The 55762-nt window shown below is 46.7% G+C and overlaps 1 protein-coding gene across 1 annotated transcript; it reads right to left on the bottom strand.

The window, feature by feature from the left end:
• Positions 1 to 246: 246 nt before the first annotated feature.
• On the bottom strand, positions 247 to 55558 carry LOC144139717 (cytochrome P450 3A43-like). Its single transcript, XM_077672000.1, has 12 exons — positions 55479 to 55558; positions 42249 to 42348; positions 41426 to 41478; positions 38335 to 38431; positions 36278 to 36403; positions 32988 to 33225; positions 20415 to 20478; positions 13738 to 13846; positions 12710 to 12801; positions 7352 to 7492; positions 3874 to 4036; positions 247 to 336 (listed from the first exon to the last, which is right to left on the bottom strand). Exons 1-12 carry the CDS (start codon positions 55556 to 55558, stop codon positions 247 to 249), a joined length of 1353 nt encoding a protein of 450 aa, XP_077528126.1.
• Between the last annotated feature and the right edge of the window lie 204 nt (positions 55559 to 55762).

The raw sequence follows: 55762 nt of genomic DNA, 5'->3' as shown, positions 1-55762 counted from the left end.
TTTCACCCAAAAAATAAAAATAAATGTTTATTGTGTAAGACAAGAGAATAAAGGAGCAGCGGATAATCTTCAGGGCTCTAGCCTCGACCATCCAAAGTGCGTGGCGTCCCTAGTTGGTGATGCCAAAGTATCAGCTGCTTGTCTGGCTTGCAACACAAGGTCACGTTGATTCTCCAGGACCCCGCTGCACAGGAGGACCTCCGATAACTCAGTTGACTTCTTTTTGCACCCCCCCCCAAAATAAAATTATTTTTCTTCGATGAGAGGGCAAATTTTGATCCAAACTTTGTCTTTTGGCATCGTCAGCAGGGCGTACGTTTGAAGCTCCAAGTCAGGCTGTAAGGAAACAATGTGGAAGATACCATCTGTTGACTGGACTTGTTGTATACGGAAAATTATTCACAGTTGAAATATCAGTTACTTCACAGCAACAATGGGAGAACCACAGTTTCGTCCGAAGACTCGTTTCCATGGGAAGGGGAAAACTGTTGTGAACTGTAAATAACAGCCGGTTATTGTGATCACGCCGTCTTGTTTATAAGCGTGCTAGCTTCATAATAACCAATACAAGCAATGAAATTTGTGAACGTGCTGAATGAAAAAAAGGAACGTTATGTTCCTTCTGTTGTTACCTCCTGAGGACAACAATACAGGTGCCCCAAAATGTAAACGGATCACGGGTAGGATAGTTTGAGGGGATTTCTTCGTCACCTCACTAACAAGCAACTTCTAAATGACTCTTCAAGGAAGTAATTCTATTGTAAAATCGAGCCGCACAGATTATATTTATGCTGGCAGCCTCATAGTATAGAAATTATTTTAATTTCACGAAGTCGGGCTCCGTTTACTTTTTGGGGCACCTGTACGAAGCAGAGTGCACTGACAACCCAACCTCTTATCATTTCACGTAAGAGTATCCACAAGCACACTAGAAATTTTATTTATTTTCCTTACAAGAGGGCGCCTTCGGGGTAAACAGGGGAGGCTAACTTGTATTTGCATGTTATATTTCGTCAAGTGTACCAGTAAAATAAATGTTCACGAAAATAGACCGTGAATCTGCTTTCCTCGCTCCAAATGTCGTCCAAAGACGATGGTCTCCTGCCGCTGCTGCCTCGTAACAGCCTCCCGTCTTTTGTCATCTCGCCCCTCACCTTCTCTCCCTCCTTTCTTTTCGGTCCAACAATTCTGGAGATTTCCTCAGATTTATTTTTGCTGCGTGCGCACTATGCTTGGCTCAGGTTTATTTTGAGTCGCCTTGTTTAAACCCCTTATTTCTGAGTCCCACCTCCACTCGAGCCTCCGCTCGAGGAAGCGGAGGCTCGAAACCGAAAGCGAGTTTCGGTTTCATCAACTAACCTCCACGCGAGTGTCTACTCCAACGGAGTAGCCGCTCGGCGATTTGGAGGAGCCACTCCAAGGTGTCGTCTGTGCTACCTTGAAAAAGCCCTCCGGTACTATTTTCAAGATGGCCGCCAGCGCTCCTCTCGGAGTGAGCCGGCTCTGCTCGCTCGCCTCTTTAGCAGAGTTCGCGGAGCATGTATTCCGCATTGATGAGGCATTTAATGAAGGTTTAGGGGATTTCTGCGCCATGAATTTGCCATGTCAGCGCATAAGGTACCGGCTGAATACACTCGAGTATTATAGCGAGGGCGACTTCGCGTCGTGGTGCCGCTTTACCCAATCGATCAGTGCTGGAGCTGCCGAGGTGACTACCCTTCAAGCCAAACGCCAGCAACCACGGCCACCCACTGCTCCCTGCGTTACTCCTGCTGGTTATGTTGCGATGTTTTGGCGCCGGGACATTTCAGGTTGTGATGGGTGCCTTCGTCAACGTGTCGCCGCCGACAAGGCGTGTCGTCAGGCGTTGGTTGGAGGTCGTAAATCGAAGCGTCTTGATGTTTTCTGCGACGGCGTATGAGCTCGGAGATATCTGTGCGGGATTGCCTTTATCCTCGTAATAACAAGGTTGTTGCTTTCATGTACCACCAGTCATCACCTTGTAATGAAGCTGTCCCACTAACCTATGACACGGCTTCCGTAATCTGCTTACTGGGCGTATGAAGCAGGCGATCGCCGTAGCAAAGCGAGCGAGCGTCTCGTCTGCTCCAAAGCGCAGTTTTCTTTTTTCTTTTTTCTTCGCGTCGCCCGCGCTGCGAGGCTCCGCCCCCTCCAAGTGCCCGTCGCTTCGTGCTCGTCTGCTACGGCGACTTTCGTGCAACAAACATTTCTAGCGGGTTTACCATGGTGCCATCCAAATTACTAAGCAATCCTTTGTAATCTGAACATTATGTGGGCTTTTAGCTGATGATAGTGGCGTGAACAGCAATAAACTAATAATTAAGCGCTCACTGTGTCGGCAATTCAGGTCAAAAATATAGGCTCGTCACGCATGAAAACAAAACCGCCGCAACCAGCCCTTCCGCTGACATCGTTATCTTGGCTGTCATCTGGAGTGGGCGCGCTGAAACTAACAGTGATCGATAAGATCAGAAATAACGGGAAACACGACAAGATACGGGGAGCAGCGTACACAAAAATAAAACAGATTCATCGTCTGCTACCGAAGTATGTGGCAGTGTGACCCGACAAAAAACAGCTATCTCTTGTTGTGTCCACCTGGCTCATGTAATTTTTGTGCCGCGCTCCATCACAGAAAGTAATATTTCTTAAAATACCGATATAGTTATTTAACAGAAAATAAAAACGTTATTGTTGTTTTGTGGCGTACTTTCGTGTTTTGAACAGAAATTTGCAATAGCCTCGCGTCCAGATGCCTTTCGCCCCCCCTCCGAAACTGCGATCTCGAGGGTCGCTCGAAAATGAGGATTTCCTCCGACGATCGGCCTCACCACGTTTATGAAATACGTTGAGACCTCGAGTGGAGTTATTGCCGTATCCTCCACTCGACCGAGTGGAGGAAACACATGCAGTGGAGGATGGATTCAGAATACGGGGGTTAGTGTTTGAGGTTATCTAGCCTGTCTGGGGCACCATTTTGAATACGTCATTTCTTTTTAGTGAAAGCGAAACCTTCCGTGGTGGGACCAATGGTCACCTGTAAAAAGTAATGCATTTCCCCATAGACCAGTTGGTAGACCAAGAAGCTCTGATAAGATCTCTGGACAGACGGCGCGTGCGTAAAACCAGGCTTAGACCTTCTCTAGACGTTGGACCTTCCCTTGCTATTGACAAATTCTTAATTCGGTAAAATGTAACTGAATATTGTATATGCATGTATATACAGGTTTTTTTGTTCATTTATGTACCCGTTTTTGGCTTCGTAGTTAAGCAATGCTATGTTGTTTCGTTTTAGCGTAGGATGAGGTAATAATGGGTGGCTGAGAGTTTTTTTATTTTTTCATATGATGATGTATTGTGTGCTGCTGCTCCCAGAGGTGCAAATCACTTTGGTAGGAAGGCCATCGTCAGGCTCTTGCCTTTCGCCGTCCAGCTTAGGTTTGAATGTATATCACCCCTCGGAGAAAGAAATACAAAATACTAAAACTCTGTCCCTGAAGGACGCACAGTGTAGACAAGCGACATTAAAAGGAAAGGAATTCTTAAACAATTCTCTCAGTTTCTGCACATTTTTTCAGGCACAATTATTCTGTGGAAAAATTGCTGCCTGAAGTTGCTGAAACGTTTGGTATTTCCATGGAGTCACGTTAATCGCGGACTTTAAAGATTCTAAGCACAACTTTAGGGATATTAAAAAGGCCGAGACAGTCTACAGTATTAAGAATAATAGATGTAAAATTATCGCGTTCGAAAATCGCAAGAAATAAATTGTAAAAAATATGAAGGCAACTAGTCACTGCCACTCTACTTTTAACCGTTTTTATGCATATTTAGTGCAAAAAAAAGTGGTACCTTTTGGCTGGGACCCAACGTGATGCGGAAGTGCCGTAGCACTTGCGTCGTGACTGAGGCCAACTCCAAAAGGGCCAATCGGTAGCCGATGCACATACGAGGACCGAGGCCGAAAGGCTGGTAGGCGATCGGATTGATGAGATGCTTGTTCTCGGGGCTGAACCTGCAGTTTCCAGTAAAATTTCGGGTGATTGTTCTTTTAACGTGCCGCAAAATTGTGGTTAATAAATGTCAATATATTTTAGAGCAACGGGCTATTGGTCACCGCAGATTCAGTGTTTGTTTGAAGTACAATCGCCAGTGTTCTCATTTTGTGGGGAAGGGATATGATAAGATCGATACTATTTCTAATGAATTGTTTAAACTGTCTACCCTCTGTGGTCGGCGGTGCTTTACTGTGGAAGAACCTCACAACATACCGGAAGCGTCAGTCAGGTAATGTACACAAAGAATGTAATTACTACTGATTTTCGCCTTTAGGTTTGACGACATCGTCTGGAAAACACACCTACATTAACGCATAGTTCTAGTGAACCTGCCACATCCTGCCCACACTGTGCAATGGAAAGCGTAAATTCACATAGCATATCATTGCGCCAAAGAAGGAGCCTAATGAAATCCTTGCCGCATCGTTTAAAGGCAATTTCATAGGATAGCAGCTTTTTACATAAACTGTATTTCCGCTACCGTACTTCCGCGTTGTGTGAACCGCCCTTGCGTCTCCTGGTTTCGAGTGCCATACGGGGTGCATTATTCCTTGCACCATATCAATTTTGTAACAACAGAGTACCATGCAATGACCCTACGTAATCCAAGCGTACAATGAGCAATAAATTAGAAATATTGGCATGCAGCTCCGTGCGCCGAATAATTTCCAGTCAATTATGCCGATATTTTTGTGACGAAGTTTACTCCATTGGGGTGCTCCACTTCCACCGTCCACGATATGTTTCTCAGCTGCGCGTCCTATTAAGGCTTAATCTCCTACAGATGACTTTTAAATGCAGAGCATTTCAGTAACTCACGATGTCACCCGCGTTGACGTCCGTAGTCCGCATCGCTCCCCCTACACTATATAAAAAAATAATACTTACCGGCGCCAGGTTTCGATCCCCCGACTCTGCGGGCGGAACGCAAGGTACATGGTGCTCTACCCACTGCGCCACAACGCCGACACAGAATGGAAGGTTACGGACGCGCCTGATATCCTTGACTCATTCAACCGTCGGCCACAGGTGCGCCCTCTCCCCCGCGTCCTCCTCCCCTTCTCTCCGCTCGCAACACCCTCTCTCGCCGCGTTCGGTTCGGGCGCACAACAGGTGGGGACGTGCGCAACACCCTCTCTCGCCGCGTTGGGTTCGCGCTGAGCAACAGTCGGTTCGCGCGCAAGAACAGGTGGGTGCGCTCGCATCGCGCTCTCTCACCGCGGTCGGTTCGTGCTTAAACCACATATGTCGTTCGCGCGCGCTCCGGTCGCTAACATCTGTGCCGTGATCGTGACGTCAACATCACGCGTTCGTGTGGTTGCGCGATTTCTCTCGCGAGGGGCATTGGATTGGATTCGATTAGATTGGCTTGGATTGGCTTGGCTTGGCTTGGATTGGTTTGGATTTGGATTGGATTGGATTAAAGTGGATTGTGTTGGATTGTGTTGCGTCATAGCCGCGCCACGTTGCGTCATAGCCGCTCCACGTTGCGTCATAGCCGCTCCACGTTGCGTCATAGCCGCGGCAGGGGGTTCACGGCACGTTTCACCACCGACTTCATCGACAATGTCTACGCTGGAAGACAACAATTACAACAACAACAACCAATACGTAATCCATACGACTTGCAGGCGCGCCCCCCGCGGAAATGCTCTGCATTTGATCGTGCCCCTCGCGAGGGGGATGTTTACTTTTTTCTAGCCGTAGTTCCGAAGCCTCATTCCTTTGATCCTACGTGGCCAAGTTTGTTCCTCGGTAATTTAAGCTTACCACATTCTTTTGCATGTTATCCAGAAGGGGAGAGAAAGAATTTCTCATTGCCCATGATAGCGCTCACTCACACCCGTGACCTTCAAATCGACACATGCGCATTTGTTATGCAGGTGAATGACACCCTCCCACTGCTTAAATGGGGGGCGCGTGGGAGCCCCGCGCAGAGGTTACCTGTTCTTTATGCCTGCCTCTATCGCCTCGAGTGTTTGAAGCCTAAACGTTGCGGGGCTCAGAGAGGGCAACTGAAGGAAAACATTCATGAGAGTCAGTACATGGTCCCTTCAGGGACTCACAAAACTCTGAATGGTATGTAAAACACGCACAATGAATATTCAACTTGTATCAAGAGGAACGCATTGTATTACTTGCGTCCTTTATGGTAACAATATTCGTGAAAAAATTCTAACACGTAGAAAAGGCAATGAGCAAACCAGAGTGCATATCGCAGATTCTCCGAAGGGAGGGTCTGTAAAAATACCCGAATTTATTAATTTTTTTCTAATTCCTAATCACCACTTGAAACTATAAAAAATGCAAGTCTCTGGCTGGAACATTAGGGTGACTGAAACGAGAAAATGTATATTCATTTATTGGTGATAACTGGAAGGATTCATTACGCGCCCCCTCTACAGAGGCCACGCGTTACCAATGGGGGATATAGTTATGGCAGATTACCGCAGGAACAAGAAAATAGGGAGAAAGTAACATGGAGCAATTGAAACTTCTTTTTTATCATTCTCTGCTAGAAAACATCTATATAAAACAAAGATAATTAGTGTGGTTCACGTTAAATTTGTGCAGAACTTTGTCCTGCGCCACACGTCAGGTCAGAGGGAGATATTTTATTTTAAGGGCACTGAAAAAGCCAAATCTAGTTAAAACTTGACCAGGAGGAGGAATAGAGAATGGTCGCGGGAGCACCAAATAAAATTATATTTGGAAGGTTTTCTTTCCTATCCTTGAATCTTCATCTCTATCTTCTTCATGAGGGATATGCCTTTGCTATCATAGAAGTTCCGTCTATCTCTTTTCTCCCCAACGGCGCTTGTCTGCAATTTTAGTTTCATAGCAATACCTGTTACTCGGTTCTTTTTTAGCAACATATCAGCAGCACGACACCGGCTTCTAGAAAGTATCGATTAAGTCTGTTCCCAACGAAGCAGCGGGTTAAAGCATAGAAGGCTCACACCATGTTTATTAAAGCTTAAATTAGGGCTTTACGCGCAGGCGTTATGGCAAGCCTACGATGGAAAGAACTCACCTGAGGTAGAGGATAAACCTAATCTCTGGTCTTGTTTAAAGCCTTTTGAATCTCCGACACATCGCCTTCATCTCTTAATCTCAACAAGAAAAGCTCTTGAAGTGACCCACAAGCGAGTAAAACCTGTTGCCCACCAGCACGATTTACTCACCCCTGAGCCATCGTCCCGCGAGAAACGATAAGCTAACGTGTGCTCAGTCTATCGATAAAATCAAAACAAAGCACCTGGAGAACTTGCCTGTCAGGGTCGAACTTTTCTGGATCCACCCACAAAAGCGGATCGTGATGCAGCTGATACACGGGGATCATTACCGAGATACCTTTCTTAATGATGTAGCGACCACAAATGTAGTCCTTTTCAGCACACCGCGTCGTAAATCTGACGGGAGGAAAAAACAGTTAAGGAGTTATGCCCAGAAAAGGAAGCTCAGCACTTAGCTTAATAAATTTTGTAACAGCTAGAACCCCCCATTTTTCATGCGGGAAATTCCTCAGACGAGGTAAATTAAGACACTTCACGCTTCGTACAACCTTGAGGTATTATTTCGAACATTTTGAACAACCGCACCCACCCGTGTAAGCTCCACTCCTAAATCCCCTGCAAATATCAAATTTCTGCGCCTTTCCGGGAAAGCGCTTTCCTCCTCTTCCTCTTCATTCCGCGACCCGAGATCAACCGCACCTAGGCAACGCTGGCGTGCCATGGCCAGTCTATAATCCTATCCAATCCAATCCTGGTTAGCAGCCCTATAGCCCGCGAAACATTGTGAGGAAGGGCGAACACTAAAAGAAAACTTGCGGCATGTGCCCGATTTTGTTTCCAAGGGGTGGGGCACTGTACCCAAGAATACTGGGGCACGGTACTTCAGGGACTTCGGCACAAGCATCACACTGGATGGCTCGGAGGAAGGCTACCTACACGGTGCGCTGAAGATGTTGGATCTGTGGTGCCAGTAGACAGGGGAGCACTTCTAGCGGAATACTGGGAATTTTTTTTTTCTCTTGGGGGGGGGGGGGGGACTGATTTGGCGGAGCCTATTTATTTGATTTGAAAGCGATGGCTAACATTCTTTGACAAAATTTTAAGTCTATATGTATTCCGTTTTTTTTTCGGTTGAAAGATTCTTGTCCCCGCCATCTTGAATTTTGGTGCCGTTCCCGGATAGCGCCCCTCCCCACTTTGCAGATGATCTCGACTTGCCTACAGAGGGGCGCTTCGTCGGAATTTTACGGTAGTTTCGGATGAGTGACGGAAATATTATTACTGTTACTTGGCGTGGTTATGTTGTTGGAGAAATTGACATTTGGTATGAGGTGGACAATCTACGCGGCTCATTGCGATCATCATCTTCCCCGGTCATTACCATCACCGCTCTCCCTCACGCACTCAGCCTTGTTCGTATTGCCCGGTGCCTGTATCCCGCTGTACGAAACTTGCAAATCTGTTATCTTCCCCGCAACATTTTTGTTGATATTCGGAGTACACCCCCGTCCTGCCCACAGCTTCGCGCCTTATCTGTATAGGTGGAACCATCGTAGGGTGTGAACCATGTCGGGCAGCCCCAGCCCCACCGCTACCTAGGCTCGACAACGCCCCCACCACGTATCCCCAGCCCGTGACGAGATCAACAGCCGCCAAGACCTCACGACATGTCACCAGCAAATGACGCCGTGTTGCCAGTCCTGTGGTCCGACCTGGTTACAAGCCCTCACCAGTTCGTCGTTGCTTTGCGGACGTCGCTACTGCGGGCCAGTGTTCACCCAACCGGTCACTTACATCCATGGTTACAAGAGCTTCTTTACTGTATATTCTAATCACATCGTTCGTCTTTACCGAGCTCATCAAGCTACCGCGGCCTTGACCGGAACGGTCACCTTCGAGGAGGTCTTACGTTACGTCATCAACGACGAGCAGGACGGCAGCGGCGTGTAGTCGCTGATGACGAGCATCCGCGAGGACGGCGAAGCGGGGTTGGGCGCCTTGCCTGGCTTTGTGTCACCCATGGCCATTTTGTACATAAATAGTGTATAAATAGTTCGGTCATCATTATTAACCAAGGCTCGCCTTATCACTTCTGCAACCACATAACAATATCAAAGAACTTCAATTTTTAGATGTTTTAAAGGGACTCTGCAGCACCTTCGATAAACGCTTTCACTCTTTTCTTTGCGTATGGAAGCATGCTCAAAGCTATGGGTATCACGAGCAAAGAGCGGCACCTTTTCATTTGCTCGTCGCAGCAGAGCTATTGGCCTTTCGTGTATGCGTTGCTTTGTGGCTTTTTTTTCTAAACGGGCCATCGAACGCGTGCATTTATGCAACAGAAAGGAAGCAGCTAATAGCAGCTACGTTGCTGTAATAACAAAAGTGTAGCGTTTGGCATAAATAAGTAAATGTTTGAGTTATAAAACAGCGCTGGAAACAGGAGTACAGAAAGGGCACACAGACAGGGTGCTAACGACTGAGTTTATTGTCACTGAACGGGCAATAAATACGAAATAAGAAAGACACATGAAGAAATAAATAACAACTAAAGCATACAAAAAACAATCACTTTAAAAAAGTACAGTAATCTTCATTTCTAACACAATCGCAGAAACTAGCACGCCATGTACCAAAGCCCTACTTATCTACAGTAACACCAAGAAAGTGAATTTCTTTCCCCGTGAGAGCAACAGAAAGAGCACTGACGCAGTCATGTTTCCGGGTGTGCATTTGCCAGGCTTCTCTAATGTATCGTCGCATCCGGTCCCGGTATCGCGCCGGCACATCGCTTTTCTCAAACAGAGGCGAACAGCCGGGGCAATTGGCAACGTGTACAGCGAGTGTACTACCTGTGGCGTTTCTTACGTGGTACGCGTACTCACGAAGACAATCGTTGAGGCATCGCCCCGTTTGTCCCACGTATATGACCGCTTACAAGACAGTGGTATCTCGAAGATAACCTCCCCGTGGCATTGGACGTAGGGCTTCGCATGTTTCTTCGCGCATTTTTTCGTCGCTGGTCTCTCACTGTTTACTTTGCGGCAAAGTCTACTTAATTTGTCAGGAGCGACCTACTGAGTGACCTTGTGCTCGCCCGCCATAGCAGGGTTTTTGATGCGGCTATGAAGGACAGCGCGGTGCTAAAAGTGTTTTGCTTCGTCGACGACTTCCTCGTCCTGTACAAGGTGTCTGCGAAAGAACAGGCGAGCGATGTTGATGGCATTATGAGATTGTTTTCCCAGAACTTTAGCCACTTCGAGCTAACACAGGAGGTACCCATTGAAAACGAACTATAGTTTTTAGATACGAGGTTGCTCCTGAATGCCAAGCACCTGTGTTCGAGCTATGCACAACGAGGTCACAAGGGTTTGATGCCATTCACGTCTGCGCACTCGAAGCTTGTAAAGCGAGGCGTTGCTACTTCAGCATTACACAACTGGTTGTAAAGATCCTGTCATTATCGAATCCAGAGCAGCCTGGACGGCTAAACAAGCCGTCTGCGGAGGGGTGGCGTTCCTCATTCGCTGCTTTGCGGCATGGGCTACAAAATCTTGAAAGGACTCAGAAATCCATCCAAGGAACAGGAGCCTACATCCAGATAGAGAAAGAAGATAGCCGTGATCCGTTACATCCACGGGGTGAGCCACAGGCTTAAGAAAATAGTAGGGCGGTCGGGTGTTGACCTCGTGTTTTTTACTCCGGACAGATTAAGTAGCCTTTGCCGCAAAGTAAACAGTGAGAGACCAGCGACGAAAAAATGCGCGAAGAAACATGCGAAGCCCTACGTCCAATGCCAGGGGGAGGTTATCTACGAGATACCATTGTCTTGTGAGCGGTCATACGTGGGACAAACGGGGCGATGTCTCAACGATCGTCTTCGGGAGTACGCGTGCTACGTAAGAAACGCCACAGGTAGCACACTCGCTGTACACGTTGCCAATAGCCCAGGCTGTTTGCCTCTGTTTGAGAAAAGCCACGTGCCTGCGCGATACCGGGACCGCATGCGATGAGAGATTAGAGAAGCCTGGGAAATGCATACCCGGAAACATGATTGCGTCAGCGCTCCTTCTGTTGCTCTCACGGGGAAGGAAGTTCACTTTCATAGTGATACTGTAGATAAGTAGGGCTTTGGTACAAGGCGTGCTAGTTTCTGCGATTGCGTTAGTAATGAAGATTACTGTACTTTTTGGAACTGATTGTTTTTTTCTATTCTTTAGTTGTTATTTCTTTCTTCAAGTGTCCCTTTCTTTTCGTATTTATTGCCCCTTCAGTGACAATCCATTCAGTTGTTAGGCAGCGCCCTGCCTGTGTGCCCTTTCTGTAGTCCTGTTTCCAGCGCTGTTTTATAACTCAGTTATGTACCAACTGGCCCGCCTTCAATCTGTGTTGAAGTAAATGTTGGCTGAGGCACTTTGCGGTCACCCGCTTTAAGTACTGGATGTGTCTGTTGACTACGTTCTCAAAGCATTTAAGATTTTAAAAAGTTGAAAAAAGTGTTGCAGGGTCCAATTAATCTCCAAGTCCTCATCGACGACTGTAACACAACTTCTACAGATGACGCTGTGCTAAGGACGAGACGCTGCACCTAGCAGTTGAATAGAAGTCATCGCTGTTCTATTAGTCGTGGCCGTTGATGTTTCTACCCTGCTCATACTAGAACGAAATGTATTTAAAGCGATGCCTTAGTATTCTGACTGGAGCATCTGGCTCGCGAATCCGCCTGGCGGGAAAGACAACTTTGTATAACAACGGTGATGATCGGATTGGAAGTGTTGCAAAATCAAAACACTTCCCTACAAGCTTGACGTCAGCTGCGTTGCAGTCCTTCCGCTAAAGGCTGATTTGCAGCACAGGGAGGAGGTCACGCAGGAGTGCGACAGCGCGACGTAAATACTCCCAACGTCATGCCGTGAAGTGAACCTCGACAGCCGTTACCCACAGGCCGACATAGGATGTGAATGGCATTGCCCTGCGTTAAGCCCAAAGGTAAACCTAACGTAACATCTTGGGGTGGAACCCGCCGCGGTGGCTCAGTGTCTAAGGCGTTGCGCTGCTGAGCACGAGGTCGCGGGCTCGATTCCCGGCCGTGGCGGCCGCTTTTCTGATGGAGGCGAAAATCAAAAACGCCCGTGTGTACGAGATTTCGGCGCACGTTAAAGATCCCCAGGTGGTCAAAATTAATCCGTAGCCCTCCACTACGGCGCGCCTCATCGCCTGCGCTGCGTCGGCGCGTTAAACCCTACAATCAATCAATCAATCTTGGGGTGGAACACCTCACAACCAGCACCCACTCCAAAAAGTGCTCGGTGAATGTCAAGTAGCTGGTGTAGATTCGCGCCGTGCACCCCAAACCCAAACGTTAGTCCTAAGGAGTGCACACCCGACAGGAGTGGTGGCTTTTCTAGAAAACTATAGTGCGTACCTCCTAAGTAGCACATACTCGCAGTGTGGGATTGGCCTACCAAAGAATCCCTCGCGAGAAAGCTTCGCGTTCAACAATGGTCGTCGCTAGATGGGGTGGGGCATGATATTTAAAATAAATATATTTCTTGGGTACTTCCTAAACAGCATGTAGTGGGCGAAGGCTAGATATTGGCACTGAATACTTGCGTTATTGTAGGCGGATACAATCTTAGTGTTTCCGAAATAACTTGGTTTGTGTACGAAAGTTTTGTAAGCCCATCCACAGATACATGGTCTCCCTGGAACATAAGCAAATTTTTATAGAAACCCTACCGTTTTGTAAAAAAAGGAGGCGACAAAACTGCGTTCCAACCAAGCCTAAAGTCGTTTAGATGAGACTAACCATCGCAAAATCTTTATGTCGTGAACGTGTAGTAATGCCAACCGAACGATTGCAAGTGGCAAACTGATTGAAAGGTGTACTGGTGGACATTTCCTTCAGTCTTTCGTATCTCGCAGTAGAACCTAAATCAAGATAGCATACCAACTAGAGATTTGCTGCGGTATATCTAGGTACAGCCATTGAATAGAAAAGTAAGAGAAAATTGGGTGAACAACCTGTACCTTCAAACGAGACCTTTCCATTGAACTGGGAAATATTGCGTCCAAGAGATATCAGTATTGCCCTAGTGTTAGGAGTTGTACTGCTAATGACCGGATTTTTTGGCACGAAAGTTGCAGTACACTACATTTTAACAGTCCTTAATCGCATCACATGACCGTCATCCACCGCCGCGCAAAATATGCCTTTCTTATCGCTGCGCTTGCTCTGAGTTTGGCCCCTGCGGTACCACGTGACTAGGAAAACGGGAAAATCTACTCCGGCTGTGTCTTATCGCCCAGTGGCGGCTGGGCCATCTCTGTGTGTCATTTACTGCAACCGAATCAAGTGGGAAGGCGTGAGTTCACGGACTGCTATATCAAAACAGTGCGCTGAGGGACTTCGCACGAATGAATACTAGAGAAACAAACGCTCCACTTACACGAAAGCACCGCCTTGTGAGTTTGAAGGAAGGAATACTAGAGAAAAAAGCACTCCACTCACACGAAAGCACTGCTTTCGCGGCGTTTTTGTTATACTTAATTGTCGCCAAATGAATAGTATAAACGGTTATGTTCTCCACGTAAATTTTGTTTTCTATCTTGTGTATGTTAAGTATTATCTTGTGTCTCACCTCTAACTTATAAGCATCCAATGCCTCCTTTCTCATTTTTTCTTGAATAGAGGGGTGTTTGCCCATCAGGTAGAACCAGTACGTCAGGGCTAACCTCGTGGTGTCGTACCTGCATTGTTGAAAGGAAGGGGGGAGGAAAGAGGCCAGGCGTTGCAGTAATACTCTTTATCATACATAAGGTAAACAAATGTGTTTCCGCACTTTTATGATTTCGGGTTTCTATTTTTCTCTTCCTACCGCGATGGCGGTTCAATGGCAACACATTTGGTATTTTCTTTGTTCGTTTGTGAGTTTTTGTTTATTCGGCAACTAAGTATTACCAGAGTCCTTCAATGCTTTTCTGGTCACGAACTCGGGCCGAAGTTTCATTCAGGGACAAAAGCTGCCGCTAGGATCGCCCCTGTTAACGTGGAGGCTTCGCCGGCTGGCGACGACGCTTGCGGGCCGGCTGTTTCTCCGTCGGCACGCGCCTACTTTCATCTGCTCTTCATTTCCACCAGTAAAAATGCTAGCGAAGTTTTTGAGTCACTTTTTGAGTCAGTCAGTTGTTGTTTTTGAGTCATTTGTTGTCCCGTAGCTCAGCTGTGAAACTGAGGAAAGACCACGGGTGTTACTGAGGCGCATATGTTGCAGTGTTCGTTCATTCCGGCAAGCACCGCTACGTTCTCGCTGCGAAAAGGCGGACATATGGCGTTTTCAATTTTTGACTAGCCTTTGCAGCCGCCTGCATGATTTGAGTGAACTAGCGCCAGAATTAAATCTGTATTCAGCCCTGGGCGCAACATGCTGCGCTGAACAAATAGGTGTGCAAACTTACAGCACGTTTGGTTAGCGCTGTGTTTGCGCTATTTTATAGCGCGCTAATAATGTAAAACTATAATCGAGATTCGGAAAGTTAGCGTGGACAGCAGGGAAAAAAACGCTCACAAAATGGAAGCAGAATAATGGGCGCGCGGAGGGGCCAGGGTAGGAGTAAATGCTACAGTTTTGAGCTACTTTCTCGGCTGTTCTCATAGGCATAGGGTATCAACAGATAAAAACTCGCCCGCTCAGTGCCTGTCACACCCCTCCCACCCAAACGGCAAGTTAAAAAACATTGATTGATTGATTATGATGTTTAACGTGCCGACGCTACACAGGCAATGGGGCGCGAGCCGTAGTGTAGCGCTCCGGATTAATTTTGACCACTCAGGTATCTTTAACTTGCGCCGAAATCTCGAACACACAAGCGTTTTCTCTTTTCGCCTCCATTAGAAAAACGGCTGGGAACCCGCGTCCTTGGGCTTATGCACAACGCCTTAGCCCCTGGGTAAGCGCGGCGGGCAAGTAAAAAAAAATATACGCAGGCAAAGATAGCCATGCTCCGCTTTCCAAATTCAAAATATCTGGTTGAATAACCCAAATCACAGTAGCTGCAGTCCGATCTTTGTGCCGCGACGAAACGCGGCGATGAAACGCGACGACGTTTAGCAGACGGATTTTCTCGTTGTGAGCGCGATCGTGGCTTGGGCTTCGTAAGATACGCCGGCAGGTTTTCAAATATCCGGGGCAACGCGGAGCTTGAGCTTCTCGCTGCAGAAGCACAGGTTGTCCACTTATTTTGAACTCATCGGCTCGAATAATGTCCGTGGGGTCGAAATATTTCCCGAACACACGAACGGCCTTCCACTCGAAGCTGAAAGCGTCCGTCTCCTGTCGTGGAAACGCGCGCTTCCACCTGTCGGGTTGTTCGCGGTCGCTTGGGAGGCAGAACAACGAAGCCTTTTCCGTCGTATTCCGATAGCCAGAGCGGCAACCAGGTACACAGCACGTCAGAGGCATGGTAGTTCACATAGTTTGCCCATCGTGATGAGTTTAGAAAGCTATATCACACAACAAACACCTGCAAGCTCGCGCTCCAACGCACGGCAAATACGGCCGCCGCCGTCCAAGCCGCCTTCACCAGACTCGTAGCGCCACCGCGCGGGAGCGTTGGTCCCCATATGAAGCTCTCCCATAGCGTTACGGAGAAGTTTCGTGACCAGAAAAGCATTGAAGGACTCTGGTATTACTGTACAGGTTCTAAGCATTATAATAAACTACAGCTTGAAAAGAGGGAGACAAAATGAAGACAAGTAAACGGGATGGACGCTCACAACAAGCTTATTTATGTCTTAAACATCATGATATATAAATGCCAGCCCAACACAGTATCCCCTGCGATACCCCATCCTGGCGAAACATCAAGCACAAGCTCTGTTTCGGATTTTTTTCCTTGATGGTGCTCGCGCAGATGCCCCTGTGGTTGTGGTGTTTATATACAATGATTTTATCTAGCAATATACTAGAATGTAATGAGCTGTCGTCGCCTTTACATATCTTTTTTGTCCCTGTTCTTCAACGCTCTTTTTCCTTTTATGCCACAAAATATACCTCCCTGCAAATGATTCTGCAATGCCTTACACGACCGGTGCTCCATCGTACGTGGCGAAGAATGTGACAATAAGGAGCCCACTAGGCATGGGGAACATCGTCGCCGGTAGGAAGACGTCTGGCAAGGACAGGCACATAAACTACTGTGATCGATGGCAACATTAGCAGCACTGAGGTGATTTTGAGGATCTGAAAACTCTAAAGTTCTTTTTGCAGTCTCTTAGCGAAGAACCCCTATATTTATGGGTATGGTGCAAAAGTTTATGAACCGCAGAGGGATGGCGGAAGGGAACGCGGGTATGTTAAGGCCCCATTTTAGGCTTCACGTCAGGGTTTCAGTTCGTCGTTAATCGGTACCCGTAGATCGCCGTACAATCAGTGAGATGCTTGGAATCTTGTTAAGCCATCGTTAAGGCTTACTCAACTTTCAGCCTCAACAGAGGAAGTTGCGGTAACGTCTCGTTTTGAAATCTCACGACATCAACCGGTACCCGAGGAATAATACACGTCATGCACGTTTCTCGTCATGCGATGAATACCGCTCGACGCCGTAAGACATAAAAGCGTGATATCGGGCCTTCGCTCTGAAGCACATCCCAATGGTGCAAGCTGATTGTCTAGCAAAGCGTTTCATACCCACATGTAGCCGATACCCGAAGCGGTGTATTTCAAACGTTTAATGGCTCTATATGTGCCATATTTTGCACGGTATTTTTGCGCGACCGGCTGCTTTATTACTGGAGATTTTTGGTCTTCGTATTGTTAATACATGGTTCTTTCTGTCGTGCAATTGGAATCAGTGCGTACGCTTGTCACACAGTTTTAATTCAATTAGTATTACGTTGCCGATTGATTGTGGGATTCAGCGCGCCCGAAGCTGCACCAAGGCTATGAACTAACCCGCGTAGGGGTAAGCTCCGAAATAATTTTGACCGCCTGGAGACCCCTACCTGCACCGAAATCACAAAAGATGGGAGTTCTCGCTTTCCGCCTTCATCTAAAAATGCCAGCACCACGTTTAGGGTCAAACCCACGTTCTTGGGATAAACAACACAACACCTTAACCACTAAGACAGCACGGCGGATAACGTGGTATGAGACTGTATGTATCCGATTTTGTACAATATTCTCTGGTTCGCGGAGGCCACTTTTTCAAATGATGCGAAATGGCAGGCAAAGATAGAATCACCTTTAATTGGCCGGCGAGGTCAGCCAAGCCAAGCGCCCGACGTGCTACACCATATGGGTGTGCTACACCATATGACGTGCTACACCATATGAAGGCTATCGCAGCACACTTCTCAGCCGATATTTCACGGTCACGTGCTGTCAGAAAGGATGGCATTGAGTTAATGGCCCTTTGAAGCCTTGCGAGCAGAATCTGCCGGTTGCTTACTGAGCACTAAATACATATGTGTAAATAACAAAGTGACATGCAAGCTGATGGCGGCATACACTGCTTGATTCCAATTGGGCAAACACTGAAGAAAGTCTGGCTTAAAATTCCTCCTAGGGGAATTTTAGGCTTCACGCACAGTGTGAAGTGCAGTGTCACCATCTTTAGTGGGCATGTACAATGACCTGCCGGATAGATAATTGTAGAGCCATACATACATTCGGCCTCGAACTCCGATGGACTTCAAGGCTATCTAAATGACTTCATGCGACACAGATTCAAACGTTGCTTTACATCGACAAACGTCGCCATGGTGATGCGACACAAGGCTATGACTCACTTGACATGACTCACAAGGGCCAGGACATTATCAATGCTGCTCCTGTCTTTTCGGAAACCAGATATCTCCAGAGGATTTAGGTGTCTGTTCGTCAAGCCGCAATTTAAGCGTAGGTGCACCATTTTCTTCATGAGCTTACCTACACAACTCAGTAGAGTGATGTGTCGGTAAGTGTTTATGTGCTTGTGTACCTTTCCGGGTTTCAGAAGAGGTACTGCGATACCCAATTTCTCACTGGCCTCTAAACAACCGTATTCCAGAAACGATTTAAAATGGGAAAATAGAAATGTTTTCGACTTGTTGCCAAGCTGAGATAAGGCTGCGTATATAATGCCGTCAGGGCCAGGAGCCGAAGTTCGGTTAACCGACGTAAGTGGAGCTAACAATTGGGTCGTTGTGTTCGGAACGTCTGTGGTAGCAGCCTTACATTCTGAAGTGTGAATGCAATGTGGATCAAGTGTTGAAGCGGTTGTCGGTTCCAAAGTGATTTTGGCGCAAAATTATTCTTTTATTCACAGAAGTAACACGCCCATTGAGGGCTACAGACTCAAAGGGACGCCGCTGTGTCAGCTGTATGCGAATGGTTGGTATCATGCACCATAATCGAGAATTACCCTTTCAACTGTTCAGTTTGGAATACAATTTCAGCCATTGCCGTCTAGTCAATATTTGTACGTGTCTTTCAATCTGCTCCTTCGCGCGCCTGAAAGCCGGTATATCTTCTGATGACATCATTTTTCGGGCCCGTCGTTCTCCGGACGTGCGTAGGTTCTCGTATTCAGTTGCAGCCAAAAAGCGCGGTCCTGGAATGTGTAGAACTCTGGTGGGGGAACTTCGGAGACGCTTCATCTCGTTTATAAGATTTTCGTACGACGTGAGAGATGATTCCGGTTCATGAATGGCAGCAGCATACATCCCCCAGCTAATGCAGCTGTCTGTCCGCCTTCGATAGCTACCAGAGACACCGTCGAGACAAAGATATGTTGTTACATGATAGCTCCCTTGTGCCTCCACGTCTACGTGCCGATGCGCCGCGGGCAGCAACTAGAGGGAAACAAAGGCAACATCAAGAGCACGCGATATCTTGCCGCGATAGAAGGTATGGTCACCTGTGTTAGTTGGCGTCATTTTGTTTTGATTACGAGGATTACGAGGAATTTGTGACCCCAGATCCCAACCATGAGGCAGAGATAATTAGAAGGATAAGAATGGGGTGGGGTGCATAGGGCAGACATTCTCAGATAATGAATAGCAGCCTACCATTGTTGCTGAAGAAGAAAGTGTATGACAGCTGCATCTTACCAGTACTCACCTACGGGGCAGAAACCTGGAGGCTCACTAAGCGGGTTCAAGTTAAATTGAGACCGACTCAGCGTGCAATGGAGCGGAAAATGATAGGTGTAACATTAAGGGACAAGAAGAGAGCGGAGTGGGTTAGGGAACAAACGCGTGTTAACGACATATTAGTGGAAATTAAGAAAAATAAATCGACGTGGGCAGGGCATGTAATGCGAATGCAAGATAACCGCTGGTCATTAAGGGTAACAGAGTGGATCCCTAGAGAAGGCAGGCGCTGCAGGGGGCAGCCGAAAGTTAGATGGGCAGATGAGATGAAGAAGTTTGCGCGGATAAATTGGTCACAGTTGGCACAGGACCGAGGTAATTGGAGAATAATGGGAGAGGCCTTTGCCCTGCAGTGGGTGTAGATAGGCTGCTGCTGCTGCTGATGATGATGACGACCAGGATAAAAGAGGCGCCTTCGTTTCACTGACAATTTGAGGCTTCCCAAGATTGTTGGTACCTGATGAAATAACCAGTCAGGATATGTCGTGGAGGCGTTAAATGGCCAGGCCTACTCGAGGAGGAACGTGTGCAGTGATGACGGTAATTGAAGGGCAAGTGGTAAGAAGATCAGATCGTTTCTGATTTCTGACTGTAAACTCGAGAAATGAGGAATTGGAAAATACATTTTCACCGTAACAAAAAGACGCCCCTTTGAATTTTGACACGCAAGATGGGTGTCTAAGGACAAGAACACATATGAGCAGATACTCGTCTTAGGGCGAGAGACTGCACCTTGGGGCCAAGGCCGCGATGGAAAAAAGCGTACCGTATTAAAATGACAAGGTACCCTGGTAACGTGACATTTCGTGCAAGTAGAAGTTTTCAAAGAATAGAGGTTAACACGTAGTGGAAGCATTGCTGACGATCACTGAAAATATAAAAAAACAAGCGATTGCAGTCAAGAGGCAATGACTAGACCGTCATTTACAAAGTTTGTCGATGAATGTACGGGGCCTTAAAATGTGACCTTTCGTTAGCTACACCTCAAAGCGTTATACAGCTTATAGTGCTTTCCCCTCCACCATGATTTAAAGGTGAAGCTGTAAAGTGTCAACGCGACCATCATATGCATATATGCCATTCCAGAAATTCTGCTGGAACTCCAAATATCGAAACATATTTATATTATCCACCTCAACATTTTTTGTCATTTGCATTGTGTGTTAAAAGTAAAGACCAACTTACCCTCCCACAAAAACAGACATACTGTGCGCGGCCAGGACTTCCATTTCTGCTGGAGATAGAGGCGCTAAGATAGAAAACATAAAACATGAGCCATTCACATTCCGTGGATAGGCACCTACCAACGAAGCAAAAGAACCTTTCAGGACGACAGTAATATATAAACAAACACTTTGCGGTCACCATAGATCATTGGGTTGTGAGTATTGATGGCTGTAATAATGTTGGAAAGAAATGTGCTTGCTGGAAAGAAATAAAACTTGCTGTTTTATTTTTTTTCAGATTTCTTTCAATCACTAGAGGAATTGTTAGCTTGAAATCACTGCATATGTTGTCAGTATCTTTATCTACGCAATTCATTTCTTTTGTAAATAGTTGGGAACGCATTTCTAGTCGCCGGGTATATGATGCCTCGTTTAAAGAGTGCTGCAGGCATCAACATCAACACAACGAGGCAATCAACACAAAGTAGCGAACCGCTGCGTAAGACGAATTCGATGGGGGTCGCTGTGGAGCTGCTGCTGCCTACTGCAACACAAGCGCCCGTTGCATCTGGGCGTTTAAACCGAAGATGAATAGTACCATAAACATAAGGTGATAAATCTCCCTATACTTCGGGAAGCCGGAGTGGACACAGTTTTGAACATATGATTGAGGGCTATGGATGGTCATTGTAAAGTCGGTTGAGGAGTAATTGGTGGTATCTAATACCTTGGTATGGGGTATCACAACGCAGAATGTTTTCTATTAAGAAAGGTGCGCGGCCATGGATGGTACCGTGCATACCGGACTCAAACAACGGGGGCAAGAACGGTACTAGCTCCTACGCGGTTTGGTTTAACCCCCCCTTGCTGAAATCGGGCGCTCTCGCAACCCAGAGCAATAAAGAAGCATTATGGCATGTGCAGCATCGGTAGCTGATAGTCGGCCGGTTTTATGATTGATTTAAGGCCGAACGTGGGTGTCAAATTAATCATGGTATTGAGCCTTCTGGCACTGTGTCGCAAAACTAGTGAGAGAATTGCGGGCAACAGCTATGACAGGTGATTCCTGAAGAACTCATATGGCAATTGTTATCAAGGGCCATGTGCCTCAAAAGCTTCAGAAGATTTACGCGATGCCGAATACCACCGAAGCCTAACCCAGATGACAGAAATGCAGGAAAGGGGGGGTGGGGCAGGCCAAGAACACTATTTACTTCAATTGTGTTTATAGAACCCGCCATGTTGAATTATAGAAACATTTGTTCACGTACCTCGGTTTTCAGTTTTCGAACGAATAACCTTTCTGGAGGCATCTCTTTTGCTCAGCGCATCATCTATGAGAATTTGCGCCAAATCTGGCAGATTCACCTGAAAAGAAAAAAAAGTACGGTTAGTTTTCCATTGCGCCACAACGTTTCGGGTGCTAGCAAGAGCATTCAGCACGTAAAAGATTTCCCTCAGTGTGCCCACATCTGAACATAGCCGCAAACGCAGCTCTTCCTTTTCATGTCGTATCTGAAATAAATTTGTGACGATGCCAACCCCATGCGAGGAATACTTGTTAATGAAAAGCACACAAGCACCTCAAGCTGTGCTGCCGATATTTAATCTTTGAGCGAATGTACATATATTTCCCTAGAGGATTTCCAGTCATACAGCAGAGGCTAAAAATTTACCTAATTAGATCAAAATCGATAATGATCCCATTCAGTCAAAGAGGCTGCGCTAACTTGCAAAACTGGTCAACAAGCTTTATGAACCTTTACGATTGGTTTGTTGCCGCTCAATCAGCAATAAATCTAAATGAGGCACTCGTAGCAATGCGCAGGAATAACTTCGATATAACGACAGATAACAAGCCTAATTCTTTTATTGAAGTAGGGTTTAATTATTAACGCCTTATTTCTTGCTATAAACATTGAGGCATTCCAAAAATATTTAAAACTAAGGTGGAACAAATGCGTCCACTGCCACCCTTCGTTATGAGTGCTACTTCGTGTGCCAAAGCAAAGGGGTTGTAAGCTTTGTGAGCAGGACGGAAGATGCGAAACCGCATAGATGCGAGCTACAGAGTCAATAGTATGGTTGCAGGAAGATGACCGAAGAAGTGAAAGGGTGAAAACATGAATGGAGATGTCATGCAGAGAAACGATTAATAAAGGATGGATTGTTCACCCACAGGATAGGAAGGGGTGCGAGGTATTCGAAAAGGTGTCGGCCCTGTAGTTTGCATAACCATACGGCGATTGCGAACGTCGATTCCACTCGGAAGGGGCGAATACTAGCTAGCGCTTATGACCTCAAGATTGAATACATCTGAACTACTTCTCTGAATACAACTGCAGATTCCATTCCCCCCTGCCCAAGTGGAAAAGCCTCACTTCACCGCCATCCCCAAATAAGGAAAACCACCCAAACCACCCGCCATCCTCTGCCCTTTCTGTACGGCAGCCTGGGTTGACAAAGTGATAGAGCAGATGTCGTATGGAGGAACTTAACCTGGAAGACAACGGCCACCGGTGGGCCCAAGTGATGGAGTTATGAACGCATGTGAGCACACAAGACGTTCCCAAACGCATCCATGAAGATATATCCCGACAGCCGTGTGCAGCTGAGTTACCCCCATTGTAGGTGTAGACACATTAACAAGCCTCCGACAATGTTCTGCGTGACGGTGTCACTATCCAGGCTAACATGTGAAACGATCAATCAGTATCCAAGCTCACCGCAATATTTACCCCAATCACTCACATGTTCACCACCTCTCCAAGCGATATCACGGCATGAAGGAGGAAGACCTTTTCCGTGCCTTCAGCATATCACGGTTCATCTACATCGCTGCCTACCTTACTCTCACCAAAAGTGACACTGAAGCCATCGATCGCCTCATCCGAAAAGCTATAAAGTGCACTCATTCTCCCTATGTCCACCACAACAACTAAACTGCTCCAATTAAGCATTTACAACACGGTCTCCGAACTCGCCCAATGACATCTCTTCAGCAACATAGTCCGCCTCACTCAGACACCAGCAGCGCTGGCACTTTGACAGGACCTCAACATGTAGACCCCTGTGACCATGTACAAAAAAACCTTTTCGCCATACGTTTCGCCAATCCACTCGTATTCGCCTTCTGCCCAAACTTATGCATCCAACTTTGCACAACTATCGTCGCTCCGTTCCTAGGCATGCCCTAAAATACTTTTACTGAAACAATCTGAATGGTTCATACGGAAATGCCAGCCCTTACTCCAATCCGTGCCATCACTTAGCCACAGTAACCACCAAAGACTAGATCGTCACCTGCGCCTCAATCAAGACTACATCTAGCTGGACCGTGGAAGAATTGGCCGTTGCCCTCGCCATCACTCCAACTACCACAACCGTTAAAATTACAGATTGTCACGAAGTCTGTCGTAGCTTTGTAGTGGGTAACCTAGCCTCCATTACGTGGAAGCTCCTGACTCAACACGCCCCCTACTGCAAAATCAAAATAGAGAGGACACTCCTCGCTAACAGGCAATAACTTTGCCCATACACAATCCTACGAACTTTCTTCTCAGGCCGCTGACAAAACACCGAGTCTCTTTCCCTGCTCACAATTCAAGATATCACCCTGCATTGTCGCACTTCAAGGCAACATTTCCCACCTGCTCACCGGTAGCTTACGAAAAGGGAAGAGCTACTCTGGAGACTCCGAACAAACACCTTTCCCTACTCAACTTGGCTACACCAGATGTACCCCGTTTAAGTTCCCACCGCATTCAGCCACATTAAAATGTTCATGGGAGGCGCATATCGGCCCGCCCGATATCTTTATCAGCCCGCCCGATATCAGCCCGATATCTTTATCAACTACCCTTCCCCTCCCTGAGCTACGGGAGAACCTAATGACCGGGGCCGCCTTGGATTCCAAGTGACTCCTGGTGTGCAGGGCTGATGAAGCGCCGTCTTCCCATGGCCTCCTAGAATAAGGGATCACCCCCCCTCCACTACCACCAAGCTAAAAATACAGAGTTTGAACAACAACTACTCCTCAGCACAAAGGACACTGCTTGGGGCATCTGAATTTCGATTATATTACAATTTTTAACTGACCGCACCATCTGCGCTTTGATACCTGATAGGAATCATCTCGACGGTACCCAGTTACTAAAGGCACAACACAAATCTGCATATTGCTGTGATCTATAGCTTCTGTTTTGTTTGCCTACATGCTTACTTCCAAGCGCCTGGAAGCGCCCAGCTGTCTTCCATAAACTAGAAGACAAGCGCGCGTTTCCATTCTACATTTTTTTATTCCACGTACGCTCTCTTATTTGATAGAAAGAGTGGTTCCCCTGTCTTCAGTCGCTTTGATCGCAAATGTTGTAGCCGGATGGGGGGGGGGGGGGGGGGGAGGGTTCTCGGTGGGCAAACGGCGAAAAATAAATGCTCTCCAAGCAAAACTGCGACATTCGATTCGCCAACACTGGTCTGTGCATGCGTGTTGTTGACTTCTTCATCGCCGCTGGCTTTCTTTTTGCTTGTTGCTTTTCAGTGTCTATGAAGTCACTGTATAGAAATATTTCGATTTTTACGACTGTTGTTTCTGCTCCTGTGTTACTGCAATTACTATGCTTCATGGTTCATGTGCGCATGCCGTTCTATATGGTTCCTCGCCTACTATTGAAGTCAAACAACTCCGTATAATGGAGAAAAAAAGCGAAACAGAACACTGTACTGTCTACATTGCGAGTGCGGGCCCTCAGGCACCTTTCAAGTGGTCTTTACGGTCACTTCTCGGCTGGGGGACCCACAACTTCTTGTTGCAAATAATGGTTGAATTGAATTGAATTTAATTTAAAAATACTTTCCTTTAGCAGACATGTGCTCCCCTAAGAACTCTTCACGGAGCACAAGTTTGCTCAAGTAAAGTTTTGTTCCCAGAAGAAACGAGGGTCCTCCTGGGCTACGTGACAATATTATCGCCTACCCTCTTAAACCTGGTAATGAAGAACCTTCGCTCGATTCTGAACGCACTTCGAAAGATTGAACACGCAATGCTGGCCTACGACGTCACACGCCGGTGTAGAAGGGGTAGCCATGGCGACCTAAAATACACATGTTAACAAGGTCGCGACATTGTCAGCGGCCACATGCACGACGTCAAGCTCACCTACCCCAACGAGAACTCGGACAACGAGGTATTGGACAACAGCGCAAAAAAGCCAATTAGTGCAGGCAACGCTGTTGGCCCAGCAGTAAATATTTTGCCCATCTCTCGCCATAGCACATCTAAGTCCTGCATTTCATCCTCCAAATAGACGCTAAAAGCCCAGAGTCAGTCAAATCTATGGATTCACAAATAACCAAATTCATAAAATGCTACTCCGCATAACGAGTCACCCCGTAAGGTCGAGGAATATGAATAGGGTAACGTAGTCTAAACGTTGGTGTACTTGAGATTCATGCACGCTTACCCCTTCCAGCGCCTTACAAATACACATGCGAAAAATAGCAAGGGCCATCAAAAAGCGTACTCTGAGACACGTAGTTCCCCTCCCCCGTGCCCCCCCCCCCCCCCCCGACATATAATCAATGACGCTGCCCTCCACAAGGCAGTTGAAGAAAAAGCTTCAGTTCACCATAAAGCTCAGAACTCCGTCTGACTACTTTAGATAATTTATCGTAGCCTCGGGCACCCCGCCAACCTCTTCCCACCCCTTACTCCCCTTTCCGCGCCACCCTGGAAATGCATACCAAGAATGAAAGTGCTACCTATAACAAAACACATAAGACCAGCCACCGATAAAGAACGAAGAGCACACGGTACTCAACACCTACCGGAACCTACTCATGACACTTACTATACGGACTCCTGTAGCGTGGAACATGGTAACAGAAAATGGTTGTAACCTAACTTTTGTTTTGCCGGAACAAACCGGAAACAAATTATTCCCCAATTAGCCGCTACGACCACTCTGATATCGTGCACTACAGCTTCGGGGTCATCCATCTTCACGGTGTCAGGACACTGAAATTTTTCCTCATGGCTTCTGCCGGAGCTCTTCTTTTGTGTGTAGACCCTACTAAAGCACACGTATGATATTTCATTTTTACATTTCTGCGAAATGTTATCTTCAAAATTTCAGATTTGCTTACGAATTACCATAAAAAGTTGCTCGACCTTTGCTTAGTATTATTATTAAAAGTCAAAATCGGTGTGCCCATACAAGTGCAGAATATATATGGGGTGAAGTTGGGCCCGGTCTGAGTATACAGAATCCTCTAGCATAGAAACCTTACTGTGAGAAGTTCACAGTGTTGCATCGGCGAAGTAAACATTGAAGATGTGGGCATGAGCCGTGTAAGCACACACGTTGCCAGTGGTGTTCAGGAACAAATGGCGTACGTGCACGACAGAGACGCAGTGTAAACTACTTTATAAAACCGACATTTTTTATCATAGCATTAATTTCGTTGCCAGCTATGAGACTGTCCGTTCTGGATAGTGTCCGAACATAAAAGCAGAATTTTATGTCTGCTGGGAACCCCTGCTGTCTGTGTGCAATGGTGCCGAAGCTAGCTTCTGTTTTGTACAGGCTGCACATTTTCAGAACATAAGTGAGCTTCATAGGCGACATAAAATGATTAAAACTTAACTCCATTTTTATATCATCTAGGTCGTCTCTGCTCTCTCGGGCACTTCTTGTAACTTCCATGATATGAAGCAACAACGAGTAATAAATGCACGAAAAAAAAAGAGCAGCAAAATTTCCGCCGGGCTGGTGGCAATTAATTTAAACTTTTGGGGACGTAGCCTTTCCCGCCACACAATAGCAGCCCCTCTCCAAATCATGGCTCAAAGTTACACTTGCAAACATATTATGATGAGCGAAATTAGAAGATCACGCACAGGGGCACAGCTGGTGAGGCATCTGGGGTAACACTGAGCGAGCAAGCGCCATCTATGAGGCCATTACAGCCTTTCGTGAAGTCACACCTAAGACACTTGCGCTTCCGCGGCTCGAAGCCGCTGCGACCTTGCCATACATGGCGTACTTCGGTTTGCGCTCCAAAATTGCAACTATATCTCAGCATGAGATGAGATCACATGATCTAGACTACAGCGCAAGAAATATGTGCACAACCTCAAAGGGGGGACCGCAGCCCTGTAGCCAAGATCATGCTGAATCAGCTATCGCGAACGTCAACCTTACTATAGAGTCCCATGCAATGATCTGGTGTTCGTTTTAGCTGTCTGCCGCGCTGCTTTCCGTCCAATTGGTGATGGTTCTGACCTGTGGATTTTGTCGCCGGAACTCGATGACCGCTTTTGCTTTGTTCCTCATTTCAGTGACAGGATCCCAGAGGAGCCTGGTGAGAACCTTCACAAGCAATCGAACCAACCACGGCCAGCTGTACAAGTTCTCTGAAATGGGGGGGGGGGGGGAGGGGGGGAATAGTGTTTAGTTCTAGATTACGCTATGCTGAAATTGTTGCATGGGTTTCTTGCACAGGAAGTACAGCCCCCCTTCCCCCCCCAGGTCATTCATACGGCTATAACGAAAACCCAGCGTCACCACTTCCAACGAAAATTTTGAGCGCAGTTTTAATATATGATTCAGCCTTTGACCAGATTTTTCATCAACCTGTAAACATCCTGCTGAGATGGAGAGATGGATGCACGAAATGATTTAACACCACCAAACCGTTAATATCTTTTGTGCATTGCGGCGTAAGTGCGCATGTTCGGTACAGACAGTATATTAAATATTCTGATGTAGGCGAAAGCAAAAACACCCATGTGTACGAGATTTCGACTGACGTTAAAATCCCCAGGTGGTAAAAATTAATCCGGAGTCCTCCACTACGGCTCCCCTCATCGCCTGCGTTGCGTCGGCGGGCTAAACCCTACAATCAATCAATCAACTATAACAAATAACCTTCTGGTGCAAGTAGGCAAGTTCTGAGAAACATTTTTCAACCGCTTGAAATGCAGCCTTCTGCCCTAATGGAAAGCTATAGAACTTTCTCGAAAACTTCGAATTGAAGAAAAAGTCCTTCTGGCCTATGATTCGAACCCGACACCACCACCTATTTTTCCTCATCGAAGCTCACTCCACCTTGGGGATTTTACCTAAATCTGATGAATTAACACCTTCCACTTACTTTGAGTTGTTGATAAATTCATATTCGCGCTACAAACGGCTAGCCTCCTGGTTAGCTCAGCTTTTGTTTCGAGAGCACTGGACTCGATAGGCGGTTGTCTCGGGTTCAAAACCTGGACCACGACAGATTTTTTCTCTACTGGGAGCTTTCCGAGAACATGTATAACTTTCCTTTGCACTCATGTGGCTGCATTTTGGGTGGACGCTAAGTTTTTTTTTTTTCAGAAACTAACTCCACATTGAGGTTTTCCCGTACATCTAGTTGATTAAGTTCACGAAACTTGATGCAGGTCCTGTCCCTCATGAGCGGGCATAACAACTCACCCCCACTATTTATTTTAAGGACGACAGTCATGCTGGGCTATTTAGAACTGAAAATTTTGCTAGGTCTGTCGGTCTTTTTTCCAGCCAAATGTTAAAGTAGAACTTACCGACAGGTATACATAGCAAAACTTTTCCAAACCACTAAAACTGAAACACACTGCATACTTGTCAACGTTGTTCAGGAAAGAGAAAGAATTAGGCATATTTTATGCAAAACATCAGTACACAAGTGGTATGCAGTGCTATTTTATAAAATATAGATCGCCGCTAATTTTTGCAGGGAAAAATAAACAACGCGTTCAAAAAAATTCTTTGAGCCGAAACTACAAAAGGCGGTAACGCGGGCCTCTACACCACGGCAGTGTTCCTAGTTAAACAGTAACAAAACGTTCCAGTAGGTAGTGCGAACTGTGCAACGCGATGAAAATTGAGTTGACAAGCCAGCTATGTGTTTATTGTGAGAGGGCTTAAAGAGAGGGAGAAGAGATGAGAAGGAGGACAGAAGAAAGGCATTTACGTGGCAGGGGCACAGAAGACTATCGTTCTTCGGAATCGCTTACAGCAAAATGACCACTTACCCAGCCACGTTTCTTGTATTCAGTAACGAAGCAAAATGCCCCTGCAACATAGCCTCACAGGGTGAACCCTTAACCAGGCACCGGAAATTAATTTCTCAATATGAGTTGTCTCTGTTGACCACAGGACCAAGAGGAGCAAACCATGAAGGTTTGCAGCCTAACTGCGGATTGGCGTAGGGAGCTGACAGACCTTCATCCCGTGAATAATGCCTGACCTGGCACTCTCGGCAGCGCGCACTGCCTTGGTAAGTGGCATGCCACATAAACACACCAATGTGTTTATGTAGGACAAACAATATTGTAGCATTCAAACGCATGGGAATTGGCCAATGATCCCAGCTGCCATCCGAAGCTCCATGGGGAGTTTTTTATTTTCTTTCGGCTGTGAAGACAGTATAGCAACCGGCATTAGTCAAATACCTCGTCAGGGGGATTGGCAAGCGCTCATACCAGATTGACATCCGATCAACAAGGTGCCATTGCCTGGCCGTTTAAGTACATCCATTCGCACATATACGTTCGCCAATATTACATGCAAGGAGCCCGATGTGTCTCCAAATTTTATTTTAATTGGTTTTTGAACAATGTTCGGTTTCACATAATACGCTAGAATGACTTGATACAATGGGAATACTCTTAGTTTAAAAGCAAGTCCCCTAGCCACAAAAAGAGAACGTGGCTACCTGCGTCAAATCATCTTAGCGTTTTTGTTTGTTTATTTGCAGGAGAAAACATTTTCAAGGCGACTTTCCGCGAGCCTTTTAAAGACGGTGCTATAAAGTTTGGGTAGGATTCAGAATATTTTTTGAACGTCGCACGGAATGGCACATGTATCGCCAGGCCTCTAAAACTTGACGCAATGGAGCAAATTGTGCTGGCGTGGAAACACGAAATTATGTTTTCTCACGTTTCAGGGGCCAGCAAAAAAAAGGTTGAAAGCGTCAACCAGATAAACGCAAGCCAAGTTACTCGTGTCCTTTGTGTGTCGGGTTAGGGGCACTACAACCATAACAGTCTGCTACTAAACGAATATTCACGAAACTGTTCAGTTTCTTTTTCTTCAAAATATTGTTGTAGGAGCAATAACTATGCGTTCAAAGTCTACTTAGCGACGCACCGCTTTTGCTCTGCGGATAAAGCATTGCTTTACGAAGTACAAAGTTGTGATTTTATTCATCTGCCCCGGCCGGTGCTGTTGCATAAAGTGCTGTTGCAAAGTGCTGTTGCATAAAGTGCTGTTGCAAAACAAAATGCATAAAGGCACCCGTGTGGGATATTTAGGAGCCTGGCGAACTGGGCAAGTTGGTAAATGTTCATGGTGAAAACAGCGCATAAAAGACGAAGAGATAGAAGGGAAAACACAAAAACGGCGCTTACTCGCAAATGAATATTTTAATGAATAAAAGACAGCCACATATATAGTGTACATTACTGAAAACACAAACAAGAAAGAAAAGAGATATAACTAGTTAGATGATAGAAAATACCCAGAGCAAGACGAGGACGACGAAGGTAACAGGCACAGCGCGGCACTCATAACTGAATTTTTATTAAACCAGTTAGAACTGATTACTACGCTAAGAGATAGAGACAGCGGTCATGCTTGATCCAGATATGAAAGCTCTCTTTTGGAGAGGGTGAGAGATGGGCAAATGATGCATTTTTCTTGTTGCTTGGCCATTGCATGCGCCTCAATTATCTTTCGCATGAGTCTATCTCGGTGCTTTTGTAGAATTGTTGTGCCACCAAAACACGGGACACAACGACACGTGCGGGTATGCGAGGCTAAGTGCGCCGAGGTGTCGTTTCCTATGGACCGTTCATGCTCTTTTAATTGAACATCGATAACGTTTGTTACCCGTGATAACGTTTGTTGGGTGTATAAACCACGAACTTTGAAGCCTCTGTTAAATTACGAGTCAGGCCACTCCAAAATTATTAAGTATCGTATAGCGGTGTCATGAATTAAGGCCGCTGTAACAAAATCTTCCCACCAGACCATGTCCTCCAGTCTATGGGAGCAGGTAACATATAAATATCGGGTATCTGGAGCACGTGCTATCACGAGGCTGCGAAAAGGTGATGTGGTGTATCGAAGAAAGTAATCATCGCGGCAATCGTGAAGCCTCAAAACTGAGACCGGCGGGTGGTTGAGCCCTATATACACAAACGGTCGCACGGGACACGAAAAGTAGCATCAAGGTATGGTGTCAGGGTTGTTTAGAGTGCTCCTGCACGGCTAAGGAGCATTTGCCTTGCAGTACCGAAGGCACCTGAGACATCTACAAACAAGAGACCGCAAAACGGCTGCGGGGTCAAGCATGGATCGAAGTTTGTACCGTGCGGCAAAAATGTGGTGTGTAATTTGCCTTTGCCCGGTGACAAGACGTACTTTGGGCAAACAGGGAGGTGTGTGAATGTCCGATTAAAAGAGAATGAACGGTCCATAGGAAACGACATCTCAGCACACTTGGCCGCGCATACCCGCACGGGTCGTTGTGTCCCGTGTTTTTATGGCACAACAATTCTAGCCGAGCACCCAGACTCACGCGGGAGATAAGTGAGGCGCATGCAGTGGCCAAGCCACTCGAAAAATGTATCAGCTGTCCAACTCTCGCCCTTTCTAAAGGAGGGCTTGCATATCAGGATCGAGCATGACCGCTGGGTATATCGCTTAGCGGAGTAGTCAGTTCTTACTTATTGTATCTCTTTTCTTTCGTGTTTGTGTTTCCAGTAATGTACATTATATATATACAAGGTTAGCGTCTTGGGCACGTTGGTACCCCATTGCTAAATAAATTAATTGGGCTAAAAAGGGGGGCACGGACGAAGTGAGGACAGACACACACCGCGGCCTTTTTTAGCGCAATTAATTTATTTAACTATATATATGTCTGTTCTTTCTTCATTAAGATCTTCAATTGTGATTGAGCGCCGTGTTTGTGTTTTCCCTTCTCCGTCTTCATCTTTTATGCGCTGTTTTCACCATGAAAGTGTGGGATAGGTTTCCGCTCAACCTAATGAACACCATCAAAATCCACAGACAATCACCAGAGTATCGACGCCTAGAGTCAGAGCCAAATTAACTTCACCAATCAACGTTTTACTTTCCCGTTATCTATTGGCAGTAACATAGTAACGTTCAGCTGCTGTCGAACAAACAACGCTCAGAGCCACGATTGGCGCTTATAGTCGACGCGATTTTCGTCTAACAAATGTTGTCTCACAGAAACGAATCATAATAACCGCCTTTCTCGGCTGAACGCCCTACCCGATGAAGAAACCTTCCAGTTCTTAATCATTTTTGAAGTCTAAAATCACAGTCACTGACCAATCAACAATGATATATTTGACGTTTCGAATCCGTGATGACACGCATATTCTTAGAAGACTTGACTAGTTCGTAATCCTGCCGCCTGGTCTGTGCGTTTTAGTAGTAGTCTCCTGCAATGAGCAGCAACCCTAACCTCTGAAACTGCAACTGAGTTACAAGTCAAAGCTCTCTATACTGGCAGGGTCGACGGAGTAGCGACTTACGACAAGTGTGGTAGGCGAACTCTTCCAAGATGTTGGGCAGTACAGTTATGGCCGTCTGGAAGAGTTGGTGGTCAGGGTTTTTCTGCACTCCCGTGTCGATGCCGAACGCAGTCTTCGAAATGACGTCAAATGTCAACCGCTCGCACAGCATAGAGATGTTTACTTCTGCACCATTGTCGGCATATGTGGCTAGGGCATCTATGAACTCTTTCTCACAGTGGCATAGGGATGGCATGACCTGCGGCAAACATTGGTTTGACAATGCATCGCACGCCAGGATTCTTAGAACTAAAAATAAAACGGAAGATTAAACTTATATGCTGTACCATGCCGTATGGACTACCTGGCCAATCGCGGCCATACAGTAAAATAATCCACAGCCAACCCATCCTGCAAAATTGGATAACAAGCGGAACTGTCAGGTCATTGTCACGTCATCGTAATAATCGTCGTAATCGTCGTCTCACGTAGTCACGGTACTAAAACACCGGGACACTCGTTCACGCCTTGCGCTAGAACGTAACGCGTACTAAAAAATACTGGGGCCCTAGTTTACGCCTCGCGCCGGAACACTTCGTGACGCGTACTGAAAAAAAAACAACGGGACACTCGTTTACACCCCGCGCTACAACTTTTCGTAATTCGCGTACTAAAAAAATACCGGGACACTCGTTTACGCCTCGCGCTACAACGCTTCGTAATGCGTACTAAAAAAACACCAAGACACTCGTCTATGCCTCGCGCTAAAACTTTTCGTGCTTCAAAGGCACGACAGTAAATCTGTATAGTAAATCTGTGCAGTAAATCTGTATAGGTCCCGTAACAGTTTCATCTTCGTTCACAAAAACACCAAGGCGCCAAGAATACACATACACTGCATGCTTCGCCCCTTCCCAGGTTTGACATTAGTGGAGATGGCACGGGATTTTTTATGCTAATAAAAATTTTATTCTCTTTCTCTTATCACTCTCTCTCTCTCCCCCTCTCTCTGCAGGCACTAAAAAACGCTAACCTCACCTCTATCACCCACAAGAGCAGCGCCATAAAATGCATCACGCTCGCAGAACTTACTTGCAAGATGACAGAAATTAAACAACCAACCTCCCTCCCCCCTATGAAGTTCTATCGTCCTTAAGGGGTCCTCATTGCGGGAGTACAAATCGGCAAACTACCAATACAAAACATTCTTCACTGTGTTGACAGGCCTCTAGTAATTTTAACATACTCATACAGCGGCCTATCATAAACAATAAACACGCTCTCTAGAAACGCCCAGATGTAAAAGCCAACTTCAGACTTTCCACTCAAACTACTCCTGCACAAAAAGTCCTTCTAGGCGGGAGGCATAAGCCACACCCACGAAGAACATTGAACACTATTGGATCACATTACTAACCAACATCAGAAACACACCGTGACTATAAATAAGTACGCGTAACACTGCCTTGCCCAAACCCCAGTAGTCCCTTGGTGCTGTCGTCCACAGACTTAGCGGGAAGATCATATTTGACTTCAGCGTTTAATATGTGAAACAGCTTTACGAATAACTGTTTAAACGAATGTGGAATACCTAAGTTGCACATTAAATGGGAAATAAATGTAGTTGTGACTTTATTACATTACACCAAACCAGCAGCAGGCGATAAGTGGGTAGAGAGAGAGAGAGAGAGAGAGAGAGAGAGAGAGAGAGAGAGAGAGAGAGAGAGAGAGAGATAACTTTAATGAAAACCAGCAATGTTAGCCGAGCCGTCGGGCTGGCTTGCTACGCTAGATGAGAGAAGAAAAACAAAAAGAAAAAAAAAGAAAAAAATGTGAAACCGAAAAGATGTCATTTGATGCGGCCAAAATTTTCAATCACAAAACTCTGTCCAGTTATGTGCTCCGAAGAAACTCCAAAAGAGCTTTGATTGCACGCGCAGCCTGACTTGGAAGTGGGTAAAGCGTTGCTCTACCTAATACTGTGGACGGCTGTAGCTAGTATGGGCTCCAAAATAATTTTCTTTGTCTCCGTGGCACTCGCGACTCTGTCTTTATACTTACGAGAAAAGGATAACACTCTCCTGGCTACGACTACTAGCAAGCGGTGGCACAGCACAAACTTAGCAGCGGCGGAAAACTATGTAGTTGCGGGAACACAAATGAGCTCTTAAGACAAGAGTTTGAGAATTGGCAGCGGACGAAAAACCATCGATGATTATCTCTGATACAAAATTCGCCACCTTTATAACGAGCAAATAAAAGAAAACATTTTGGTTAGTATGAGGACTTGCAGCGGGTCTGCGCTGTATGAGCTGGTGAAGTTATCGCAGCACTGCAGTTTTTAGTAACTGCATTTAAGAACACGCACGACCATAGTGACAGCAGCAAAACATATTAACATGGTCAAACAGAGAAAGCAATTCTTCAAAAAGGGTCAGATACTAAATATTAAAAACTCCAGGAATCGCACAGGCGTTCCAATTAGGGAATTAGTCAGCGGTTGATGTAAATAAAACTTGCTTACATCAACCACTTGAGAGATTTTTGAGATTTTTGAAATCATTATTTCTTGAGCGGCATCACGCTGGACCAATATGGACCAATTGCGAGGTAGCGTTTTCGGCTGACACTTAGGTTCACTTACCAACGTTGGATAATACCTTTATATATACTACAATGCACTGCGTGTTTCTCTCCAAAGTGTCGAATTTCCGTCACATTCTTGTAGGCCAAGCGCGAGGCAAACAGGGGATGAGACAAGAGAAGGGACGAGGAGGTGCGCTAACTTCCAACAAAGTTTATTTCGAGATGCCCCGCCCCAAAACAGCGAAAAAATACACGCAATCATCTAGAGCTAACACACCATCGCGGACATTTTATAGTCTCAGGAACTTCAACTCTTTATCACAAAGCGCGACGGAGGGGGTGCTGACACATTCCGGCCCCAATCTGCAAATCTTTTCCGCTTCTATGATTTCGCGCGTGAGCCTGCTTTTGCTTTCACCTATCACAAAACTTTTTAGCAAATCCTGCTTACAAGCTTTTAGAAGACACGTGCTCTAGTCCCATCTGCTTAGGTGTCTGCCTCGCGCTTAGCCTACAGGAATTCATCTCTAACAAGCCCAAGTTTACACTTCCGTCGCACTTGAGCGTCGCTCGTATGTGACGCTCTGAAGCGACTACAGGAATTTGATTTCGCTGTTCAAGCACAACATCTGCTATTTGTCAGATTTTCATACTGCCCCTTTACAACAGCCTCTCCATCCGGGCACACGCGTTACATTACGACGGCAAAGCGCTGCATCGCATACCGCTTTCAGTTTCGATAGGCTGAAGAACTGTTGCATGCACGCCCTGGCCTCTTTCCATGGACGTCCACTGGCCACGGCGATGCTGTCGCACACGAGAGGTTGTAACTCGTACAGGTGTAGCATGTGCTGGCGAAACCATTGACAAAGAAAGAAGAGTAAATCATTAATCGCCGTTGCTAATCCAAATAAGTGATACAATAACCACAAGCTTTGATTAAACAACTTCAAATGGGCATCGGGCCCCATGCTTCTGTGCAAGACGTTCATTTCGCGAACGGTCGATAGATCGCCAGGCAGTGCCTAGTGCCTGGTCGTGCACCTAGTCGTCCGGTTTCTTAGAAAACAAACCTATGCGAATCGTGGTGATTTGACGCATGCAGTTTTGTGCTACTAAGGTGGCGCCATTGCCTGCACACCATGCAGGGAGTGCCGGCAATTGCTCCGCTGGCATTTGTTTACTAAAAACGTTTCGCTCCCTCTTAGAAAATTGCCAGCAGACGCATTCCTGAACATGCGTTATTTCCGGTCGTAATATTTTTCTCGGGTGCCTGTACGCTGGATGGTTGACAAGCAGATATTGGTTCAATTGCGTGAATGATACCCGCAATGACGGATCTTCTATTTCGTTTAACAAAATTCTCAAAGCTCCCGAGAGGGGGATTTCCGGATAAATGCCCAAGCCGCTGTTAAATGCACCGATCAGCTTAAAGTCGGCTTTTCCAATATAGACGTATGTATTACTTGGAAGATATTTTTTAGTGTGTATAAAAGCAGTTTGCTAAACCTCGAAGACTTTTGGGCTTTAATTTCGGTTACACCACATGTGCGTGCGGCTAAAGCACCATACACCAATATCCTTTAAAAGCAACTTTTCTACTGCACACTATTGCATTGGTGTTCGGACATTTCGTTGGAGCAATATAAAGAGTCTAATATCAAATAATAATGCCGAAGGACTTTTTATGTACGGTTTCAGAAGATTAAGTGTACCGCTTATAGAGCATATGAACCATGATTCCTTAAAGTCGGCTTTAATAATTTAGTTAGTTGCCTTGTTCGAAAAAGTTATTTTAATAACAATATACGCGCTCTTGTATTTAAAAAATTAGCGCAGCTTAGTGTAATGGTGCAAGGCTGGAGAAACAACCGAACTGGCGGCCCTAACTAGGATGAAGTTCTTCGAGCTTTTTGTTGTTCTTGCGGACTGGCACTCGATTCTCGGAGAAGAGCGTGGGAATATTAGACTACCCGACTCTTCTGGGGCATGTCCTGACGAAGGAGAGACCAGGCGGTTTCCTGGCCCGAAATCTCGACCACATTTATCATGTTAAAAGCGAGTGCTTTGAGCCCTTCGGGTAACCCATATCCCCGCGTTCTTCCAACATCTCGGCCACGTCCATATGCAGATCAGACATTCTGTGGTCGGCCTTGTTCACGTAGTCGACGACCTACGTGGCACACCTACGAACAGAACAGCTAAGAACGTAAGAACAGCTCCAGATGATCATGAAACCAACGTTTACTGTGCCTTTGTTTTGCGGAAGTCTTCCTAACATGGTGTGGTATCTTGGTTGGCTGGAAAATTATGACGTGTACCCTTGAACTCTGCATACTGAGGAGGGTATTTGTAAAAATGACAATCTCTTGTGTTTTGAGAGGGCCGACGCAAAATAGAACTTTCACCGTCGGCAGATATGTAGGATTCTTCTCTCCTGTTATTCTTATCTTTATACGTCTGCCTAGTGCATCGCCTTCTAAAACCGGCCAATAAGCAGGTGTGTTGTCCGTGAAAAATCGACAATGAAAATATGATCTGTGCGCACCTTGAGCTATTCTTTATGCGGTAACATCATCGACCATACAACCGTTTGCTTCGGCATTTCGATTGATATTTTAGCGCATCTGGCTGTCTTGGCCTTTGTGGAGCCACTCTCAGAAAAGTCTATTGAATGCGTCACTAACACGTCATCTTCGAACTTTAATTGAACAAATCATGTGAGGAAATAAAGGGGGGGGGGGAATGATCAAGGGGTTCAGGAATTAGAAAGACCACTCACCCCTCGTGCACTGAAGTTGCTGAAGTCCTTGTTAAAAATTTGCTTTATCATGTCCACGTCCTTGATGACAGCAACAGGGACGGTACCTAGGAAAAATCTGCGGGAGAAATAAAGACAAATGGTACGTAACATGCAAGCTTCGTTTTCCTTCTGTATGGAGTAGCGAAGGGTTTGATGTAAAAAATTGCCTACCAAATCCGCTGAGTGTAATGTTCTAGCGTATGGTCTCCGTAGACCAGGCGGTTTATTGCAGTAAACAAAAATACGTGTGATTGCGCATGGCAATCGGACTCATTCCGAGAGGTACCATAATGAAAGCGAACACCTGCGTCTTCGCTTAGACCTGTCGGACGGGCGCCCACTAAGACTCATTAAATTCATCGACCTTATTGAGGCTCCTTTAAGCAAAATCCTGCCCTTTAAATACTTGGGTTTCTTTTACCAGGTTCTATGTTGCTAAAACTGTTCTAGCTTGCATTCGAATATAAAAATGTAATGACGTATTTTCACATTTATTGCAACATTTCTGTGTAAATTGCTCTGAACATTATTAGATGCGGCGCATCTCTTGCTCTGAGGCATGTCCCTCCTGCGTCGTCGGCGTCCGTCCGCACGCCACGTGCGCATGCGCGACTCTCCTCCGTTCGTCTCTCCCACAGCTGTGCGCAACACTCTCACTCCGGCGCATTAGCATAACGACAGCTGGCGCGCTTAGTTGGCGCGCGCTTCGCTTCGTTAACGCTGCGTTAACAGCTGCTCCGGTGCGCATGCGCGCGCATGTGCGCGCATGCGCGACTTTCTCCCGCGGTCTCCTCGCCTTCAAGCTCTGTGAATATAAAGCGGGTATCGCTCCGCGGCGGTTCAGTCAGCGCTCGCTCTCGTTCTTCTCGAACATCGACGATGAAACCAAGATTCGACCACTGCTGCGGCAACCGCTCACTGTGTAATTTACTGACCATAAAGTCATCATTCTTAAATGTAATAAAGAGCTGGGTGGTGGTCACTAAAACACGTGTACTCTCTCATTTCGCGTATGCATGTGCCGCATCACACCAGGGTTCCCTTTCGGGGAGATGGGGGAAATTTTTTATTCTCTCAAATGAGGAGTTATTTAAACACTCGTTAAGCTTATTTTGCTAATCCTTGAGAGTATCTGATTACCTTTTATTGCTTCTCTTTATATCATCTTTGATAGTCATTTGTAAATGCCATATCACTTTCTATTCGTTACCTGAAGCTTTTTCTCTTGGGGTACATTGTTTGTGCACATGTGTGCAGCTTGGGCTTGATACGGCGCAATAGAAGCGATGGAACAGCGGTGTAAAAAAGGACGCGCAATGTAAAAACGCGCACCGCTGAATACTGAGCAATGCAACGGACGTTTGGCGCTTTCGTCGCTGAGCGGATCTTTGTGTGTATTTGCAGGTTATCTGCAATTAGCAACGCCGCTTTGACGAAGCTAATGGCGCAGGCGGCAGCATGCGGGCCTTTCCTGCTTGTTGCCCGTGAGGAGTTTTGAGCGTTATCTTTGGTTTCTCAATATACACGTTTGAGGCCACCTCGCGGTAGCAGGGGCCTGGACCCGGGCAGAAAACAACGCATATGGCTCATTTTACATGGATCATTTTAGGCGCGACTTACCTTACGGGGCTTGGGCTGTCGACGTCTCATATCACCGTAGCATAATGTAGTCACGGTACTAAAACACCGAGACACTCGTTTTCCAGCGCCTCATGCTAGAACGTAACGCATGCTAAAAAAACATGCGGAGAAACGCGCTTTTCAACGCCAAGCGCAAGAACGATTCGGACTTAAATGACACTAAACTTACAGCACAGCTGTTCACCTCAAACCCCAACAGTTCCACCTGAGTGGGCGAAAACGCCAAGGAGCCAAGATGACATTTATACACTGCGTGCTTCGCTCCTCTTCACGTTTCACGTTGGGAAAGATGACCCGGGATTTATTTAACCTTAAGGTGCCTTCTGAGCGACAGAAGCATGAGCCCCACCTGTCCCCTTCGCTCCTAGCTAGAACCCGTGTCTCCGAGAATTTAAACTCTTTATTTAGTTTTGACCGAGAGTTTAAAGAATTTACGGCACCTTCCGAAAGAAGGTTGATAGAAGCGGGAAAGCTAAAAGTGCGTTCATACGTCGCTTAGAGTGCGTCCAATCGGTCGTCAAACCCTGAAAGAACCATCGCCTTTGAAGGACGAACCCATTCGACAATTTTTCTCGCACTAAGTAAACGCATCTACGATCAATCCAAATGTATACCGACGAGTGGGTCGTTAGATACAGATATAAATTTGCACTCCTTTTTTATTATCAATGCCTGGAGTGCCTTCTCTGGAACTTTTTTCCCCAGATTTTCGAGTAACCGTTTTGACCCAGTCGAAGCGCGGTTTCACAGACGTGCTCTGTGTCCTGAGATCTTTTTAGAGCTTTTCAGTCGACCAACCGGTCTATGGGTAAATGCATCTGTTTTAAAGCTCTCGTTTTAAAGGCAACCTTATTCTCACACAAATGTAAAGCAACTGTGGTCAAGCAAAAACCAGGTACTAACATTGGTTCATAGCGCCATTATCGGTTCTGATCGTCAAAAACAGTCCCCAGAGGTCGGATACGGCACGAGAACGTGAAGAAGAAACACTGCGCGTCCATTTGTTGCCTTCGTTCTTTAGTTCAACGGACCACACCACATCTTTCCTGCACCACCCCATTTTTCACCTACCCGCCGCGGTGGCTCAGTGGCTAAGGCGTTGCGCTGCTGAGCCCGAGGTCGCGGGATCGATTCCCGGCCGCGGCGGCCGCTTCTCTGATGGAGACGAAAAGCAAAAACGCCCGTGTGTACGAGATTTCGGCGCACGTTAAAGATCCCCAGGTGGTCAAAATTAATCCGGAGCCCTCCACTACGGCGCGCCTCATCGCCTGCGTTGCGTCGGCGCGTTAAAACCCTCCAATCAATCAATCAATCATTTTTCACCTGATTCGCCATCCCTTCTGTCATCTCAAACAGCATCCACCGCAAGGCGGGCGCCGGGAACTACAAGGTAATAAACGTTTTATGCAAACAAATCACTAGAACTCACCCGAAAACATCTCCATACTGTTCGAGCCATCGCCGTAAGCTTTCAATCTGATTCTGAAATGCGAGGTAATTGCAATTACTCAGGGCAGCTGCCGGCTAACAAAATGTTAATGCGGCTCACGCAAGGGCTTAGAAGAGAAGGAGTTATGACAAACAGTCGCTACTTTTTGAACTTGTGTATCCGTAGTCTGCCGCAAATATTTCACAGCGGGGCTTTCAATGTCTTCTTCATGGTGTATGTCGCCTCGAAAGCGCATTGCAGAAAAGCCAACTTTTTCTGACAATGAGTGTGATCATCAGTGAAGTAAAAGCAACACAACGCTTCTAGTAATCTGAGTCAAGTTCGGGTGCCGCGCTTTATGAACCAGACGTCTATCCGATTGTGCCAGCCCGACATGGTCAGAACAGTATTTATTTGGGTGGGGTTGCATGTGCGTGGAAGAGTAGGCAGAAGAATCATGCACCCTTCCGTATAACGACGACGCTATATGAAGTCGAAGTTTTGTGCGAAACCAAATGGTGAAGGGTCAGAGTCAGAGCCGTTTCAATGAAAAGTCCAATCTGCGTGTGAGATAAACTCGACGCTCAAGGAGTCTAAGTTTAAAACGCCTGCGAGTCAAAGTTTAAACCCAAACGAGAACCTAGGAATCCCCCAGGGAAAAGCTTCGCGTTCAGCCATCGTCGTCTTTAGACAGAGGGGTGCTTGGTTTTTGTGTTGCATTTTTCAAGTATGACACAAGGCACGCGTATAATTTCTGAAGAAATTGGCCAGAACCCTAAACAAGGAAGCGGTCAAGAAAGGAGAGGATCCTTAGTAAACGCACAGGCTTCCAAAAGGCGCCTGCGTTTCCACTGATGAGACTGTCAAGGGGTGGTACTGGTATTCCGGTGCCCTTGAAGACATCGAAGCACTTCCGCCGTTCCCTGCACCAAAACAGACAAAAACAAAGAGGGACAGATGAAGGGCAATTTATTGAAGCTTAACCTCATAACTTTTAAATATAACACATAAACATTCATAAACATAACATAAAATCACCTAGAAAGAGTGATCAGAATTTACGGTTGCATAATTTTCAAAAATGAGATTTGTAACAGTTCGGATGTTTGGAATGTCGCAATTTTGTCTTTTATTCGACTCGCAGATAATGGGTTTCCAATTCGCATCGTTTTGACTTCGGATAAGAGCAAAAACAAAGTGGTTATAATGTTGTTATAAACATAAAAAAACATATAAAAAATGTTGTTATAAGCAATGAAGTATGTATGTTCAAATTAGGAAGAAACCAATTGAAGAATTACTACAGAGGTGGCTTCGTTCAGGGAATCCGGTGTTGTTATCTCATTTGGAAGCCAGCTGCACACACCTCAACATCAATTACAGGAGAGGTATGTGCGTTTCCTTTTGTGTGTGTGCGTGCGTGTGTGCGTGACTATGTGTGTCCATGCCTGGTGATTGTGTGTGTGTGTGCGTGCGTGTGTGTGCCTGTGCGTCTGTAAGGTTGTGTGTTTGTGTATGTGTGCGTGTGTGTATGCGTAAAGGAACAACATACAGCTAATAGAAAAGGGAATGATTTGTTTCTACAATGAACACTGCAAGAAACTTCAGCAGTTGAGGGTGCCAAGGAAGGAGGGCTAATATTTCGTCAATGTCCCGTGCATGGATACAGTTTTGCAGCAAAGCTGTATAGCTCTACCCCCAACGGTTTCATCGCCGTGGGCAAAAACGCCCAGGCGCCAAGGCCTAAGACGATAAGCGTATGCGTCAGGCTAATCAGGCATACCGCATACACCTCAGAATTTGTTTAAATGAACACTAAAAGCCAAATACAATTTAGTTTAACTGAAAGGTCATACTATTTGTACCTCTCTCGGCTTTTGTTCGACGAGCAACGATGCGTTATTTGCCGAGAAAAAAAGTAAATAAAGGTGGCATTTTGCTTTCCTGTTTCCTTTTCATTTTTGTGGTGTAGCCATTGCTTCACAAAAAAGGAGCGAAGCACGGGCAGCACCGGTGCCCTGTAATATTTCAGGCAATGGCCCACACCGCTAACTGCGGCGACGTTTCTGTGGCCGCGGAGGCTGTTTTCCCTTTTAATATAAGTAACTGACCGATCAAGAAATGTTTGTAACCGCTCCAGCGGCCGGTATGGCTCCATACACCAATCACCCAGATTTTCTTATGCCGGTAGACAACAAAGAGACAATTTCCGTTTAAAATATCATGCAAGAGCGGTTGCCCGACTAGGCGTCGCTCAAACGGGGTCCTCATCTCACCTCTCCTGGCGATCACGTTCATATCATATTCTCCTCTCTAACGCGACGCGCCAACACCTGGCGTGAAATGCACGCTCGCTTCCCGCAGCCGTCTTGAGAGTCCTCCTGGCCTAGGCTCTGTCCGGCCCAAACAAAACAAGGGTAGAGCTATGCACAAACGATTGGCGGATTATTTCTCAACAGCGGCTCGCAGCGAACGGAAGAGCACAAGTTCGAATCGTTCCGCTAACCCTCTGCAGTAAGTACCCCAAACTGTCACGGGCGATAAGGTTCGAACCGGGCGCAGGCATGCCTTACCGATGGCAACATTCGTGCGCGGGTTAGAAGCTCAGGCGTGTCGCTTTCACACCTGGTGTAAACTAAGCTTTTTTGGGGGCTTTCTGTCGGAGATATTTCTTGCCGAAGCTCAGGCATTCACCGGGGGGTGTTTTTGACTTGGCTAAGTGCGCACCAATGCTTTTCCAAAAAGAAACTGAAAGCATGGTGGCTGACAAGCGCGAGGGAAGCAGCCTGTCTTACAGAGTGCAAAATCTGTAGTCTGCGTTTTTTTTTAAATGCGTCAACTCCCTTAAAGCTTTGTCTTGCATTTATTTCAAATGCTCACCTACTTCCCAACTGTTCATTTAAGGAAAAACATTTACAGATGCTTCTACAATAAGTTGCAGTCGTGCACAAATATTGTGACGTCACCAACCGTAGTACCCGAAAGCATGCGGAGCGTTGGCACCGGTTTTCACGTTTCTGGTGTTTCTTTCTTATTGAGCATCTGCGAGTTGCAAGAATAGTGGATTTGAATTCTCGGCAGAGGCCTACGATTCGAATCTATTGATACAGGCAAACTTGTGTCGACCTTTAGTGTGCCTTGAAGGAAACCACAAAGCAAGAATCGCATTATGGATGATAACGTGCCGATGAACAATGGGACCTGCCCCCCCGCCCCTTGTGTTGCAGGGTAAAAATTATGCTTGCAGATAATCTTAGAAGGCTGGACAAGACTAGTGTCGCTAAATACAGAAGTTCTTGCTTATGACGCCGAGAGCATGTGTCAGGCTGATTGTAGGGTTTAACGCGCCGACACAATGCCGACAATGGGGCGCGCCGTAGTGGAGGGCTCCGAATTGATTTTGACCACCTGGAGATCTTTTACGTGCGCCAAAATCTCGTACACACGGGCGTTTTTGCTGTTCGCCTTATCAGAAAAGCGGCCGCGTCCGGGAATTGAACCCGCGACTTCAAGCTCTGGAGCGCAACGCCTTAGCCACTGAGACACCACGGCGGGTCATGTGTCAGGCTAGGCAACGCAGCATTTGCCGCAGGGAAGCCGAGCGTAGTGAAAGTGGACAAGGTGTCAGAGTTCCGCCACTGCGGCATGTAATTGAGCAATGGCGGCTATGTTCGTGTTTACCAGTATTCACAAATTGCTGCATCTACGGCCTCGCCGTTAACTTCGACCGGGTCGTTTGTTAGCAACACTACCAAATATGCAGCAAAACGACATCTTTGGGCACACTTTTGCTGCTGAAATGCTCCTGCACGCATTTTTTTTTAATTTTCATTCGGAACGAAGTAAGTCGCATGAAGCCGCGGAGCAGAAAGCGAGGTAAGCCTAATCCGAGTTCACTGACTAAAACACATAAACCAAAAAAATGACGGCGTCCATGAGTCGTCGTAGCGTAAACAGATGTCACTTAATTCGAACTTACCAATGACCATAGCGGCGGCACAGGACAGTACGACGTAAGAGTGTGTAGTGACACAAGACCATCGCCAGCGCAATTCCTCCGAGACGCCGAGAAACATTTCATACCCTCCTTCATCACAATATGTAATGGTTCACAAAAACTTTACTGGACATTGACTTTCGCAGGGTGAGATGAAAACCAATATTTTTTTTACAGAAACTATTTCCTATGTAGATCAAACATCTGTGGGTTCATGGTACAAAAAATTGACCACGTACGCTACACATAATGATCCTTTCAAGGCAATGAATTTGGGGCTGCTCGAAGGACAAAATATGGTGAAGCTTAGTGAGAGCCCCGGTTCTGATAGCCTTGGGGCGAAAGCTAACATGAGAGCGTTTTTCTGCAATCGACCGCTCTTGACAGGCTGTAAACGCTCGATTCCCTGCTACGGGGTTAAACAGAAGGCCCCTTTCACCCTAATTCTGGGAGAGCCCTGGCCTACCACCTTGTAGTGTTGGAAGCAGTTATACTAACGGTATATGCGCACACTGTGTCGGATAACAGTCACCCGCACAGCCGATTTGTAAGCCATCCATCATGTAGTCGTAAGGCGTGGATTGGGCCCCCATTGAGGGCGCGTGTTGTTGTTGGCTTTCTTTCCTAATAGAAACAGCTCACTCAGTAACAAGAAAAACTTTTCAGCTTTGTTTGCGCCTGCGTGGAGTATTCGGTGTGCTTTATTTCACTTGAAAAGTATAAGTGGCGATAGGACCGCGATACTACATATCACTGCTCTACATGCAACCGGCAATACAGCCAACGCTTCCAGGACTCCTCCTGCATGCTTGTCCCAGAGTTTCACTGGCGATGATAGCGGTCCCTACAATACATACATACATACATACATACATACATACATACATACATACATACATACATACATACATACATACATACATACATACATACATACATACATACATACATACATACATACATACATACATACATACATACATACTGCGAGCGCGTATGTCGCGTCACCACGGCCTGGACACTCTTAGGGACTGTTCATACACTCTGGGCAATCTCCCGCATTCCCTCCTCGCCGTAACATTATCATTCCCTTAGCGAAAAGTAATACGTTTGAAATGCGTACGAGTACGCTTGAAGTGGACTTCAAATATGCTTTGTATTTGTAAATGTATTTTAAGTGCATTAAAAATTGCACTTTTTTAATTTTTAGTAAATATTGAAAATACATTATTAAAAATGCGGGAAAAATACAGTGATTTTAAGTACCCTCCAAATAGATTAAGAATGCACTGAACCTCACGAATGTGCGCTTAAGGCATTCAGAATATATTGAAAATATATTTCTTCCCGGCAAACGATCGTGGTGTAAATCCACTGTAAATATAAAAATACATCTACCTAACTACATTTAGAGCACTACTCTGAGTATACTTAAAAGTGTGCTCAAGCATGGAAATACACTCCGAATATATTCGAAATACATTTAAAATGCCTTTTACGTTTGTGGAACGAACATGGTAGAAATGCACTCTCAATGCATGAAAAATATTTATTGAAAATACATTTTAAATGTATTCATAAAGCTTTGCCGAAATACATTTCGAGTACACTACATGCGCTGCTTCAGTTGCTAAATTGTAAGATTCACGTAAAACGTATCTGAAGTGTCGGATAAAATACATCTCAAATGAATAAACGTACTGAGAATTTCTCCTCGATGTTTGCCTATAATAAAAAAACAGAGGGAGATACTTTTACTTAATTAGCATTACCCAATCCTCTTCCCTCGTGCATCATCATCATAGTTCTCGGTACGGTGTTTGTAACCCACTGGATCGCCGAATAAACGTCCCGGTTCACCCGTTGTTCAAGGGCCTTACAAGTGCTGGAGGTTGACCTCGCTCCCGTCCTCAACGCCTTCCAAGCGCACCCCTGGAGCTCCGTTCCGGTTGGCATTTTCCTTCAACACAGATGCAGCGTGAGGCCGGCAGCAGCCACGCTTGTTGCCTCCACTCCTGCGCCTCTTGCAAAGCATTTCCCGTCACCTGCCGCGAGCGCGACCCCCCGCATTTCGCAGGGCTCCGCGGTGAAGACATCGATGACTGGTTGGATGAGTATGCTCGGGTCAGTGCTTTCAACCGTTGGGATGACGCGGCGAAGCTGCAGCAGGTTTCCTTTTCGTTGGACGAGGTGGCGAAAACATGGTTTCTGAACAATGCACGCCGCATCGACGACTGGGCTAGCTTTTGCCAGGAGCTGCGCAAGATATTCGGCACGACAGCTTCTCAGTCAGACGAGGCGAAACGGAAGCTGGCCACTCGGCTTCAACACTGTGACGAGACGTATTGGCCGCGAGGCCCACCACTGGAGAGGCCGGCGCTGCGATCGTTTTGACGTCACGTGTAAGATCACCGTTCCTATCTTGCTGCGTAGTTGGCTTGCAGCGCGTGACATTTCGCTTAGGAAGCGCGTTCTAAAAGTATTTTCGTGTTAATTTCCTTCGTTTGAAGTTAATTCTCAGTGCGTCAAGCGCAGTTCGACCTAATGGTGACTGTATAACCGTATCAACTGTAATAGATTATCCGCAAACACCATGAGCGTGGTGGTGTATTACGCATGCGACCGAAGCCTAAGCAGCGGCTTGTTTCCCCGATCAACAATGTGGACTACGACGATCGCCGAGTGAAGTTTCTAGATTTCCCTTGTTTGCAAAAATGTATAAAGCAGGAAATCGTGAAGCGTTAACTGCTCGCAGAAGCACACGCACCCGCCTTGCCTGCCCGCACAGCCGACGGTGCGGCTCGAACCGACGCAGGTCGCGGCAGCAACAACTTGTCGCCGCTTTTTAAAATCACTCAAGTCGTGGAAAAGAAGTTCCAGATTGGTGAAAGTGGATGTTAGTGTGATGAAAAATCCTGATAGGTAGTGTCATCAGCTGTGGTTTTCAAAGCGATGCTCAAATATCTGCCGCGATTTACGCCGACCGGCCGCGGAGGTCGGTACCGGCAGCGCCGGTCCGTTCACGCACGGTGCGGCGAGCGGCCAAGAGGCCGTGCAGGTATCTTGATTGTCGATTGCGTCAACGGAAATCACCGCGCTTACAGAGTTCCCAGCGCGGTGAAACGTTCTGTTAGGGACTCTCACTCGCAACTCTAACGCCGATGAAATATCTGCTGCGACGCCAAGCCCAAAGTTCCAAACATCCGATTACGTGCATCCGAAGCCGGCTGCGAGCTGTTGGCGAAGTCCCTCCCGTCGCGCACGCGCGTGTTGCGTTTGGGTTCCTCTAACTTCTTGGGGGCCCCCAACGCTCGGTTCTCTTATTCTAAATATCCCCATTACCCGAAATCATTAACGACGTGTTTCGCCTCGTACGCAGCCTCGCCTTCTCTGAGCAGTCGTGAGTTTCGAAATTGATGCTTGAGAAATGCCGGCTTACTGTAAACATACAAAACACGCTGCAATTATAAATTACCACGCCGAACTCCTAATGAAAACTAAATATAACCTTGTCCGAACTCGCTCGAAGGCGTTAAAAACTCGCGTTCATACCGTTCATACATTGCGGACAAGTCGCGAAAAGTAATCAGCCGTGCAGATTACAGGCTACGACAGTGATCGTTAATCAAATCCGGGAAGGACTATAAAAACATCGTAGGGGAAATAGGCACTGATTAAGCCAAGCTGCAGACCATAACAATACCTAAACCATAACAAGACCATAACAAGCATGTGCGGCGAAGCAATCTGATCACCGTTCTCGCGTCATTCATTTACCAGGCAATACGAGCAGTTTGCGCGGTGAGATCATAAGTGAGCGACGCGTTTCCGTCACTGTTACAAGATGTTTGCTTGCACACACTTGTCCCGTCACAAGTATTTCATAATGAATTTACAGCGTACTTTTCTCGGCATCAGTTGCATCGTCTTTGGCGTTAGCTGGCTACGTATGTAAGAGCTGTGGGTCGACGCGATGGTAGCAACTACCTAAACGCGGCGGTGCAGCCGGGAACAAGCGAGTCGCTGATTGCTTGCCCGAATTATTTGGTTTACAGACAACTTTTTTGGTAATTTGCATCAAATCCACAAGGAGCGGGCGAGACGGTGGCCACAACAAAAAAACACGCTTCCGCATACGGACGAGAAATGTGTTGTAGCAGACGACAACACGATTCGGCGTCCTACAAGTGACGTCACTCGTAGGTGGCGCCACGGTATGTCCCGGAGGCCAATACCTCATACATAGAGGACGTTGTTGCTCTCTGCCGCCGCGTGGATGCAAGCATGCCAGAGGCCGACAAGGTTCGCCACATCCTGAAGGGCATCGCTTCTTTCGCGTTCAACGCCCTCGCGGTGCAAAATCCGACGAGCGTTGACGATGTGCGCACAACCTGCCAGCGCCTGGACGAATTGCAGGCTGTTCGTCTGCAACCGGCTGCTCTGGCGACGCCGTCACAAGGGGACACGGACTTACGGTTTGTCATACGCCAAATCATCCGCGAAGAGCTGCAGCTCAGCGACCCGCTTTGTGCTCCACGATATCACTTTCGCACAGAAGCTCCTCAGCTGCGCGACCTGGTGAAAGAGGAGCTGGCATCTATTGCGGGTGTGACGCCATCGACGCCTCCTGGTCCTACGACTCCCACGCCGTCCTACTCGCCCATCGCATCCAAACCGCCTTTACCAATGGAAGCCCCGTTAACTCACGGACACTTAACAGCGATATCCGCAGCAAGCATGCCACGGGGATACTACACGAACATGCACCCTGGCCGCCAGCCCTTCCCGGGTGACCGCCCCATTATTGCGGGATTCGTTGGCACATACCTCGTTTCTGTCGACGACAGCAAGATCAACGGCGCGTGTACGCACCGTTCGAACGCGACATTGGCTTTTCTTACGCGTCCCGACGTGGCACATATGGTTCGCCCCCGCGTCGCCCATCGCCGCCCCCAACCTCGTTCGGCCCGCCTCGGCCCGAGCTTCCATCACGGCGACGCTCACCCTCACCATATCGCCGCCCTCTTTCACCTCTTCGACCCACGACCCGCTCCAATGACAACCAATAGGACAACTGGCGTTTGCAGTTTCTGGAGGAGAAACTGCACTCGTCAAAAAGCCAAAAACTCCTTCATTAAAACCATCAAATACATTGTCTGTGGAAGTTGGTTTTTGTGCTGATGCCCTTGTTGATAACGGAACCATTATATCAGTGATTAATGAAAAGTTGTGTTCGCGCCTCCGAAAAGTGACTACCCCGTATGCTGTACCTTCGTCGTGCGGTGCTAATCGAGAGGTGCTGGAGCCATCCGGATACTGTACAATACGTGTTTTGATAGAGGGAATTCGGCACCATATTCAGTGCGCGGTGTTACCTAGCTGCGCCCATGAACTCATTCTGGGATGGGACTTTCTATCATCGGCATCCGCGGTCATCTCCTGCCGATACCCCGACATCGAGATCTCCGCTACGGACTATACGGATGTTCCTGACGTCAAGCAGCAGTGCTTCGTGGCAAGTGCCGATTTCGTCCTCAAACCTGGTACTGAGACCACAATTTCCGTTCGCGGTGGCAACTGTCGTGTTGGGGACGTACTTAGCCTTCCCTGTGTTCGGTTTCTCGCAAGAGGCATCATGGTCGCCATCTGTCTTGTGCGCTTCTTCCGTGGGTCGGCCACACTCGTTCCCGCGAACGTTACTTCTGAACCGATTCTCCTTCGTCAAGGCACCACTGTGGCTACCGCTGCTGACTCCGAAGCTGTCTGTGTTGTTCCCCTCTCCCCTATTTCCTCCTGCCCAAGTTCGCCCTCTAAACCGTTGCACCCGGCTCTATCTGCCGCAATCGGTTCTGACCTCTCCCCCACGCAAACTGGCTCTTTACTAGACCTCCTAAACAAACACAAATCACTATTTGATTCCAAGTGTACTACGCTTGGCCAAACTTCTGTTGCAACGCACCGAATCGAAACAGATGGATCCCGTATTGTTTGCCTCCGTCCTTACCACGTGTCTTCTTCCGAACGAAAACTCATCAGTGAGAATGTCGCCGATATGCTTCAACGCAAAATTATCCGCCCATCAAACAGCCCTTGGTCATCCCCCATGGTCCTCGTTAAGAAAAAAGACGGATCCGTTCGATTTTGTATCGGTTACCGCGCACTCAATAGAATTACCCGAAAGGATGTATATCCGATGCCTCGCATCGATGATGCCCTGGACTGCCTACAAAGAGCGGAATATTTTTCCAGCCTTGACCTCCGCTCAGGTTATGGGCAAATTCCAATGAACGAGGCCGATAAAGCATTTGCCGATAAAGACAGCATTAGCCACCCCTGATGGACTATATGAATTTAATGTAATGCCTTTCGGACTACGTAACGCTCCTGCGACTTTCGAAAGAATGATCGACATGTTCTTCGGGGCCTTAAATGGAGAACATGCCTCTGTTATTTGGACGACATCGTTATTTTTTCTTCAAGTTTCACTGAGCACTTCAAACGGCTAGATAAGGTTCTTATATGCCTCGCGAATGCGGGTCTTCAGTTGAACACCAAGAAGTGCCGTTTCGCCACAAGAAACATAAAGGTTCTAGGCCACGTAGTCAGCAATGAGGGGATTCGGCCCGACCCAGGCAAGATTGCTGTTGTCATAGATTTCCCACGGCCACAACAGCAAAAAGCCCTACGCAGCTTTTTTGGCCTAGCGTCTTACTTCCGCCGTTTCGTCCGCTACTTTGCCGCAGTTGCTTCGCCCCTCAACAAGCTGCTTCACTCCTGAACACCCTTTGTATGGTCAGACGACTGTGAGGAAGCCTTCCGACAACTCCAGCACGCGCTCACCTCAGGGCCGGTACTATGCCATTTTGATGAGTCTCGCCCTGTTATTCTGCACACGGATGCCAGTGGCCACGGAATCGGCGCTGTGCTGCTGCAGTCTGATGATCAACGCCGAGAAAGGGTTGTTTGTTACGCAAGTCGTACCCTAAGCACCGCCGAGAAAAACTACACAATCACCGAGCAAGAATGTCTCGCTGTGGTTTGGGCCTTTCAAAAATTTCGACCTTACCTCCACGGCCGCCACTTCATAGTAGTGACTGACCGCCACTCTCTGCGCTGGTTGCAGACGCTGAAAAATTTACCAGATGGCTCGGGCGATGGGTTATTCGACTCCAAGAATATCACTTTACTGTCACATACAGGTCCGGGAAAAAGCACCAGGATGCGGATGCACTTTCTCGTTGCCCTCTTGGGTCGAACAAGACTTCCGCGTCATTACCCCTCTTCACGGTCCTTCCCATTGCACCTGTCAATCGTGTAGCAGTTGAGGATCTCTCGGGCCTGCCTTCTCTTCAAAGGGCCGACATATACTGCCATAGAATGATCGACAAGCTTACCGGCTCATCACCTCCTCCAAACAGTAGGTCCCGTCGGCAGCTTGAACAATTCAAGTTTTTGGACGGCATCTTGTACCATTCCACTCATCTCTCTTCTGGCCACCGATGGGTTCCCGTTGCGCCACGCTCCATCCGCGCGCAGTTACTGGAAGCGCTGCACGACGATGCCACAGCCGGCCACCTAGGCTTCAGCAAAACCTACGAGCGAGTCCGCGGTCGTTTTTTTTGGCCCGGCCTGTCCACCTGCGTTACCCGTTACATCGCTTCGTGCCCATCTTGTCGATTTCGGCGCACGTTAAACATCCCCAGATGGTCAAAATTATTCCGGAGCCCTCCACTACGGCGCGCATCATGCCTGCGTTGCGTCGGCGCATTAAACCTTATAGTCAAAATCAAATCAAATGAATTTGGAACCACGCTGTTCCATGCGCAGCCGCGCACTATCCAAGTTTTTTTTTTCTTTTTGTTTTACACGGCGCGCGAACGATTCTTGCGAAACATACGCTGTTCATTATTGACGTTTCTTTCTGCAGGCATGAGATACCCATAGCAATAGACCCCATTTCTATTTTGTGCGGGCACATTCAGGGATACGCTTGAAAACAAGTAAAATAGTGTGTATCTAGTTGTGTAGTACAGGCGCGTAGAGGTTGAAGAAATTGACTAAGCTACCTATCTCCCAGATTGGTTCTCTAGGCCATAGAAGATTGCTAAATACATTCCTGATGAGAAACAGCAGTGATAAAAGTATCAACTGCGTTGTCTGAACTAATATGCGTCGTGATGCCGATGTGGCGTGTTATTTTTACTTGCGTGCAGGCCGCTGGCGGCTTCTCCATTGCGTAGTGCATTTTCGGTGCTCTGAGGATGAGGTGTTCGTGCGAATGGCATATGATTCCTGTTCGCCTTGATTTCCGACGTGTCAGGATGACACTGGGAACACGTGGTCGTGCTAGCGTAGGCGCTTCGTTTAGCATGGTTGAACGCTCGGTAATTGCGTAGCGTCAGAGAATGGGGGGAAACTGAACGGATCCTACACGGATGTTGGATTATGCCAAGTTTTTAAATTATCGTTTGGATATTTTCTGCAACTGAATTTTTGTTTTGTTATATTATTGTTATATAACAAATTGTTATGTTATATACTGTTACGTATAATAATATTGTTCTTATATATAATGTAAAACGTTTTGTCATATATTATATTATTATAACATTGGAGTTTCCTGTTTAATTTTATCCTGCCATTCCGGCACAAGTGACCCATGTGGAAGCTAGGTAGCTTAGCCAATTTCTCCAATCATTAATATACCGGCCTCTATAACACGACTGGATTCGCTCTAGTTTGCTTGTTACATCGCGTATCCTCGAATGTGCATGCACGGAAAGGAAATGGTGTATCCTGTGAATAGTATTTCATGCCTACAGAAAAACGTCAATAATCAACTGCGCATGCTACGATAAAGCGCTCGCGCTGTCTAAAACAAAATGAAAAAGCTTGGACGGTGCTTGGCTGCGCACGATACAGCGTGGTTCTAAATTCATCCTCAATCCTTCCCAACGCCACCTGCTGCGCAGTGCCTGCGCTGGAAAACTGTCAGCGCTCCGCGCTTGGGGCACGCGCCTCCTACAGAAAGAAAGCAAGAGCGAATGTTCTCCCCCCTCTCTTTATCAGCGCAGTCTGCAGGCCGCGGCGACCGCAGCGCCCGTTCTCGGCCGCGCGCATGCTCCGGCCCCGGAGCCGTGGCCTAGAAAATGTTGACAAACACTGTACATACATACATACATACATACATACATACATACATACATACATACATACATACATACATACATACATACATACGTACATACATACATACATACATACATACATACATACATACATACATACATACATACATACATACGTACTGTGAGCACAGGCGTCATCGTTCTCTCATAACTGTTACTCAAATGGCCAATCCCATCTAGCCACTCATCATCAGTGTGGCGCACGCGAGCATCACACCATCTTCTTCACCTTCCATCCTCGCGCCTTCTTGACCATCGCTTTTTGCAACGGCCTCTCGGCGAGGTTGCGTCGTGATTAAACGTGTCCTACGAGTCTCCCGTGTCCGAGTCTTGCAATACATACATACATACATGCATACATACATACATACATACATACATACATACATACACACATACATATATACATACATACATACATACATACATACATACATACATACATACATACATACATACATACATACATACACGCATACACACACATACATACATACATACATACATACATACATACATACATACATACATACATACCTGTGCATTTCAGTCTCAGTGGAGGCGTATCTCTGGGCCCATCTTCTTCACCTGCATTTCTCACCATTCGAAATTCCCGCTACCCAATTTGAAAGTTATTTTCTTGACCTTTGGCCTGCCTTGCGTTCTCGACGACTAACTTTCCTTTTTAGGCTCATTCAACGAACCTTTCATTCCCGATTGTAAGAGGCACCCATAGTGAGGACCCTGGCATAGGGGGGTTCGCGATTGCCGACTGCCCATGACTAGTAGTATACGTTCCAGTGACCACCCTAGGACTAGACGAATAATTTGATAATCTTCGCCTGAAAGAGGCATTGACGGATCTCACCTGAGGACCCAACGATAGATGCCGTAGAGGCAGCAGGCGACGATGAAGGTAACCCATGCCCAGTAGTACGCATCGAGCATTGCGTGCGCCGCTTGAGACTCCCCTTTTGAGCTGGCTGTATCGACCAGCTTCGCGGCGTTGTTGAGAAAGCTTAAGAGTGATGCAGGCTTAAATTGCCTACTGCGTCACTGCAGCTGCAAGTCGGCCAATGGATCAGTAGTACACGGCCTTGATGGCGCCTAGGAAATACAGCATGTTTTTGCACTGTGTTCTGTCTTTGATCT

This window comes from Haemaphysalis longicornis, unplaced genomic scaffold (genome assembly GCF_048455015.1).
Source record: "Haemaphysalis longicornis isolate Haplotype H1 unplaced genomic scaffold, Haemaphysalis longicornis Haplotype H1 scaffold_5, whole genome shotgun sequence".
Lineage (NCBI taxonomy): Eukaryota > Metazoa > Arthropoda > Arachnida > Ixodida > Ixodidae > Haemaphysalis > Haemaphysalis longicornis.
Note: the sequence above shows the minus strand (reverse complement) of the source record. Positions and strands in the feature narration are given on the sequence as shown.

Bases quoted from the DNA above. Each gene is read 5' to 3' on its own strand.
- LOC144139717 (XM_077672000.1), bottom strand. From the start codon at position 55,558: ATGCTCGATGCGTACTACTGGGCATGGGTTACCTTCATCGTCGCCTGC. The intron at 20,479-32,987 runs GTAAGTCGCTAC...TTTCTATCTTAG, and splicing joins GTTCGCCTACCACACTTGTC to CGCCTCTATCTCCAGCAGAA. The intron at 13,847-20,414 runs GTAAGTTGGTCT...TCAACAATGCAG, and splicing joins ATGTCTGTTTTTGTGGGAGG to GTACGACACCACGAGGTTAG.